This window comes from Dermochelys coriacea, chromosome 2 (assembly GCF_009764565.3).
Source record: "Dermochelys coriacea isolate rDerCor1 chromosome 2, rDerCor1.pri.v4, whole genome shotgun sequence".
Lineage (NCBI taxonomy): Eukaryota > Metazoa > Chordata > Testudines > Dermochelyidae > Dermochelys > Dermochelys coriacea.
This window is the reverse complement of record NC_050069.1, coordinates 112,123,048-112,195,136: the sequence shown is the minus strand read 5'-3', so window position 1 is coordinate 112,195,136 and position 72,089 is coordinate 112,123,048. Positions and strand designations below refer to the sequence as shown.

Genomic DNA, 72,089 nt, shown 5'->3' with positions numbered 1-72,089 from the left:
TGTGATGCACAGTTAAGCAGTTCTGATTCCATCCTGTAAGGTCAGTGGTACACATGCACACTAGCCAGTTCATTGTAGTACAGGGTCAGAGCTTGAATATGCCATGGGGTATGTTGAGTATCTGACAGTCACTGCATTCAGATCCGTTTACTTGCTGAAAATGCAGTTTAGAAAGCAAATGGTAGAAGAATGGGAAATATGTTACATAAAGGCTACCATTTTATTATATCACCAACTCTTGTTTCAGAATGGGAACCTCTAACCACCAGATTTTCAAGAATAAAATGTAACAGCACATCAGAACAGAAGCCTTGATGTTGGATTTAAAATATAGAAACATTTTTTCCCCACTGCCAAGTGTCTCTTAAATCTCAGTATTCCTTGCTTTGTTAAATGCGTTCTCCTGCAAATACTTTGTTGCTGTTTTTTTCCCCATACTGAAAGTCTATCACAAAGACTTTTTTCCAGGCATTGGCAGATGGCAATTAGCATCCTTCATATTCCTTCCCCATAACTTCTGCAGCATTTTTACCTGCACCTTGTCTACTTCACAGCTCCAGGCATGCCAAATCACATACTTTCGAAGGTCTTATTGTTAGCAACAGATCTTTCATTCTAAATGCCTAAGTACCACACGAACTATATTTGGAACAGGCATGCACCTGCCTTTTCATGCTCCTTTGTGTGTAGCCTGGACAGCTTGGTGCCAGTCAGCAGCATAATCAGCTTCTCCTCCAGTTTTGAAATTCCACAGCTTTTAGAAAAGGAAGCAGAAAAGGAGAGGTGGGAAAGCACTGACTTTAAAAAAACCCCAATAATGAATTAGCCATGCTATTTTATATACACTGTTGTTCTCATTAAGGACCTATCTTGCAATCATTGCATACTCAAGACTCCCATTGATTTCAATGGAAGTTACACTGTAATGCGCTGGCTTGGTGTGTGGGCATAAATTGCCCTCTATGTGCTGGTCTGCGGAGAAGATAGAGAACCTACTACTACTGCTAGTCAAGAGAAGTTCCACTTTCACTCAAGCAGAAAAGACATGTATTTTGGAGCTAAAGAATCAAGATTCCGGTATCAGCCCTGTGTGCTCAGATAGATTCACAGCTGGTGTAAATTGGCATTACTCCTCTGAAGTCTACTGAGTTTGCTGATCTACTCTAGAGCTGAAGTCTGGTTCATGATGCAAGTTGTTGTTTGAGCACACATTAGCTAGAACATGCTGGGAAGGCCTGCAGGATTGGACCCTGACTGATCATTTTTCTGTTTGAAAGGAATCCCATCAAAGTTGATAGGCTTAAACATTGTTCCGGCTTGACAATCATTGTCCCATATGGAAGGTTGCTTTGACCATCTGCATTCCTTCCCAGAATGTTATTTTTAAATTGCCTTTTTATAAATACTTAGTTCTACAATGCTGGAGTGAAAGACTTTTCAAGGAATGCAAAATATAAATAAAAGCAATGTATACACTTGTATATTAAAGCTGTAATTCACTATTCCTTAATCAGGAAAACTCCCACTGAGGAAAATCAATTAGTATTTTCCTAAATTAGGGCCTTAAAATAATAATCCCATCTTTTGCCTTGAATTTAATCAATCTACAACATCATAAAGAAAGAAAAACAAAATGAGCTTTTTTCCAACAGCTCATTTTCAATTATAAACCAAACCGTTATTAACTAGAAGCGAGCATTCTTTTTGTACTCTGTACTGCACCGAGCACATTGGGGCCCTGGTGCATGAGTAGGGCTCTGAGGCATTACTGCAATACAAATAATAAATCATAACAACCATGACTCCTGATCTTAATCCTCTCACCAAAACTTTAGGATGGTTCAGAATCTAGACGTAGTTCTGAATGTTACAGCTGGCCCCATTTCTTCATGTGCCAAAGTGAAACCCTCACTCTAGACAGCCCCTAACTTTGGGTGGGGAAAGAGCTTGATTAAATCCAGATACAGACCCAAACGTCACAGCTCAGGCCTGTCTCTTTAAAGCAAACAAACAAAAGTCCATTTAAATGTATGTGTCACTCATACATATGTGTCACCAGTAAATGAAATAGTGCCTGCACTTCTCTCCTGTGATGGTAAATTTCACAGGTTAACCGCACGCTGGGCTAAAGTACTATTTCCTCTTATTTGTTCTAAATTTATCTGCCATTAATTTCCATTTAGAACCAGACTGGATTGTTATTTTCCTGTGTACAATTAGTTTTTTCCTGTGCAAATGTGGATTCTTTTTTTGTATTTTATTATTGTAAATATCCTTTTATTAAAATGGCTCAATAGACTTTCACTATTCTCCGCTTAATTTTGCTTTTAGAGTTGCAGATTGAACAAGACTCCTTCCAGGGCAATGAACTATAAGGCTTGCCATATACCAGGAATGTAAAGAACTATCCCTTTTATATCAGAGTACAGAACTGGTTAATTCCTTCTGAACAGAAGCTTGAGATTTTCCAGCAGAAGCAGCAGGTGGGTAACCTGAGTTTGCACTTTATACTCTAGCCATCTTACCATTTATCCAATAGTTGTCACAATTGTTTCATTGCTGAAGCTCTGGGGGGCTAGCAGGAAATGGTTCTCAAACAGGATTTTTATCTAGACCTTATGGTTGACAGTCTCTTTGGGTGACAGCCAACTTTCTGTGGAAGGAGGTCACTTTCTTAAGTGCAAATGAAGTGAGATTCTAACATTGCCTTTTGGCCTCATGCCATTCCCTCCTGTCCTGCTTTGCCTGAAAGAAGCTGAGATACTGCCTTTTCTGAGTTTCTCTTACAGGTAGCAACCTGTAAGAACCCGCAGAGCTAGAACCTGGAACAATGGGGGCTGCTGACACCTTCACAATTTCTTCTTACAATAGAGGAGGCAGGGGGGCTTAACTAAAGTTATGTTTGGAGGAGATAAGTACAGCTATTTTGCAGTCACCAGTGCGGAAACAAACAGGCACTATAAAAACTTACTGCATAAAGGTCTTTTTCTTTTTCTTTTTCTTTTTCTTTTTCTTTTTCTTTTTCTTTTTCTTTTTAACAGACCGCAACTGGACATGAATTCTTCAATGCCTTTTGGGAACTGAAGTTTGTTCATCAATCCTCTGTCATGTAGATCATATTTTAAAAACAAACATGTCTATAATTCTTTCTCTGCCTGATGTTTCTAAGTCAAACAAATGAGCTTTAGTTGTGTTTTAGGGTGAGGTGGTTAAATAGAAAACTTTCTGCTCCCTCTCCCACCGCCCCTGGTCCAAAGAATCAGAAATCCATGGCTAACTAGGAATAAAACCTATTCAGATGGGAATTAGAGCGCTTTGTTTAAATTATATATGGCCTCCAAATTCGGGAAATGTAGATCTAAACTTTGTGGCTCAGGCCCATCAACTATCAATCAAGAATAAATGCTAAAGTCTTTGCATTGATCTCAGAACAAAATATATCATAATACCACATGAAACCATTCATCTGATGTCTCCCAGTGGGATGCCAGAATGGCAACTACATTTGGATTAGATATACTGTAGTAGTAGATACTCATACAACCTCTTATTTGGTTTCCCCAGCTGAGCTTGCCTGTGAATTGAAAACTGAAACTGTCCACATGTGCTTTACAGATTTATATTGTCTTCATAGAAATTGCAGTTGTAAGAGCCATATTGTATAAGTGCATCTTGTCCATCCCCCTGTCAGTGAGGTTTATTACCCAGGTTTCCCTCCTCCCCCCGCCCTTCTGGTTTTCAAAGACTTGAGTTGGGACCCTGCCACCTATTTTCTTCTTTAAATCTACATTTGTGATGTAACAGTAAATTACTCTATATTTTTTCCAATCCTCATTGTGCTACACGTCCCGGACATCTGAGCTAATTATGGTAGTTTTTGCCATGTAATTTGAAATGTTTGGTCAACTATGGGATTGTCTGAGTATTAGTCCAACTCAACATCCCTGTTCTGAGTTTCCATGTGCACCATATAAATAACCATACAAAAAACTATCATGTGGTAACCAGGTTGAAACATGGTATTTCCAATATATAGTTAAAACGTAGTTTGGTGTTGCACAGTAGAACAAGACCAATGTGTTCCTGGACCATGGCAGAGACCTGCCAAAGTCCATGTGGCTTGGATTTATGGTTAAAACATGTTTCAGTGCAATGTGCACAGAAAGAATGAATTGTGTGTTAATCATGTCAGTGGATTACAGTGATATGGTCCTTTAACATGGTAGCCTTTTATTGTGTCAATAGGAGCAATCGTTTTTTTTCCATGTTATCTGTATACTAAGGAGATCTGTGAGGACAGTGTGCTTGGCTGAGTTCTTAGCAGTTAATGCATCCAGGCTTGTGGCCAAAAGTTAATGTTCTATTGGGCCACTGATGGGATGCAGCGTGTTTTCCCTCTGAGAATTCTGAAACCCACTTGGATACATCAGTCTCCTTTGGTGGACCATTACAGCAGGTTCATCACCCAACCAAAGCAAGAGTGTCACTAAACCATAGTGGGAAATGGTTTGTCCATCATAAAGGCACTTATGCCCATGCCTCAGTCACCAACCCTACTCGGTACCAGATCTCCTGTGTGCCCATGCCCATTTGGAACAAACCAATTTTGGAGATCCAAAGCTGCCCCAGAAGAGCTCTTGTCTCCATGGACATTAAACACTCAGAACAATAAACACTGGCAACCTCAATGCGTGGACAGACAACGCCTCAGTCAATTTAGCTGGAAATTCAGGGATGCAACTTGTACACCCCAGCTATTCCCAGAATTAACTCAAATGCAAGATGAATGCACCCATAAATCTGAGCTTGGAGAAGGGAGCTTCCTACATTTAAAATCAGATGCAAAGAGCAAAGTTTTCTGTCTTCTCTTTGCTTATGCTGCACCAGATACCCATCTGGAGAGAGCTGAACAAAGGACCAGCTGCATCATTCAGTCACAGCATGCTTATATGCAAAGCTGGGAGGTTCATCTATTATTAAAACATGGATGGTAGAAACTTTATGCCCCACTGACCTTGCATTAAGCAACATGAACTGAAAGACAGTGTCTAGGCTAGCTCAATGCCTTCTACACCTGAGATTAGATCCCAGATGAGACTAAATGAACAGACAATTGTCTGTCTAACCCTGCATGGTATTAGCCCTAGCCACCTGAGAGATCACCTCTCCTTCTGCAGTGGTGACCTCACATGACAGCTTCACTCCATTGGAAAAATTAAGCAGTTGACAAAAGAAGACACATCTGCAGGGGACAGGACTTTCACAGGAGCCAGACCAAAACTATAGAACAAAAAGAGAGACATAATAAAATGATCCCCACCATTGCCTCAGCCAGAGCTTAATGCAATCCTCCTACCCCCACAATAACCCTTCCAAATCCCATCAGCATCTTCACACTCAGTTTAAAAAAATAATATCCCAAATAAACTTCTTCCTGTCAGCAGGGGGCTGCAAGAGAATGAAATGTTTGGGTTTATGTCTTGTGGAAGGTGTGATGGGGTCCTTGGAGTGCAACCTGGACTGTGGGACTGCTGAATCCTACCATCCTGGGCAGTCCCACACACTTCGATGCTAATGTCAAGCTACAAGCCTCAGTCAGGCACTGCACTTACACAGCCATCCAGAGGGAGGGACACGCTCAACTGAATTACATGAATGATCTCCCAGACACTCATGAACCATCAATAGAGGCTTCAGCCAATTTCCCCCCAGCTCCTCAGCCTTGCACCCCAGAAATATACTGTCTTATACTGCTCAAGGTTCCCTGGGACAGCGTAAACTCATAAGTTAGCCACTCCTTCATAGGAAAGTGGACATGCACCGGCCTTTGTAATCTGAGATGAGATTCCGCAAACACTTCAACTAAAGCCACACTGTTTTAGGTAAAATATAAAACTGATTTATTAACTACAGAAAGAGAGATTTTAAGCACCAGGCATAGAGATCAAAGTTGGCTACCTAAGAAATAAAAATAAATTCACAATCTAAATTCTAACTCAGACTAAGCTAGATTTGAATCAAATAGTCTCACCCTAACAGATGGTACAGACAGTGTACACTTCCTCAATACACAATCTGTACCCCCTTCCAGCCTGGGACCAATCTCTCTAAGTCTTTGTCTTCCAGATGATGATCTTCCAGGTGTTGAGATTGGGAGGGGGCAGGGGGGCAGTGATGATGTCACTGTCTCTCTTTTTATACCTTCTTCTAGCTGCTAGGAAGATCCTTGCTGTGATGAGGGTTAGCGTTCCTGGCGTATGTGCCTTCTCTGAGAAGCCTCTGGGACAGTAGATTCTTTTTTGATGGACCATTAATGATGCCTGTCCCTCCTTTGCAACTGAACGGCTGACTCTGGGCGTTTCCCACCTCACAACATATTTCAGAAACACATATAACAATACTTCATAACTTAACATACAATGATAGTAAATACAATTCAACAGGATATTAAGGTTCAACAGATCAAGATTTTATAAATGATATCTCACACATGCATTGTACAAAACACATCATAATCATAGAATAGTGGTGAATCTGGGAATTCCAGGGTGCTGCTTTGAGGTACAGAGTGTCAATAATAACCCTTCCAAATCATATCAACATTCTCACACTCAGTTTAAGAAAGAATATCCCAAATAAACTTCTTCCTGTCAGCAGGGGTTGCAAGAGAGTGAAATGTTTGTGTTTATGTTTTGTGGAAGATACTCAGGCCTGATCTATACTAAAAAGTTAGGTCAAAGGAAGCTGCCTTAAGTCACCCTGTTAAGTGTCTATACTACCGTGTCCTTTGTGCCAACTTAAGTTGCCTCTAATGTCGACTTCTGTAATCCACCTCTGCGAGAGGCTTAGTGCTTAATTTGATTTTCATGGGTCAACTGTGAGGTAGTGCAGACGCAGTGTTGTATAATTCAACTTAATTGGCCTCCACGTGGAGTCCCACAATGCTCATCTGTGACCGCTCTGGAGATCATTCTCAACTCTGCAGCACTGCAGCCTGGTACACAGGAAACAGCCCCTCCCCTGCTAAAGCCCCGGGAATTTTTGATTTCCCATTTCCTGTTTGATCAGCATTGGGCACATGCCTGCTTGAGCACAGCTGATCATGGAAACTACACACCCCAGCCACGCTCCAGCCTGGTCTGCACAGGAAGTGGTGGATCTCATCGCTCTGTGGGGATAAGAGTCTTTGCAGGCAGAGCTCCGATCCAGCAGAAGAAATGCTGACATGTATGCAAAGATCGCTTGTGGAATGGGGGAGAAGGGCTACACAAGGGACACCCAGCAGTGCCGTGTGAAAGTAAAAGAACTTCACCAAGCGTATCGGAAGGCAAGGGAGGCAAACAATCTTTCTGGTGCTGAACCCCAGACGTGCTGGATCTACAACGAGCTGCATGTGATTCTCTGGGGTGACCCTACCAGCACCCCCACAAGCAATGTGGACACCTCACAGGTATGTGAGTCTAGGGACAGCAAGGAGGACGATATGGTGAATGAAGATGAGGAGGAGGAGGAGAATGGGAGACAGGTGAGCGGTGGATCCATTCTCCCTGAGAGCCAGGAAATATTTTTAACCCTGAAGCCCTGTGGGTCACAGGACATCATGGTGGCCAACCGTGATGCTTTACAATCAAAGTCCAGTTAAACTTTAGCGGGCACACACATTCGGTGGTATTGCATGTTTACTGTGAAGAAAAAGCAAGGTGCTGTGGTTCTCTGCTTACAAAAGGCCACTCCAGCTATGCAGAGGGTGGCCCATGGAAAAGACTGTTTATGTGGACTGGGATAGCCTGGGGATCCTCCATGGATATCTCTAGGAAACTTTCATAGAGGTACTCTGCAATCCTTTGCAGAAGGTTTCTGGGTGGGCAGTCTTATTTCTTCCACCATGGTAGGACACTTTCCCACACAACTCCTGAATTAATTCTGTTGGCATCTTTGCGATACACAGCATAGCAGCATAAGGACCGGATCTATACCCAGACGCTTGCAGCATCTCCTTCCTTTCTGCCTCTGTTACTGTCAGGAGACTGATATCATATAGGGTCGCCTAGGGGAAACGGGAGAAGTTCTCATTAAAAGTGCTCTTACAAGAAAAATAAAGGGCATGTGGACCCACCCCACCCACACACTCCAGATCGCCAAACCATGCGGCCACTAATGTGCCTTTACTGTGCTTGGCAGGGGTTGGAAAGTAGTTTAAAGTTGCTGATAGGGGACTGGGGCCCCACATGAGAGATTCCGCAATTTGGGAGTGAAAACGTCCCCCCCCCCCACCCCATTCATAAATAGTTTCCTGTGGTGCTATGGGGAAGGGCTGTTGTTCAACTAGCTGCCTCTGCTCCCGACATGAGCCTGTCATAAACTTCATTAAAAGTATGGTCACCCATGACCCGGGGGCAGAGGGGGGGGCTACTCACCATGGCTGGAGCAGCAAAGCAGCACAGTGAACGGTTACAGATTCTGGTTATGTTATGGCTTGCACCTAGTGTAATAAGGGTTTTTATGAAAATGGCCTTGCTATGGAAACATTTTATTCATGTACAATTGCTCCTTTATTTTTTTCCATGACTGACAGCTGGAAATGTGTCCTTCATCGTGTCATCAACACCTGAAAGCAGAATTTCGCTGATTAGAAGGAGGAGAAAGAGAACACGGGAGGAGGACATGTTCAACGAGATTATGAATGCCTCTGGGACAGCTGACACAGAGCTGAGAGAGTGGAGGATTTCACTGTCCGAGAAGTTAGACATGGACATGGAGAGCAGGAAAGCTTCCAGTGAGCAAGAGCATGCAGAGAAGGGTGAGATGTTTTGGATTATGAGGGACCAAGCAGACCTGTTGAGGTTGAACTGCAGGAACAGAAGCAGGAGGGTAGAGTCCCTCTGCAGACCCTGGTTGATAGCCAGCCAGCCAGCCAGCCAGCATCGCCTGGCACAGAATCACCCTTCCCCAAGCGTTCCATGAGGCGTGGGCGAAAAGTCCATTATCCCTTTCACTTAACTCAGGAGGAAGGTACAAGGAACAGAAGGCTCCCATACACAGACCTTTGATGGTCTGGAATGCGGTGTTATGTTACACATCTGAAAATGTTTCTCCATTTCCAACTTTACAAGCCCTTTTCCCTATGGTTACCTTTTTTTTTCTGTTCTCCCTCTTTACTTATGTTTGTTAAATAAAGTAAATGGATTCGAGAAATAAATGTTCTTTACTGAGAAGAAGCAGTGGGCTTGGGCAGGGGGTTGGCTTTATAGGGACAGTATACAAGCCAGGTGAAGGTTTGGGAAAGCACAATGCAGACAAGCAGCTCACATTACTGTGACTCGTTATTGAAATGGCTTTTCAAAGCCTCGCGGATACGCAGCACCCCCTTGCTGTGCTCTTCTTATTGCCCTGGTGTCTGGCTGGTCAAAAAGGGCTGCCATGTGATCTGTCACAACTGCCCACCCCTGTGGAAAATTTCGCCACTTTTTTTCACAGATATTATGAAGCACACAGAAGGCAGCTATAACCATGTAGATGTTCTCTTCACTAAGGTCCAACCTTGTTAGTAAACTTTTCCAGCATCTTTTTGAATGACCCAAGGCACATTCAACTACCGTTCTGCACAAGCTCAGCCTATAATTGAACCGTTTCTGACTGTTGTCCAGACGGCCGGTGTACGGCTTCATGAGCCATGGGAGCAAGAGGTAGGCTGGGTCTCCCAGGATAACTATAGACATCTCAACATCGTCAATGTCCATTTTGTGGTCTGCAAAGAAAGTCCCAGATTGCAGCTTTTTGAGCAGACCCAAGTTCCTAAAGATGCGCGTGTCATGAACTGTTCCTGACCATCCTACGTTGGTGTTGGTGAAATGCTCCCTGTGATCCACCAGTGCTTGAAATACCATTGAAAAGCATCCCTTTCGGTTTATGTACTCTTTGGCAAGATGGTCTGGTGCCAAGATGGGGATATGTGTGCCATCTATCGCCCCACTACAATTAGGGAACCTCATCGCGGCAGAACCATCCACTATGTCCTGCACATTTCCCAGACTCACTACCCTTCATAGCAGAAGTCAATTAATGGCCCTGCACACTTGGAGCACAGCAGTTCCCATGGCTGATTTACCTACTCCAAATTGATTCCCCATTGACCAGTAACTGTCTGGAGTTGCAGGCTTCCAAATAACAATTGCCACTCGCTACTCTGCTGTCAGAGCAGCTCTCATTTTTGTGTTGCTGAGCGGCAGGGCAGGGGAAAGCTCTGCCCAAATTTCCTGGAAGGTGATCTTCCGCATTCAAAAGTTCTGAAGCCACTGCTCATCATCCCATACCTGCAAAATGATGCGGTCTCACCAGTCAGTGCTTGTTTTCATGGGACCAGAAATGGCGCTCAACAGAGTGCAGCTGCTCTGTGACTGTCAGCAGCAACTGTGAATTGTTTTTTTCAATGGCTTGCAGCAGGGCTGCTTGCAGAACATCACTATGTTCCACGTGGCGGAACCTATTTCGGCTCTGGAAATACTGCAGGAAAAGGTCTGAGGTGTTTGAGATGCTCACAGCAAGAGTGCTCAACTGAGCAGGCTCCAGGCTTCTGGGGTTATGGCCTACGTGTGGAAGTTTTAAGGCGCAAAAACCACTGGGTTTTTTGCCGTTGATATGAGGGAGGGAGCACAGTGCATCATGGGATGCTGACGCAATGTTCCCATTCTCCCCTGTGACAATGTTTTGGTCCCATGAGTATTGCACAAACTTCCCAAAACACACTGTGGCAAGTTGCACTTTGGGATAGCTACCCACGATCCACTGCTTTGTGCATAGATGCAGGTGCTGCTAGTGAGGACGCACTCCATCAAGACAATGAGCATGGTGTAGCCACACACAATCGACTTAATTAATTCGGAGGCTTGAGGTCGAATTAAATAAAGTCGACTTAATTTTGTAGTGTAGACAAGCCCACAGATACAATGGGTTACCTTATGTAAACCTCAAGAGACAGCGGACTGCCGGTGTACACTTGAGGGTTCTTCTGCCAAGTGTCCTACTACACATCACGTTAGGAATGAGGCCAGCCAAGCCCCCATAACCAATACCTCCCACTGATGCTCTATAACCACACCTGATAGCAATACTCTCATCATTAATTAGTGGCTCTTGAAGGGCTCTACCCCACACATAATAACAACCAAATAAGGTGAGGGAAGCTAGATCAGAGATCTTTAGCTTATCTCTGTCAGATCTAAATATTTTATCTAATTTAATCTACCACTCGTCCCTGGACTCAGCATTGAACTCCACCCCCAACCCCACAAAAATTCTCCAACCCAAACAGTATTGACTACCTTTGGGGATTTGGGGAGTAGGTCTGTTTTGGGTTTTGTTTGTTTTACTACTCTTTCTGCACTGAGAGAGCAGAATGTTTCCCCCAAATGAACAACTCGACTCATTGCATCCAATACAGTGTTTTTAGATTTGCTTTGGTAAGCTGAAAACAAACAAAAGGAAGTATTTCTTCACACAATGCACAGTCAACCTGTGGAACTCGGTGCCAGGGGATGTTGTGAAGGCCAAGATTATAACAGGGTTCAAAAAAGAATTAGATAAGTTCATGGAGGATAGGTTCATCAATGGCTATTAGCCAAGATAGTCAGGGATTCAACCCCAAGCTCTGGGTGTCCCTAGCCTCTGATGCCAGAAACTGGGAGTGGATGACAGGGGATGGATCACTTGGTGATTTCCTGTTGTGCTCATTCCCTCTGAAGCACCTGGCATTGGCCACGATCAGAAGACAGGATAATGGGCTAAAAGGACCATTGGTCTGACCTAGTATCACTGTTCTTTTCTTCTTATGTGAAATTTTGGCCAAGGACTGAGTTAGCTGGTAATACAAATCCTAAACAGTTGAGAACTTATGGTAGATTTAGATACCAAAAAGCTTAAACAGCTAACTCCAAATTTTTATCAGCAGAAGGAATAGAACCATGTGAGGTTTTAATTTTTTTAAAAAATTAATGAGAATTTCTACCTATTGCAAAATTTTAAATATACCCTACTTGTTTTGAATATTTTGAGATACTCTGTTTTGAGATACTCAGTGTTTTCAGCTTGTTCAAGAAAATGATTGATTCAGATTGAAATCATTTTCATATATTTTTAGTTTCAGCATTTCACTATGGCAAATAATATGCAACCTGGGGGGAGGGACGGAACGGCAAATTTAATTTAATTTAATTTATTATGCAGTCAAAGTTATGTTGTAAATTATATAAATTGGGCTTGGTGGGGGGTTTCATTGAAATGCTGCCATAAAAGATATTAAATATATCCAGCATATATCACATTTAGAAGGAACTCTTAGCTGAAGCACTTCAAGACTGGGAATAGATATCTCTCAAGTGATTAGACACAGAAAGCATCCTCTTCAGCTCAGGTGGCAGTACAGAATGGACGCCCAGTACAGGCGAGATATACTGGAGTATATGTGTTATTTTCCATCTAAGGAAGGTGTAATATCAGAAAGCAAGCACTTAAGGATGCAGGGTTGATTATTTCAGTGACCCTCTTTTGTTCGTCTCACTACTTGAGGAACAGAATGTTTTGAATAATTGTTCTAATTTTAAGCTTCCAACATTTTTCCAGTTTTGTCCCCCAAAGCCCTACCTGCTCTTGTTCAGTATATTCTGGACTTTTCTATTCTCTCTGAGTTCTGATACCACCCTCATTACTGTTGCATCTGAGCACCTTCCAATAATGCAGTAAGTGGTGTGACTAACAGGGCCATGTGTTGTTTCTCTCAGCCTCTCTCCAAGGGGAGAATTGCGAGTGTGTAACCCATGTGCCTAATAGGGAGATATCTCTTTAAGAGACCCATTGGCGGAAGGTAGGAGTGAGTTGTATGTGGGTCATTGTTGCTAGGCCGACTAAGCACTCCACATCCAGAAGCTTCTGAAATTGGATGTGGTAGTTTTGGGTATGCTCCATGAGGGCAAGCAGTCAGGGCACCTGCTTTGCAGAGGTCTATGTACCCTGTGTGAACTGCGAGAAGCTGATCCTATGAGCAGAAAGTAGGCTGTTGTTCCTAACTCTGAAGCATTTTGCAGCAGATTAGTGATATTGTTAATAGGGAAGCATGGGCAATGCTAATTATAGCAAGGGGAAATGGGGAGGGAAAAATAACTGCTATTTAAATTGTATGCATTGAATGTTGTTTTGATTTTTGCCAATCTGTTCTAGTTAAATTGTCTCCACTAGTCTGATTCACCAGCTTTTCTTTAAATGTGGTAATGGGGAAAGAGACATTTGTATTTTGCTATTCTCAGTTTTGTATTTTCTTGTAACAGGGTTTTCTTTAAATCTATACACTTAACTGAGTGGTTGGTTAATCAGTTGGCTGACTGGCTAGCAGTGATTTCAGCAGAAGAAGTGTCTGCATGGATTCCAGCTGAACATTCCTACAAGCACATGGAGGGAAGATGTTGTTTTAGACTCTGCAAACTGTATAGATTTGGTGATCAGAGACTAACTCAGACTTAGGTGAACTAAACCTAAGCTTTTGGGAACTCAGTTTCTTCTCATGGTGTTTCTCTGGGGATTGAACTGTTTAGATTTTAATTTGTTTATTTATGTTTATGTATAATTGTGAAAGTAATGTCTGTGGATTATAAAACAGCCATGTAATGCTGTAAAAATTAGATTATTATTTGTTTCTTTAAAATAAGATTTTATAAAGTTTTTAATTAAGTTCATTTCTTTAGTTCCTTTTGGGACTTGAATGTGGGGAGGCTGACCCTGTACAATCCTTACTGAAAATCCTTAGAGACTGAACTCTGAGTCTCCAGCTACTTTCTATGGGAATTGTTTTTGTTTTGTTTTTTGTTTAGGCACTGGAGATGGGAAATGAAGTGAACTCTAGCTTACCCAAAGGTTACACGTGCGTTGTAGGTTTGTTTTTTGTTTGTTTGATAGGGGTTTTTTTTTGTTTGTTTTTTAAATATACATGCTGCTGTGTTGAATGAGAGATGGCAACGTCAAAGAAGCACACCTTGCACTTGGAGTGGAGGGTGGTGAGGTTTGTGATGGTCTTTCCTTTCTGTGGTGGTTTGTTCCACAGGCTTGGGCCAGCCCCTGAAAAAGCTTTGTCTCCTGCAGATAACTTTATCTTTGTGAAAGACAGATCTGTTGTGCCTGAGGAGCAGAGTTGTTGACCGTGGTCTTCGTCCCAGAGTTGCAGGTGGCAGGCCTTATACTGTGCCTGAGCCATTGAATGACCTTGAACCTGACTTGGTATTTTATAGGAAGCCAGTGTAGAGAGTGGAGGACAAATCTGATGTGCTCCTAATAACCTGTGTTGATGAAGAGACGTGCCATAGCATTCTATGCTAGATGAAGTTGAAGTTTCCTAAGGGCTAATGCATTGCTTGGTATCTGTACCACCAGATGCGACGTGACAAAAGTCTGTATAAACTGAGGCCAGGTCACTGTTCGCCAGGATGTGACAGAATCTCCTAGCCACCTGGTGATGATAGAAAGCTGCATCTTCAAATAATGCTATGTGAGAGCTTAGTGTCATTGGAGAATCCAAGAGCACTTCTGAACTGTGAACTTAATTGACCAATTGTGGGTGTATATCTCCAACCAAAGGAGACTGTGCTTTGGCTCCAAACTCTTCCAACTGCTTTCTTCTCCCCACCAACATAACATCTGTCTAGCTTGGGTGCAGTATCAGCCAGCTGTTCTTCATCCAAGAACTGATCTCACTCAAGCACTCAGCCATCTTAATGGTAGTGGTATGGTCATAGGTGGTGAAGGATAAGTAGAGCTGGGTGTCCTCTGCAGATTGCTGGCACTTCAGTCTGTTTTGTCTGCCAGTTTACCTCGTGGCTGCATGTAGAAACTGAATAGAACTGGAGAGAGAACTGAATCTTGTGGGACACCACAAATGAGGGGTCTAATGGCAAAGGTGCAGTTTCCCATTAGTACTCTTTGGTACGTCCCTCTAGGAAGAACTTAAACCATTTTAACATGTTCTCCTGGGTTCCTGCCATCTCTCTCAGGCAAGACAGCAGTATCTAATGGGAAGCACTTGAAGGGACTTAGAGGGATCCAGGAAGATGAGAACAGATGTCTGCCACCTAGCCATTGACAGTCGGAGATCACCGGTATTCCACGATTCTGCTGCTGACTGCAGACTGTGCCGCAGAATCCACTCATTGCCACGTACAGGGGGCTCCAGAATCACAGCTTTTTTTAAAAAAATTAAGTTTGCAGGAAAACTTCCTAAATGTGAGCTGAGTGTAAATTTATGCAGAAATGTCTGTCTGAGTCTTTAGGCAGCCTGAAACAATAGCTCTGAGAGGCATGAGCTGTCCCCATTATTTTTTCAGTAGGTTAACTCTGAAATCTAGAATGTTGTGGAATCCACAAAGCCTTGCAGCAGAATGGAAATGCAGAGCAGATGGAGATCTAGAGTGTACTATTGCAAAACAAAATTCCACTCGTATTCAGTATTTATAGTTACATATTTATTCACTATGTAGCTTATGGTTTAATTACTATGATTATATTAGCTAATGTCATTATTCGTTCTGAGGACAGCAGGATGAATGATTCAGATATTTGTGCGCATTGTAGTGAATTTTAGCACACGGACTGCTTTACAAAGCTTAACTAACTAATGCCTACCTCACAAGAGTTCTGTTTATGCCCATTTCACCAGTAGGGAAACTGAGACAATAAAAGCTGAAATTTTAAAAGCAGCCTAAGTGAATTAGGTACCCCTGGGTGCATTGACTTTTTAACTAAGGCCAAAGAGGGAGTGTGTGTGTCAGAGCTGGAATCCGAATACCGAAGTCCCTTGCTCTCACTCTTCTTCTTAGTTTATTAGATGAGGCTGCCTATCACACTAGTGAACTACTCTGCCCTGTTGTGGTCAGAGGTCACACTGCCTGGTTAGTGGAGACTAGCATAGCTGCAGGCAACTAGCAGGGAGGGAACTTGCCGTGGATGGAGCACCAGAAGGAAAAACCCTGGTGCACTACAGCCACCTGTCTGAAATGGTCTAAATGTCTGCTCACCCGTATTACTCCCCCTGACAACATGTACACAAATCAAGGGAGCCATTCTTCAGCTCTCATGGATCAGCTCTGAATGTGGCTACAGTGAATGCATACGACTTAGGTTTGTCATCATGATTTTTACCATTCATCATAGCATATGTTCTGAAGGCTGTATCCACCAGGGAAAAAGGCTGAAAACGTAGTTGTTTAAAATGAAAGCTAAGAGGAGCCTTGACATTTTGAGGTCCTCAGAATAAGGAGTGGGACATGATTGCATGCTTCATGGACATTAAAGGCCAGCTGTGGCTGAATGTAGAATCACAGGAGTAAGGAACAACATTGACATTTTTAGTCCACCTGTTTCATTCCTCTGCCAAGGCAGGAGTCAGTATTGTGGTTCTCTGCCTGCTTCCTTACCTCTGTACTTCATGCTCAGCTGCTGGTGTGTGGCTAAAAAGCAGAGCAAAATATTTTTCGTTCTCATCTTCACATTCCAGGACAAATCCCACAACAGCTGTGGAATCCATGGGTATCACAGCCATCAATGGTCTGCTACCCAGAATTTCACTCACCAGGTCATTGTGCAGATAAATGGAAGGAGTGACGTTTGTCACTGCTTTGCAATGAGCCCACATTCAGTTCTTGTTGACAGCAGTTATTGTCATTTGGTAAGCAGCTCAGCTGAAGCTGTCCTTTTTATGAATGCAGGTAAGGGGAAAAAAATAACCTGAATCTTCAAATAATGCTTTCTGTCATCACCAGGTGGCTAGGAGATTCTGTCTCATCCTGGCAAACAGTGACCTGGCCTCAGTTTATACAGATTTTTGTCATGTTGCATCTGGTGGTACAGATACCAAAGCAATGCATTTTTCCAAGACAGTGCACAGAGTAAGTGATTCTTGAACAGTGTTACAGGTTGTATTCATCAGACATACTACTACAGAGAGAAACTGGCTAACATATTTTCCATGTACTTAATTAAGGATATTTCCATGCATTTAAATTTCCTTTTATTATGAGATAGTGAATTTCTCCATAAGCCAAATCCTGATCTCAGTAACACCAGTAAATCTGGACTAATTACACTGAAATCTGTCTATTTAATCTATCTATTCTCAAGTATGCTAATCATTATGGTATCTAGGAACCTATAGTTGTATTCTGGACTTACACCAGTGTAACTGAGTTCAAAGTCTTGCATGGTATTTCTTGTCTTTCGTAAACAATTTATCAGTCAGAATGATGTTAGGTGATTTCCGCTCTGAAGTAATCACCGCTTGGGTAGCAAGAAGATGGTTAGGTGTGCTGAAGGTAAATGATGTGGCATAGGAATCAAAAAGTGAGAGTCCATGCTGTTGTTATTTTCCCACCAAACTAGTGCCAGTGATGCACTTGGATGTGAAATATTAGAATAATAGTGAGATATTTGTCTCCAGAACTGTTCTATTGCTGGACAATTCCACCACATACAATATGGCTGAAATAGTCTTGCGGAATTGTCAAGGAATTTATTAGCTCTCCCTTACCATAGACACCAATACACACAACTCCTCTCCACAGATACATTCACACACAGGTCCACACTCCCTCCCAGCACACACCTTAGCACATGCTCTTTGCCTGCATACTCTCCCTGCCCCCACCTCTGCCATTAACTTGCTACTTAGCCCTCACCCCATTCAGTATTAATTGGGCACATCCCCAACTCATCAATTCTCTCAGCGCTGCACCAAATTTCTCCATTCTCTTTATTCTTTCCTACCCCTTTGCTTTCCCACTCCCCAAATATATAATTTCTTTTCCATGCCCAATCACATCTATCACTGTGAGAAAAAAGCACGTTTTCAAGGCTACACCAGCCATTGCTGTTCTAATCCCGGCAGCTGTGGCCACCTCAGTACCTATCTCGGCATCAGGCCTCAAGTGTTCCCTTCGTGGAAGGTGCCTCAGCCTTGCTACTGGTTTTTCCGCTTGCAGCGCCACTTTTCCAGTCCCTGTAGCTCTATTCTACCTGCTTTCTGGCTTATGGCATTCAAACCTGTTGGAATCTTGGGTCCCTCCCTGAGGAGCTGTGGTACTCCTCCATAGGCCTGGAGGGAGAACCTTTGGGATGGTCTGTGGGAGGAGGGTTCAGGGTCACAGGAGGCAATACGGTTCTAAACATAAGCTCGGCCAGCAGGGGGTTGAGCATGAAACAGACCTGGCCTAGGAGAGGGGTGACACTGATCTTCACTACTCAGACCCATGGACCTGAGTGTGGGAGAGCCAGACACTCGGAGAATTCATCAGGTGTCATTGCAGCTGCTCTGTTGCTGAATTCTGAATGGAGCGCCCCTTACAAGCCAGCCAATGTTGCAGACTCAACTCTCTTGTATTGCCCAGCAGTTGCAACATTTGTTAGACTTGGTTTGTGTTTTGAAGATGATCTTCACAGTTTTGAGGTCTACAAACCTAGGTCCAATACCTGCTCTGACTCACACTCTTTGGAACTCCATTCAAGCCAATAAGGTGTTAGCATAAGTTAGGGTGAATTAAGCCCTTAATTTGTTTTAAATCAAAGCTTTGCTTTAGAAAAAGCTTTTAATTTGTCCCTGGCAAGAAGGTGAGTGGAATTTTACAAGGTTGGATTAAAATGACCAATTTCTATTCAACTCCTCCAACATAAACTAGAGTCAAGCAAATGCATGTTATGCAGCCTTGAGAACTCGCTCACATTTGCTGTTCTGAGCTTTGTTCCCATTGGTCTGCCTTAAAATATCTAAGTCTTTTAATCTGGTGTAGTTTCGGAGAAGTCAAATACAGTGATTCCGTTTTACATCAGCTGAGAATCTCGCCTAGAGTTCATTCATTCAAAAACTAGCTTTTCTCATGTTGAACAGGTAACGTTAAGCAGCCAGCACACGTTGGGTCTAAAGCTCTGCACAGATTCTGTGACAGATATTGAAAGTATCCTAAAGTGCTGTGAAACACTACATTTAATCAGACCAGGTTATGAAGAGTAAATAGTAAGGGGATATCTGAAATACAACCTGAACATGATACTTCAGAACACTGGTATTCTGAATATTGCTTTGAGAAGCTCAAGTATCTCTGTCTTTAATGAAACATTTGTAATGAGCATTGGACATAACAACATTTGAGTACAACACTCAATGGCAGTGGGTATAATAGGCCAATGGAGGCTAAGCCTCCCCAAACAGCCAGGTCTTGTCCCCGCCCACATTCTGCCCCCGAAGCCCCACTCCTGTGTCCTTCTCTTCCTACGCTGCTTCTTTTCCTGCCTTTGTGCCACCTTTCCCCCCAAAGCCAGCAGGGACTAGAGTGGGCAGGCGGGCCAGCCAGCTGGGACAGGTGGGCCAATGTACAAAACTACATGAAACGTTTTACTGCTCTGAAGAAAGTAAGAAGAATCTTCATTAAAATCTAACAAGATTTTTTGTAAACTGATCTTATTTTTCTTTACATTCCAGAAACTTTTAAAATTTTTTGAACATTATACATAAATGCACACTCACACAGGAGGTGTGTAAATAGTGTTTTGTAGTTTTTTTTTTAATTTTATTTTAGAGCTATGTGGAGGATGGAAGTTTAATTTCACAAAGACTTTTGAGATTTAAAAATTGACTCCCTTCCAAATCAGAACAAAACCTGAAAATTTTGAAATTCTTTGTGAAAGAAAATTCTGAAAAAAAAAATTCTGTTAAGGTCAGTCGAAACATTTGATTTCAATTTTGACTTTTTAATTTTGTACTATATTACAATATAGTACAAAATTTCAAAATGAAAAGTCATTTCAGAAGAAAAATATTGAATGTTTCAAGAGGAAAATGTTGAACCAGCCAGAAAATGTTGAACTATTTTTCACGGTTTTCTTCTGAAATGAAATTCTAGTAAAATTGACACAATTTCACAAAGTATTTCAATTTCAATGAAACTGAATATTCTGATGAAATACGATTCCATTGAAGTTTCTCCAGCTAGCTCTATTGGACTTCCTTTAACGTGCCAATAATATTCTGACTAGGGTAGGCACTGGTTTGTAAGGTTAGGAGCTGGTTTCAAACTCCCCCAAAGTTTGGAGCTGAGATTTTGGTCTCATCCCATCTCCTACTGTGAGGTGGTTGACTCGGGTCACTTTAGTAATATTCTCTAAAATACAGAACAAATCTTTCTTTTAACAAAGATCCTGTTTGCTGGTCTTAGGCTGGTAGTTACATTGATTTCACTGAGATTACTCATGTCAGTAAAACAAGCAAGATTAAACCTTGTGTGAGGAAAGGATGCCGCTTTTGTGAAGTTTTATGTTTTACCCTTTGGTTAATATCTGTTAGATCCATCTGACTTGGTTACAAATAAATAAATAAATCCCATGATTTGCCCCGATTTTTTTGCTTCTGTCAGGATCACAGGAGGAGATAGGATATCTCTGTAGTCAGTTCGACATAAGCAAAAACAATTGCAACACTTCAAGAGTGGCAATAACAGATTTTCTGTCAATCCTGGGGAAATCTATCAAGAGAGAGCCATACTGTGGCAGTGTTTCCCTTTATGTTCTATTTCTTACCTTTTCCTCTTTTTGGAGGAGATTTCCCATGTGGAAAGGACATGTTTCATTTAGATTTAAACCATGTCATATTTTTGTGTAGGTTATCTACATGTGTGGAGTACAATCTATGAAAAAGGCAGTTTTTACATTTTATCATATCAACGTCTGATCTCAGTGTTATGTAAAATATATGCTACTTACATAGCATGTGCCAGTATGGTCACACATTTTTGTTCCACACGGGTTACTTTGGAGCCTTAGGGCCCTACCCCATTTGCAAAGATTTGATTTAGATAGATGCAATGCCCTCATGCAAACATAAATATTGATGGGGGTGGGGGACAATAGTTCAAAAATACAAATTACTTTTTAGGTTAGTTCTCTCAGCCTTGGTCTACACTAGGCATTGAGGTTGAATTTAGCAGCATTAAATCGATGTAACCCTGCACCCGTCCACATGACGAAGCCCTTTTTTTTGTCTTAAAGGGCTCTTAAAATTGATTTCCTTACTCCACCCCCGACAAGGGGATTAGCGCTGAAATCGGTTTTGCTGGGTCGAATTTGGGGTACTGTGGACGCAATTAGACGGTACTGGCCTCCGGGAGCTATCCCAGAGTGCTCCATTGTGACCGCTCTGGACAGCACTCTCAACTCAGATGCACTGACCAGGTAGACAGGAAAAGGCCCGCGAACTTTTGAATTTCAGTTTCCTGTTTGGCCGGTGTAGCAAGCTGCAGGTGACCATGCAGAGCTCATCAGAAGAAGTGACCATGCAGAGCTCATCAGCAGAGGTGACCATGATGGAGTCCCAGAATCTCAAAAGAGCTCCAGCATGGACCGAATGGGAGGTACGGGATCTGATCGCTGTATGGGGAAAGGAATCCGTGCTATCAGAACTACGTTCCAGTTTTCGAAATGCCAAAACATTTGTGAAAATCTCCCAGGGCATGAAGGAGAGAGGCCATAACAGGGACCTGAAGCAGTGCCGCGTGAAACTTAAGGAGCTGAGGCAAGCCTACCAGAAAACCAAAGAGGCGAACGGCCACTCCGGGTCAGAGCCCCAAACATGCCGCTTCTATGATGAGCTGCATGCCATTTTAGGGGGTTCAGCCACCACTACCCCAGCTGTGTTGTTTGACTCCTTCAATGGAGATGGAGGCAACACGGAAGCAAGTTTTGGGGATGAGGAAGACGATGATGAGGAGGCTGTAGATAGCTCACAGCAAACAAGCAGAGAAACCAGTTTTCCCGACAGCCAGGAACTGTTTCTCACCCTGAACCTGGAGCCAGTACCCCCCGAACCCACCCAAGGCTGCCTCCCGGACCCACCAGCAGAGAAGGGACCTCTGGTGAGTGTACCTTTTAAAATACTATGCAAGGTTTAAAAGCCAGCATGTTTAATGATTAATTTCCCCTGGCATTCATGGCTCTCCTGGATATACTCCCAAAGCCTTTGCAAAAGGTTCCTGGGGAGGGCAGCCTTATTCCATCCACCATGGTAGGACACTTTACCACTCCAGGCCAGTAGCACGTACTCAGGAATCATTGTAGAACAAAGCATTGCAGTGTATGTTTGCTGGTGTTCAAACAACATCCGTTCTTTATCTCTCTGTGTTATCCTCAGGAGAGTGATATCATTCATGGTCACCTGGTTGAAATAGGGTGCTTTTCTTAAGGGGACATTCAGAGGTGCCCGTTCCTGCTGTTTGCCTATGGTTGAACAGAAATGTTCCCCGCTGTTAGCCATGCGGGGGGGGGGGAGAGGCAAATTGCAACCTTGTAATGAAAGCACATGTGCTATGTATGTAATGTTAGCAGCAAGGTTTACTGCGAAAGAGAGTGTACCCATTGTTCTATAAAACTGTGTCTTTTCAAATACCACTGTCCCTTTTTTTTTTCTCCACCAGCTGCATGTGTTTCAAGGATCACAGGATCTTCTCCTTCCCAGAGGCTAGCGAAGATTAGAAGGTGAAAAATATGCACTAGTGATGAAATGTTCTCAGCTCATGCTGTCCTCCCACACTGACAGAGCACAGACAAATGCATGGAGGCAGACAATGTCAGAGTGCAGGAAAGCACAAAATGACCGGGAGGAGAGGTGGCGGGCTGAAGAGAGGGCTGAAGCTGAAAGGTGACAGCAGCGTGATGAGAGGAGGCAGGATGCAATGCTGAGGCTGCTGGAGGATCAAACTAATAGGCTCCAACTTATGGTTGAGCTGCAGGAAAGGCAGCAGGAGCACAGACTGCCGCTACAGCCCCTGTGTAATCAACCGCCCTCCTCCCCAAGTTCCATAGCCTCCTCACCCAGACGCCCAAGAATGTGGTGGGGGGGCCTACGGCCACCCAGCCACTCCACCCCAGAGGATTGCCCAAATAACAGAAGGCTGACATTCAATAAGTTTTAAAGTGCTGTGTGGCCTTGTCCTTCCCTCCTCCACCACCCCTCCTGGGCTAATTACCTTGGTAATTATCCCCCAATTTGTGTGATGAATTAATAAAGAATGCATGAATGTGAAGCAACAATGACTTTATTGCCTCTGCAAGCGGTGATCAAAGGGAGATGGGGAGGGTGGTTAGCTTACAGGGAAGTAGAGTGAACCAAGGGGCGGGGGATTTCATCAAGGAGAAACAAACAGAACTTTCACACCGTAGCCTGGCTAGTCATGAAACTGGTTTTCAAAGCTTCTCTGATGCGCACCGCACCCTCCTGTGCTCTTCTAACTGCCCTGGTATCTGGCTGTGCGTAACCAGCAGTGAGGCTATTTGCCTCAACCTTCCACCCCACCATAAACGTCTCCCCCCTTACTCTCACAGATATTGTGGAGCGCACAGCAAGCAGTAATAACAGTGGGAATATTGGTTTCACTGAGGTCTAACTGAGTCAGTAAATTGCGCCAGCGTGCTTTTAAACATCCAAATGCACATTCTACTACCATTCTGCACTTGCTCAGCCTGTAGCTGAACAACTCCTGACTACTCTCCAGGCTGCCTATGTATGGCTTCATGAGCCATGGCATTAAGGGGTAGGCTGGGTCCCCCAGGATAACTATAGGCATTTCAACATCCCCAATGGTTATTTTCTGGTCTGGGAAGAAAGTCCCTTCCTGCAGCTTTTGAAACAGACCAGAGTTCCTGAAGATGCGAGCGTCATGTACCTTTCCCGGCCATCCCATGTTGATGTTGGTGAAACGTCCCTTATGATCCACCAGTGCTTGCAGCACTATTGAAAAGTATCCCTTGCAGTTTATGTACTCGCTGGCTTGGTGCTCCGGTGCCAAGATAGGGATATGGGTTCCGTCTATGGCCCCACCACAGTTAGGGAATCCCATTGCAGCAAAGCCATCCACTATGACCTGTACATTTCCCAGGGTCACTACCCTTGATATCAGCAGATCTTTGATTGCGTTGGCTACATGCATCACAGCAGCCCCCACAGTAGATTTTCCCACTCCAAATTGATTCCCAACTGACCGTAGCTGTCTGGAGTTGCAAGCTTCCACAGGGTTATTGCCACTCACTTCTCAACTATGAGGGCTACTCTCATCTTGGTATTCTTGCGCCTCAGGGCAGGGGAAAGCAAGTCACAAAGTTCCATGAAAGTGCCCTTACGCATGCAAAAGTTTCGCAGCCACTGGGAATCGTCCCAGACCTGCAACACTATGCGGTCCCACCAGTCTCTGCTTGTTTCCCGAGCCCAGAATTGGCGTTCCACCGCATGAACCTGCCCCATTAGCACCACGATGCCCACATTGGCAGGGCCCGTGCTTTGAGAGAAGTCTGTGTCCATGTACTCATCACTCTCGTCACTGTGCTGATGTCGTCTACTCACCCGGTTTCGCTTTGCCAGGTTCTGGTGCTGCATATACTGCTAGATAATGCGTGTGGTGTTTAATGTGCTCCTAATTGCCAAAGTGATCTGAGCGGGCTCCATGCTTGCCGTGGTATGGCGTCTGCACAGAAAAAAGGCGCGGAACGATAGTCTGCTGTTGCCCTGATGGAAGGAGGGGCGACTGACGACATGGCTTACAGGTTTGGCTTACAGGAAATTAAAATCAACAAAGGGGGTGGCTTTGCGAGAAACTGAATGGCTGCCTCAAGGATAGAACTCAAAACCTCAAGGATAGAACTCAAAACTGGGTTTAGCAGGCCGTCGATTTCACAGAGGGAGGAGAAAATGAATACAAAACAAATCTGGTCTGTTTCTTGTTTTGAGCCACTTCATCTATCTTTATAAATCATACTGGCAGCAGACTGTGCAGTACGACCGCTAGCCATTGTCACCTTCTGGGTGCTTGGCAGAAGACGGTGCAGTATGACTACTGGCCATCATCTTCTGCTGGCTGCTAATTAAAAGACAGTGCACTGCTGGTAGGATTCAATCGCCATGAGACGAAACAAGGGAAATGACCTAGCTGAGTCACTCCCATGTTTGCCCAGGCGCCCGGTTAAAAGAGCACCCAGGTCTATGTCAACGACGGCTACCAGTCATACTGCACTATCTGCTGCCAAAAGGCAATAAACTGCTGCTGTGTAGCAATGCAGTACCATGTCCACTAGCACCCAGGAGACATATGGTAACGGTTAGCTGAGCAGGCTCCATGCTTGCCGTGGTATGGCGTCTGCACAGGTAACTCAAGAAAAAAGGTGCAAAACAATTGTCTGCCCTTGCTTTTATGGAGGGAGGGAGGGAGGGAGGGAGGGAAGGGGGGCCTGACGATATGTACCCAGAACCACCCGCAACAATGTTTTAGCCCCATCAGGCACTGGGATTTCTACCCAGAATTCAAATGGGCAGTGGAGACTGCGGGAACTGTGGGATAGCTACCCACAGTGCAAAGCTCCGGAAGTCGACTGTTGCCTCGGTACTGTGGACACAGTCCGCCGACTACATACACTTAGAGCATTTGTGTGGGGACACACACACTCGACTGTATAAAAATGCTTTCTACAAAACCGACTTCTATAAATTTGACCTAATTTCGTAGTGTAGACGTACTCTCACTCTTGCAGGTGTGTACATGTATGTGTATAAAAATAATATATAAAAAATGCAGGACAAATGCCCACACAGCTGTATCTTCTGATGGCAATGCTACCACTGTGCTTGCATTCAGGGAGACCATAACAGTGAATCAAAGGTTTTCTCCTAGCTGAACTAAAGTTGGGAGCTTGTTTCTCCTGCCCACACTCTTTGCTTTTATGTATGTGTATGACAATAGAAAAGGCAACGTCCCCATTACAGTATGTAAGTAGCATGTGTTGTAGATGAATACTGAGTGCAGGTAGATTACCAAGAGAAAAGAATACGGTCTGATTTTCTTTTCATATACATGAGTGTGGAGAGTTCGTAAGTTATCCATGCTTATAGCCCTCAGGGATCAATTTTATACAAGCCAAAGAAATAACCTTGGTGTGCAGGCTCTGTCTGTCTGTCTGTCTGTGTTCAGTACTTACATGGCCCCCGTTACTGTAGTATCTGAGCACCTCACAATCTTTAATGAATTTTGTCCTCGCTAGAGAAGTGGGAGGTAGGGACATGCTATACTCACCATTTTACAGATGGAGAACTGAGGCAGAGAGAGACTGAGTGGCTTGCTCCAGGTCCGAGGAACTGAACCCAGCTATCTCCAGGCCAGTGCCTCTTAACCATTGAACTATCCTTCCTCTGACTCCCAAGGAGATTGGAGCCAGATATTTGTGTAAAATGGTATAGTTCCATTGCAGCAGATCATGCACTGGATGTCTACTTAGCTTTAGGCTGTCTCCCCCCTGTAGGATCCAAGTAACTCCCCACTGTAGATAATGGAAGTTATTTGTCTCCTGTAGTAAGAGAATAGGGAAGGATGCCAGTTTACATCATTCTTTCAGTATGCCCAGTTCACCTCTTCAGCTAACATGTGGAGTGCAGGGCATTGGTATGGAGCGAGGGATCAGTCATGAGTTCCCACTTCTCCACCATTTGAGTGAAAACATGGAGTGTGAAGATCAGGATAATATAATTAGGTGATTGAACATTTTTGCTCATTCGTTCAACAAAACAATACCTTTTTAAAAATGTCCATTTTAAACTAATTTTGGAATGATAGGCTATATTATGAACATCGTTTCCTTTGCTTTGCATACTTACAGATTTCCCTGCTTGCCAAACCCAGTCTATGACTGTTCCATCTCCAAATTTTGTGGAAAAGCTTTGGATTGCTATTTGTACCAATGAGAGTCTGGCTCAGCAGCTCCTAGGTCAGACACTCAAAGCGAAAGTGGTGGACCCACCCAGTTAATTTATGGAATTAATCAGAAGGAGGAAGTGTTCTTGGAAGACCCAGCACTTCCATTTGTACAGAATAAGACATGAGCTTGTGCCAGGGATGGGGAAAGGGGACCTGATCACTGATCTAGATATAGGAGGAAGGGTGCATCTCTCTCTGTCAGCTGAGATCTTTTCCCAATACAAGTTGTACATTTTCCTAAAACTTGATTTCCTTATACTTAGCTATGATGTGGTAATGATCACATCTGTCCTCTTTTTTTTTTTAAATATTCTGCTTCTGTTGCAGATTTCCTTTCTTACTTGAAAGCCTAGCAATAGAAATGCAATTTCCTTCCTCTCTGAAGCTTGCAGCTGCTGGATTCAGATGCGGTCAAATATTTAGCAGAGTGAGGGATGCAGCCATGCCCATTTTTGTCTGTGATTTGTCCATATGTACAGTACAGAAAAACAAAACCGCTCTCCTTTTCAAATAGGCATCATCCATAGTGTAATGCCATTGACTTCAGTAGAGTTTACACCATGGCTAAATTTAGCCCCATCATGGTTAATATTTGCTGAAGATCAATAATCCATAGACACAATATACATACACACAAAATGAGTGACTATAACGGAGACAGTGGTGTGTTTTAATGACTTCACTTGTTACCAGGTGTTTGAATAGGCTATGTTCACAGGCTGTTACATAGTTATACAATGGAATGACAAGAGTTCCTCCTGCCCTCAGTATAAATCCAGTTTACTATGAAACTAATGGATTGTAGATTTAATGATGTTGTCTTCCCCCCCAGGATGCATCTCCTTCTATTTTCATGCCAAGTATGTCACTATTTCATAACGCAGTAAATCAGATCATTCCTTTGATGCCGTCCACCAGTGCAGCTGTACATCTGAGTCTTGTATACCCTAGAGTGGGATGTCTGTAGTGGCAGGCAAGCAAAGAATCTACTGGAGTTCTGTTCTTATATTTATTTAGTCTCTATAGAAAAACATTTTTTTTAAACATCCAGACATCTGCTGGAGCTAGCACTGTTTTCACTAATAGCTGCCACTAGAGCTCTGGAGACAGACAAACCGATCCATATGGAAACAAGGTTTCCATAAATCTGTCAGGCTTGAATTCTCTAGTGGAGCCTCATCCAGCCGCTTACCATGATCTTCTTTTTCTTGTTTTTAATTCCTGCTAGAGTCAAGTTCAAATAAACCCATTAGTTAGCAGCACTCTTTAAACAAAGGTATAATTTAATTGTCTCAGAAATCCTGAGAACATTAAGCCTTTTCTCCCATACTGTATAGACATACATATACATTTGCATATTCCCACATTCACTGATGTACATTCATGCAGCCCATCGTTGTCTCCAATGTATGTGCTTTTAGGATGCAGGGGTTGGCTGCTTGTAAAATGCAGGTATTAGACCCCTAACTCTGCTAAGAAATGGAGAGGCCTGCTAGCCACAGAACCATTAGCATTTGACAACTTCTGTCCATTCTACTCCTTGTTGTGCTCCATTGGAGCTGTTTCAGAAATGACAGGGGATTAAAAGGCTCAGGGGATTGAAAATGGGCAACAGTCTTTTACCTCAAGGTCAGAGGTTCATCTCTGACCTAGACTAATAGTGGCTGAGGCTGGCTAAAAGTCATTAGCATCTGAAATGAGTTGGCGATTCTCATTCCAATTCCTTCTGGGCAAGTGATCCCACATCATAAAAATGACCCCAGCTGACTTTAAATGGCACCCTAGTGGAGCACTTAACAGGCAGAGAAACTTCTCTCTCACTCCTGGACGTGGTCAGGCTGGGTGCAGCAGTGAGGCACGTTGGTGGGGCAGTGTGGATAAATGGAGGCCTTGTTTTTTCAGAAGGCTGCCCCATCTCACTTTGTCACCTTTGCCAGCACCAAACTTACTTTTAAAACATGAAAAAGAAATTCAGTATGACATTACTCAGGGATACAGCAAAGGATGGAAGATCTAGCTAGACTGGAAAGGTTGTACATAGGCAAAAGGATTTGCCATTAAGTAACACAGCTGTCCAAAATGAGGCTTTTGAGTGACTTTCTCATTTTGTTTTCTTTCTTAGGCATAGATCTTAAGAAGGATTTTTCCTTATCCTGAATCGGAAGGAAATCTAGCACTGAAATCTCTGTAAATCAGAAGACAAGTTAGATAACATAGTGATTTGGGGCCAAAAGATTCAACTGAATCAGATTATAGTTATAAGAATCTACCTTCCATAAGATTCCAGATGCTATCCGGTAAATTGGGTGACGTAATCATGAGATGGACCTAGACTTCTCCAAAGCTATCTGAGCCAGCACACCTGCCTGTGCCATCAATTCATGGCAGTATCCAGTTCTCTCTGTGGAACATATCCTGTAGTCCAGTGGTTCTCAACTTTTTTCATTTGCAGACCCCTACAAAATTTCAAATTGAGGTGCAGACCTCTTTGGAAATCTATCGTCTGGACATATAATTTTTAATTCTTTTCAGTCAGTTTTCAGTCCATCTCTTGCAGACCACTTAGACACAGCCTGCGAACTCTGGAGATCCATGGACCACAACTTGAGACCCTCTGCTATAGTCTATCCTGTGAACACTGTTCCCTCTAAGCTGTGCGCGTGTGCGCGCACACACAAATCCTAAACCTTGTGCACATGGCAAAATACCACGTGCACAAAAATTTGCACAGAATCACAACAATTTGCACAGAAGAATTTTTTTGCACACATGGCCTATCAAAATGTAGAGGGAATATTGCCTGTGACCTATCAGATCCATTCCGGATCCTAATAATACTCAGTCCTAGAAAAGTAAAAATGAACTCATTTAATTATAATTTCTTCGGAGTGTTGTTTAGTGTACTTCAAAGCAGGAATGCTGATAAGAAATGAACATAAAAAGGTTACATGATTTTCAAAACATTCACAAATAATGTTATGGCATTGAAAGATACAGCTGATTCTTTGTCCTTTGCACCTTATTTTTTCCTCTTGAAACACTGAGAGTAGCCTTTGAATTCCTCAGCTTGGGTTGCTTTATTGCATGTCCTTGCTATTTTTAAACAGTTATTTTGTGTTTCATTTCCTGGAGGCCTTTGTTGTAGTGGTATTTCTCACCCCCTCCTCCTTCCTTGGGAATCAGGATGCTGGTTCACCTTGAGGCCAATACATCCAGATGAGGCCAGTTCTCAACTCCCCCCACCTCTCCCAGAAGATGAAGAAGCATTTTACCCCATCTAAGTTGTTATGTTGTAGTGGTAGATGTTCATTAAAATTCACAGATTCCGACAGGGGCCATGATGTGAATGTTCCCGCTATGGAGCGGAGAAAGCTTGGTCACCCTGGAGATATTTAAATTGCTTCCGAACAAGAATTGGCATGTCAGAAGTCCAATATGCGAAAGTGGGGCTATTCCAACAACCCGGATATAGGTGACTGCAGTGAAAAACAAACCATGGATCATCTGTCGGTCTGCCAGCGCCTGGAGAAACCATGCACCATGGATGAGCTCACCAGGGCTACAGACTCGGCCATATTATGTACCGCATGCTAGAAAAACCTCTGATTGTCATGGAAGGACACAAGTAGAAGATGACTCCATTTAAAGCTCCACTCTTCTGATGGCCATAACTGCGGTGCAGCCTCTCTTTGTGAGGACTTACTAACAATTTGCCATCATGCAACTGTAACTGCTGCTGCTCTGTGAATTGGCTGACAGGAGATTTTAGTGCCAAGGGGACGGATGTCTCCCTAGTAACTATAGCGCAACCCAGTCTGCAATTCTTAACATCCAAGAACTAAAGGGGAGTAAGAAACCCAAGTCTGTTCTTCAGTCTATGCCGTACATCACAGTATCTGGTGCTGCTATCCAGTCACTAGAGTAACTGACTGTCTCTTGTCTCCAGGCCTTTTTCCATACCACCCTCTCCACATGGACTATTTCCCCCCACGCCCCCTTTGCCAAGCCACTATCCTTCCTTCTTTCACGGCTCTATTGAAGAGTACTACTTCTGGGATTTCCACAAGAAAGTAGCCAAATCCTCCTAGGTTGAGTTATTTGGGCTTCTCACATGGTGTCTTCTCCATCCCTGCTGCCTATTAGATTGTAAATGCTTTGTGGCAGGGCTTGTCTGAGGTTTGTATCTTGTGTATCATCAGACACTGTGTCATCGCTTAACACACAGTTCAGTTGGACTTTCAAATGATAAAACTTTGAAGATCTAAAATAAGTGAAACCCCACAAGGGTTTGACCTTGGTACCTTAAACATATAACCCATATCTTTTATTCATTCTGCTGTACGCACTACAGCTAACTGCATTTGTGACAATCTAACGCTGTTGGTTTTGCCCCTGGAGAGTCCGCATTGCTCTCCATGCCGCCAAACAAGCTTTTTGGGAATTGCAAATTAGAATATGGAGCTCAAAGTGTGTTTCCTAGTGCAGGAATGCAGATTTTCATGCAAATCAGATTTTATTTTCTGCATGTTCTTTTTTCTTTGACAAAACAAGATTTTTCCCCCCTACACTTTAGCCAGACATTTCTCTCTAATTAGAGCACCTGTTGAAAAAATCCTTTTGTATGTGATGTTAAAGGAATCAGCTGTGCACAAAAACACAAAGCCGGCACTCCATGCCACAGCACCACTGCAAGGAGATGTGTGTGCAGAATGGGAGGATGGTCTAATGCTTAGGGTATTCACTAGGGCATCTGGTTTCCAATAGACTTCTTGTGTAAACTGGGGCCAGTCACTTAATCTCTCTGTTTCTTAGTTCCCTATGTGTAAATGGGGATAACGCTTTCCTACCTCAAAGGGGTATTGTGAAGATAAAATACCTTTTAAAGATTGTGAGGTGTTCAGTTACTATGCTAAGTAGGCCAGGGAGGGCACCGTGTGAGTATGGAAGGCAGACAGATATGCAGAGGGATTTCTGTACACTGGGCAGGTTGGCTGCATGCTGGCGCCTTAGCACAGTTCTACCTAAACATACTGTTTACTCTGGCACTGGGGAGTGCTGAAGTTCACACACGCTGAATTAAGTCGCAGTGCTCAGGGCACCACTGCCCTTTGCCTGTGGAGTTCAGGTCCTGCGCAGTACGGAGAATAAGGGCAGTGTTCGTTTTCTAACAGGGATTCAAGTCATGATTAACTGTCACTTTCGTGCTGTATACAAATCAACTATTGCACTGAGGTTATGTTTTAAACTGAGCAATCCAATAATGCTGATGTTTCACAATTCTGTATTGTGGAACAAGTCTGTCAGATCGCATTTAAACAAATGAAGCCATGTTGAATTTCAATGAGAGTAAAGAAGAATCTAAAATAGTTAAGCTGATAGTCTGACAGGTTTGAGGTGAAGGATGATCCAGTGGCTGAAGCAGAGGACTTAGAATCAGTAGATCTGAGGTTCGATCTTTGGCCTGCAACAGATTTTTCACCTTGGGGAAGATACTTAAATCTATCTATGCCTCAGCTTCTCCATGTGTAAAATAGAGAACATGATACTTGCATCACGTCGGTGTTGTCAGCTTACTTTCATACTTTTTGTATGAGCACTTTATGATTCTCAGTTGAAAGGTGCCATAGAAGTGCAAAATATTATTGATTTATTTTGCAGTCTTCTAATGGCTGGGTAGACATTCCTTTGAAATCTCCAAAGGAAAGTGTGTGGGGAAGGGGAGGGAGAGGACTGCTCCTGGGTACAGTAATTCTACTTATACAGAATTGTAATAGAGGTTCCTCACAATTTCATTTTGCTTCAGATTTTACTACGAAAATGGAGTTTTATAATAGAACTGACTGACAAATCCTGCACTTTCATGTTGCAAATAGTACCATAATTATTGAACAAACACAAAGGTTTGTATATTGTACCTCCAATCTGCTAAGGTAAGTGAGAGTTAAAGGACTGGTGCCCTGAGAGCTCACCCAGCTAATGGATCAGGGTTTTTACAGACAGAAGGGGTATGCTGTAGTCAGAGTTGTAAATCTGTAGTGACAGATGTTGGTTCTATATTTGTCAATGACCTGCTTGGCATGCATGCAGTTCATTCTACCAACAATAATGGAAACATGGTGTGAGCTAGAGAGGGGGGAAATAAAGCTGTGGTTAAAATGAAGGTACACATTGAAAAATGTTGTTTTAGTTTAAAATATTTTCCCCACCTGAATTACTTAACTATTTTTTTTAAACAAGAATCCTGTGTTTGAATAGGTATGACATGCCTTCAGTTGCCTTTTGTTCCCTCTCCCTCACCTTTCTGTTGAGCACCAGACATCTGTCAAAACTATGGTAATGGCTTTCTCCTGATTTGAAAGGACGCTTGGTATTTGTCAGACTTTCCCCTGGTTACCACTTTCCTGTAGTTGTACTGTATCTGTCCCTACAGGGCAAGAGTTAGGTGCCATGTTGTAAAAGAACCTCATTATCTTAAGCTACGCCTACAGTATGAGCTAGGAGTGTGAGTTCTTTGCTCGCGTACATATGCTTGTGCTAGCTCTCATTGAACTAGCATGAGTATAAATAGCAGTGTGTAGCTGCCGTAGCACAGGGAGCAGCAGTGGAGGGACAGCTTAGCTGTGCTGTGTACATAGGCCCACTCTTTTGAGATGGGTTTGTACACAGCATGGCTAAGCTGTGCCTCTGCTGCTTATGCTACACCAGCTACACACTATTTATACGCACAGGAGCTCGATGCAAGCCCCTGCTCCTGTGACGGTGAGTGTGTGGCTGGGAACCACACCCCTAGCTTGTAGTCTTTGAGGTAGCTGTAATGTTAGTTGTTAGTGGATGGGAGGTAGGGCGGAGGAGGATTCCGTGCAAAGAGAAATAGTTTGGAGGAGAGGATGCTCAAAACTTTAAGACACACTAGTATGGCCAAGTAGTGCCATCAATGGAAGGTCTCCACTAACCTTGCTCATGATTATTGTACCTTCCTTTGCCTTTCCTCCTTCAGAACAAAATCCTAAACTACTTTGCAAATAAAAAAGGAGTACTTGTGGCACCTTAGAGACAAACAAATTTATTTGAGCATAAGCTTTTGTGAGCTACAGCTCACTTCATCGGATGCATTCAGTGGAAAATACAGTGGGGAGATTTATACACACACACAGAGAACATGAAACAATGGGTTTTATCATACACATTGTAAGGAGAGTGATCACTTAAGATGAGCTATTACCAGCAGGAAGTGGGGGGGAGGAGGAAGAAAACCTTTTGTGGTGATAATCAAGGTGGGCCATTTCCAGCAGTTAACAAGAAAGTCTGCGGAACAGTGGGGGGTGGGGGCATTGCTGGCACATGATGATATATGCCATCATGTACCAGCAATGCCCCTCTGTCATGTACATTGGTCAAACTGGACGGTCTCTACGTAAAAGAATAAATGGACACAAATCAGATGTCAAGAATTATAACATTCAAAAACCAGTTGGAGAACACTTCACTTCAATCTCTCTGGTCACCCGATTACAGACCTAAAAGTGGCAATACTTCAACAAAAAAACTTCAAAAACAGACTCCAACGAGAGACTGCTGAATTGGAATTAATTTGCAAACTGGATACAATTAACTTAGGCTTGAATAGAGACTGGGAGTGGATGGGTCATTACATAAAGTAAAACTATTTCCCCATGTTATTTATCCCCCACCCCACCCCCCACTGTTCCTCAGACATTCTGGTTAACTGCTGGAAATGGCCCACCTTGATTATCACCACAAAAGGTTTTCCTCCTTTCCCCCCCCTCCTTCCTGCTGGTAATAGCTAATCTTAAGTGAACACTCTCCTTACAGTGTGTATGATAAAACCCATTGTTTCATGTTTTCTGTGTGTGTATATAAATCTCCCCACTGTATTTTCCACCGAATGCATCCGATGAAGTGAGCTGTAGCTCACGAAAGCTTATGCTCAAATAAATTTGTTAGTCTCTAAGGTGCCATAAGTACTCCTTTTCTTTTTTGCGAATACAGACTAACACGGCTGCTACTCTGAAACCTAAACTACTTTGACTTGATACCAGCTGTTCCCTTGTCTTTCCAACCAGCAAGGCTCACTGAGGATGGGGAAATGCTATGCACGATTATTTTGAAATCCAATAACATCCAGCTGTGAATTGCATGAAAAATGCTGTGAAGCTTTTGGTTCTGTTTTGACAGTCCTTGGCTACTGAAAATTCTTCCTCTCTGCCCACAGTCCACTAAAACCAAGTCAAATCCACATACACTTTCTCCCAGTTTTTCAGCATTAGGTGACCACAGTCATTTCTTGGTCGCAGGCAGGATACAGGTTGTCAGCCTCACTGAGGGGAAAGATGTTCCAGAATCTTCCTTGGTGGTTGGTTCCATTCTTCCCTGTTTCCATTCGCTGGTGGATCTGTTTGGAGTCTGTGGGTATAACTAGCAGCAACGGGACAAAGTTAAGGGCCCAGCTACATGCAAGCTGATTATTTTGGAGGAACATTGTGATGTTGCACTCTATATGATTTTATGAAAATATGCTAATAAGTGTGAATATAATGTAATTGGAATATGCTTCCTACAAAAGATCTCTTGTAAGATATCATTACAAAGCTTATAATCTATTGTGTGTCGTCATCCCATTTGTATAAACGTATCACTCTTGTATCTGAAACTAGAAATATGAAATATAACTCTGAGGGCCTATTGTAATTATACAAAGTGAGGGTCATTAATGGTGGTTTGGAATCTTGATGGCTCCCATTAACCAGGACAATTGACTGTAGATGGCTCTGTTTACTTGTAAGTCTTCCTGTATACCTGTGGGCTGTATACCTGTGGGTAATGAAGTCTTACAGAGACATGTGAACTGGAATCCATCTTTAACCCAGTGCTTTTCCATTTAGAAGGAGGGAACCCAGAGAGGGACAAAGGATTCCTGCCTTGTTCAAAAGATATATAAGGGCGTGGAACAGAACAAAAGAGGCTGCAGTCATGAGACATCCCCTAGCTACCACCTGAGCTGGCACAAGGGCTGTACCGGGGAAAGAATTGTGCCCAGACTAGGAAGGAGTCCAGTCTGTGATAGAAGCTTATTGAAACATCTCTGAGGGTGAGATTTTATTTGTATTCAGGTTTCTTACTGTATTAGGCTTAGACTTGCGTGTTTTGTTTTTATTTTGCTTGGTAATTCACTTTGTTCTGTCTATTATTACTTGGAACCATTTAAATCCTACTTTTTGTATTTAATAAAATCACTTTTTACTTATTAATTAACCCAGAGTATGTATTAATACTTGGGGGGAAAACAGCTGTGCATATCTCTCTATCAGTGTTATAGAGGGCGAACAATTTGAGTTTATCTTGTATAAGCTTTATACAGGGTAAAATGGATTTATTTGGGGTTTGGACCCCATTGGGAGCTGGGCATCTGAGTGTTGGAGACAGGAACGCTTCTTAAGCTGTTTTCAGTTAAGCCTGCAAGTTTTGGGGGACATTGTTCAGTCCTGGGTCTGGGTTTGTAGCAGGCTAGTGTATCTCGCTCAAACCAGGCAGGGCACTGAAGTCCCAAGCTGCCAGGGAAAACGGGCTCAGAGGTAGTCTCGGCACATCGGTTAGCAGTCCCAAGGGGATTACTGATCCAACCTGTCACAGTATTATAATATGCTAACCTCTGTGTCTTGTTATAATACCGATTGGTCTGGCCTTGGTGGATGAGACCAAAGTGGGTTTGGCTAAAACAGAGTTTGGTCCCATCTGTAAAGGCAAGATGAACTTTCATTATACGACTGTTGGGGAACTGCTATGCTACAATATGATCCCCTGGATCAGTCATAACAAATGGAAAATGTAGGTTAGAAAAACTTTTGAAAAGTATGATGTTGTTTTTTGGGAAGAGACTGTGCCTCTGTATTTGTGCAGTGCCTAGCCAATGCTGCGATCCTGAATGACGCACAAACACAATATACTTAATAATCAGTTAAACTCTGGAATAGTCTCCTATGGAAGTGATATAAAGCTCAATCACTGAAATAATTTACAACTAGACTGGACAAAGCTCTGGATAATATGGTGTAGATGAACTAGTAGTTCTTTTCTAGCTATAGTCCCCATGATATTCAGCCATAATGGATGAGCATATTAGCTGGATGTTTCTGCTGAAGTGATCAGCAGTGAAATAATTAATAATTTGGGCAACTGAATTATAACTAGGCTTCAGAGTTAATCCCACAATGACATCAACTGCAGGCAGTTCAGAGGGTTAGGGCTATTGTTTCCAGCTTTAATTCAGACCCCGGAAAGCAACATGACAGGTACATTATATTTGGAAGGTGAAACTCTTCCAAGTTTACATTCTCTGAAAGGCAATGGAAACATCAGAGAAATGCTGAACTTGTTTTCTGGCCTTCAAACCTCGATTCTCACTGTCAAAACTCACAGATAAGAATGAAAATGGTCATTTCAAGAACCATCTGCTAAAAGGGTAAGGACTTGATCCTGCAACTAATTAATTTATTAATTTACATGTAGTGCAGTTATGTCTAGGAGCCTTGTTGTGGACAGGACCCCACTGTGCTAGGTGATGTACAAACCCAATACAAAAGATGGTTACTGCCCCCAAGGTCTTAAAATCTAAGTAATCAGCCTTAATCTACCTTTCAGAGTAGCAGCCGTGTTAGTCTGTATTCGCAAAAAGAAAAGCAGTACTTGTGGCACCTTAGAGACTAACAAATTTATTAGAGCATAAGCTTTTGTGAGCTACAGCTCACTGTCTGAAAACAGCTACTGCACTATGCACATTAGCTAATGTTATGAATATTTCCCCCTGTGCATTTCATTCTGTAGTAGGTATTGAACACCTGCATGTACTCTGAGTCTTGGATTACAGACAGTTACATTTTAGTGGGCAGAGCAGGTCAAATTAACCGTGAATAATATTTGTTATGAATTTTGGCATTTTTATTAAATAAATTATTTGCTAACACATTTTTCATTATTCAACAATCTCCATAGATCGATGAATAGAACATAGCAAATAATTTGTTAGATTGATTTTTCTGGCCAAGTACTGAATAATTATTTATGCATTGCTTTTTTTCCCCTTATATAACAAATTTATGAATAGTGCTTGCTAATATACTAATATTGTTCACTATAGAAATGGTAGAGATAATATGCTATTCAATTCATAGGGATTTTACATATTATTACTTAGTGCTTTGAGTATGTAGTTGTATTTTTCATTTTCAAAGTATGTTACAAATAGTAACTGATGAAGATTTATAACTCTGTGAGGAAAGCGAGTAGTGTTGCCCCTTCTCTGACACCAGTGTTGACTCTCTGCCTAGTAGTAGCAGAATTCTCGGGCATTGCTGGATGGTTTCTTATGAAGGAGAAATCAGTGATGTGGGGTCTGATGTATTGCAAATATAACTTGCTCTCTTTATGCATATGTACCATTCCTGAAACACGGCTGTCAAATAGCACACCCTTTTTTAGGCAATCCCTTGTTTAGACAATCTGTGCATCCAGTACCCTGTGTTTCCAGGGAGCCACTTTGCCTGAAGAAACAACTCTAATCAGCAGTGGTGCAAGTAGAAATAATTTCTTGCAGGTACTGCACTATTGGGAGGGACAAAAGGGGGGGGCCCATGATCCTCCATGTGACTCCTCCCCACGTGATCCTCCATGTGACTCCTCCCCACCCTGCCCTCAGCCCGGGGCCCCCATGCTCTCTCTATCCCCTCTGACACCCCCCTTACCTGTCTAAAATTTTACAACTGCATCTGTTTGGGCCTCCGGTGCCACCTGTACTTCCACGTGTCATTGAGGATCCAGCAGCACCCCAAATTGAAAACTTCTTAAATGTCCTTCTGCAAGCTCCCCACTTTCCCTTAACACACTATCAGTGCCTCCCTTTTGTCCAAACTAAGCTTCTGCCATCTTACCTTTACCTAAGGTCTTCACTACCAACGTTAAAGCGCTGCCGCAGCAGCACTTTAACATGGCTGTGTAGTGCTCTCCCGGCACTGTAAATAAACCACCCCCATGAGGGGCGCAGCTCCCAGCGCTGGTGCACTGTCTACACTGCCACTTTACAGCGCAGAAACTTGCATTGCTCCAGGGGGTGTTTTTTCACACCCCGAGTGAGACAGTTTCAGCGCTGTAAAGTGGCAGTGTAGACAAGGCCTAAGTATTGCTCTCCGCCAGGCACTAAGAAAGCAAAGATGTTGTGCCATCTGGGCTTGATGGAAAAGAGGCATAGAACTGTTTGTGCCATGTGCATTTTGATAGAACTGCAACCCAAATTGTTTTATTATTTTCCTCAGCATGACATACAGGAGGGCAATCGAAATCAGCCTGGCAGAACGTGCATGAGAACTGTCTCTGGACAGATAAGTAATTGATGAAAATCACATTCTCTGATCTCTTGGGGCCAAATCCTCTTCCCATTGAAATCAAAAGAAGTTTTGCTATTGAGTTCAATGGGAACAGGCTTTGACATTTGGAGAGGAAAGAACAAAACCACTCAAGCAAGGGCTATGTTGCTTATACCACAGATTTCAAAGGCTGCTGACTCATGTGAGAAAGTCAGCAGACATCTGATCTTTGTCCATTGCAAGGGAGAAATCAGCAATCAATGAGGCTAGAACAGTCTTTGTACCATATCCAACTCTTAAATCCATCTGCAAAGGATCAAGGAAATATGAAGGCTCTAGATTACCTTAAAATCCTCAATCCCTTGATTAGAATGCTCCCATTAGTATATGTTCATAGTCCAGAGGCTGGAGCAGGACTCAAAAATACTGTTTAAGCACCTTCCGCCCTCCCACCCCATCCCTCTTGAGGACTCCTGACCAACTTAACAGCACAATACAGATGCTAACAAACTTAAACAAAACCTTTGTTTAAGTGTCCCTCCCAAATAAACCTTTGTTTAAGTTTGTTAGCATATGTATTGTGCTGTTAAACCCATATAAAGAATGAATGCCCTCCCTAGCGGCATTCTGCTTCTTTAAGGAGCAGAGTGCAGCTCCATCCCCCCTGGGTGGGGGGAGCCTCCCTAAGTCTTTCCAGTACCCCGTATCCACTAAAAATCTCTTGCTGGTACTGCGTACTGCAGCGTACCACCCTACTTGCACTCCTGCTAATCAGAGACCCAGGCTGAGAGTAAACTCTTCTGTTCACACAGCTACCTCACCACGTAGAACCTTGTTGAACCCAAACATCTCTCTATTAATAAGACTATGACATCCTATTGATTTTTGACCTTCTTGAGGCTAAAGGATTTAATCTGTTCATTGCTATCAATGGGCACCAAAGCAGGAAACTTGACTCTCCTGTGCTACTAGATTAACGCGCCAAATGTGAGTGAAAGAGCATGCCAGCGTTGTGGTGGTGTTGTGAATATCTAACTATGGGATACAGCTTCTATTCCATCAGTGGAATGTCTGTTGGGTTTCCATGCACTTTGCATCAAGTACACAGAGCCCACAGACCCAGGACTATGTCAGTGGGAGGGTTTTTCCTTTTTAAAAATATTTAGTTTTCTATACTGCCATTAAAAAAAAAAACCACTTAGACTATTTGACGATACTATGAAATGCACAGATGAAACCCACAGACAAGCAAATATGAAAGCATACTGGAGGACAGTTCTGTTTTGTGGCAACTTTCAAGGTTTCAAAATTTCTTTCTCCCCCCTCCCCCCACACACACACTGGAAAGAAGGCAAAACCTTTCAGTTGTTTTCCCCAAAACAGAATTATATCATAATGTCCATTTTTGGATCAAAACTTGTGTGTGTCTGCAGGTGGTTAGGGTTCTGGTCTGGGATGGGGGAGATCCATGTTCAAGTGCTTGCACTGCCTGATTCAGAGCAGAGTGTGCCTATTCCCTTTGTTCCTAGCAGATTAGACCAGGCAGCATTCACATACACCTCATCACGTGCTGCTACTCAGCAACAGAATCTGATTGATTTCAACCCTGGATAATGACCTCACTGTGGTGTTGCCAAGAAATCCTGTCCATAGGATAGATATGTCCACATAAACTTTGCACGCATTCCCATGTCAGCCCTCCATCTTAATTCCTGGCACTCCTTTTTGTTTCCACAGGTGTTTATGTGCATCTGGAAGTATTGTTCTAATAAAGGACAATTAATCTGGCAAAATTCCTTTTTCATGAACTTTCCACTTATGCCTTATAATGGAAAGTTCAGCTATTTCAGCAGCAAAAATTGGCTACATTTTGAATACAAAGTGACTTGTGTCCCCAGACTTTCTCATTAAAATTTTAAATTCACAAATAAAGTCACTGACTTACAGGACAAACGGTCACCTCGGTTCAAGCAGGACAAATATATTGTGTGTGTGTGTGTGTGGAGCTGGTCAGAAAATGGTAAATACTTTACATGAACATAGAAAGTAACAAAATATTTTCATTTTGTCCTAGAATTTGCTTTTTTAATTTAAAAAAAATTTTTCCCAGTTTTTGATTTTCATTAAAAGCCATTTTTCCTTGAAAAATATTTTGGAACATGTACTTTTTACTTGCTCTACTATGTGTGTATTTGACAGATTTTAAAAGGCGTTTGGACATCTAAAATGGCATTTAGATACCTAGACAAATGACTTAAGCCACTTTGATGCATAAAAGATAGGTGGATGCGCATTCTCTAGAAATGTTTCCTTGTGCTCCCAGAACCTAGCTGTCTAAGTGGTGTTAAATTGAGCACCCATATGATTTTTCATGTCTTTTGGCCACATGAGGAAATTTTTCTTCTCATCCTTGCGTCCATGGGACTTTCAAAGTGCATCCATGTAGTCCACGTATATGGAAAATTATAAATTCATTGCAACCTTAATTGTAATATCATTGGGAAGCCTCTATTTAACATAAATAGTATTTTTAACATCTCCTTTATAATTGGATAGCCAGCTTTAATCAGAAACAGTGTCTGAGGCAGACAGATGTTGTTATACCTTTGATGTTTGCAATGTTGTAGCCATGTTGGCCCCAGACCTGAAGAAGAGCTTGGTTTAGCTCAAAAGCTTAGTCCAGAAAAGGATATTACCTCACCCGCTTTGTGTCTCTGTTATGCCTTGATGCTGTCAACCTTCGTTTCAAATCTGTGACCCGTTTTGGGCTCACTAGTGAGTGTACCTTTTGCTGACTGCAACGGTTAGAGTAACTTTAGTTGCAGAATAGCTTCAGGAAATGTTTGTGGGGGTTTTTTTATCAGTCATATTGTTCCTGCTAATTACACTGGCCATATTAATGGCACAGACTGCTCATTTTCAGGCTCTGTTGGAAAGACTACCCAGAGAGGTGTATTCCTCTCAGTGCAGTGTCAGATGTCACCCTGTGGGATATTAAAACCAATTGAGATGGTGTTGAAAAATATTTTCTTTTTCTTTACAGTAACGCATGGAGCACTGATAGCATTAAAAAGAAATCCCATTGCTGAAGAAATGTTAATGCAAAAGCTGCCAAATGAGAGAGATTTTCTATAGTTCAATGTTAATGTAAGACTTTTGCCTTCACAGTACATGCTGTCCTCTAATAATGAACAGCTCTTAATGAGAGCAGAGAAATCAGTGTTTCATAACTATACTAAAGACAAACTTTGGAAGGGTTTTTTCTTGATTTAATTTGGTTTTAAAGTACAAACACTAATTGGCTTTAAATAAAACAAGAGAGAACCCTATAGATTTATGATATTTCTGAGCAACAAATCCAGATCTCAGGCAGTCAGAGAAACAGACTCTCTTTTTACGAGGTAATTATGATTTAGCATTTACTGTCTCCCTCTTGAGTCTGTGTGTTGCCTTTAAAGTAGCCTCTGGGATGAATGTCAAAAATGAGATTTACAGTCAAAGCTTTTCAACATGTAAACTGCCGGGTATGTATTATTTTTCTAAGGAATATTTCTTCTACATTTGTGGTGTTGGTTTTTTTCCCCCTGAAACAACACCTACAAATTATTCCTCATGAAAAAGTTGCTGCACCATCAGAAAATGATTATTTTTGGAAGTGCTCTTGAGGGTTCTTGTAGATGTAAATATTTCCCCAAACCTCATGGACTGCCATCTTTCAAGGCTCATTTCTTCCCATCATTTAGCAATCAGTTTCAGTTGATTAAACTTGATCTGCATAAAAGCTGGTAAGGGGCAGCTTCCATTTACTTCAGTGGGAGCTGAATCATGCCCTAAACACTGAAAGATGGTAGCTTATTGCATATATGCACACTACTCTATCCCTATCTAGCTCTCCTCTGAACAAGAGAAAGGGTGGCGGAGACCGCTGGTGAACTGGAAAGAGTTTGTTCTTTGTTTCAGAGAAATATGTTACCCTCAGGTCAACAGGAGGAAGGACTATCCTTTCACTTTTGCCATGGATTCCTTGTCTTTGCTGACAGTCTTTGTTTCATCCTTCTCCTCTGGATTTTTTGCTCCATCAGAACTGTAACTAGAGTGCCACACAAAAGGCTAGTCTACGCTGGCAATGCTAAAGCACTGCCACCACAGCACTTTAACATGGCATGTGTGGTCGCGGCAGAGCGGTGGGAGAGAGCTCTCCCAGTGCTCTAAAAACCCACCTCCACGAGGAGCGTAGCTCCCAGTGCTGGGGCACTGTCTACACTGGTGCGTTACAGCGCTGAAACTTGCTGCGCTCGGGGGGGGGGGCATTTTTTCACACCGCTGAGCGAGAAAGTTGCAGCGCTGTGAAGTGCCAGTGTAGACAACCCCACGTGTCCATTGCAATAGAGTTTCCAGGCCTTCCTGGGAACCAGAGCACAGACTGGCTTGCAGAGCTTGACAGATCTAGATGAAAAGCAATTTACATCATGCAAACGCATTAATTCCTATAGTGTAGGGTGTTTTTCATCTAGAGCAGAAGTTCTCAAACTTAACATCTCACCCACTTCTATCCCCCACCAAATTAGCCAGCACCTTCAGCAACCCAAGCCAATAGTACCAAACCCTCCCACAGCATCAGTCTTCTCTCAGCAAGCCTTGCCTTCCACCAATATTGCAGCCTTCACTCACCCCAGCGTCCCCTACCTTAGCACCAGCCCCATCTAGCAGAACCCACCCCGAAACCAGTACTCCAAGTTACGCTCCACTCCCCAATCCAGCCATGGTTTCTTGAAGTGATCCTAGAAGAGAATGATATGTGACTTCAAAAAATGGTGAGACTGGAGTCCTAGCAAGAAAGAAAGGCTAGTTAGATGTGAAGAAAGCTTGAGAACCTGTGCACCAAACACTTCAGAGAAAAATCAAAATGATAGTGAGAAAAAGAAAGTTTTAAGGTCTGATTTAAATAAAAGCAGAGAGACAGTAGGTTGGAAGGAGGGAATCCCAGAAATTGTGGATGAACTGAAAGAGTGACTGCCCCATTTGAGAAGAGCCATGCGGAGGTGGCCAAAATCAGAGGTGTATAACTGATACAATAGGCAAGATAAAGTGAATCAGAGGAGAACTTTGAAAACCAGGTGGGTTATTGTGAATGAGATACAAAGTTGAATTGGATAGCAAAGGTGACGGAGAAAGGGGTAAAAATGATATAATGCTGCTTCCTTGTGCAGAGGAGTAATTTAAATACACTACAGCATTCCTGAAACTTATGGAATAGTGATTTAAGGAGACCATAAAAGAAATAATTGCAATAGTAGAGACAAAGTGATTAATTTGTGAAAGTAACTAATCAGAAGCCAGAGTTAAAGTAAAGACAGACTTTTAAAAAAAATCTTTATTTGTTGCAAGAGAATAAAGACCAAATTTATAAATACAAAGGTAGTGGTTATATCAGAGACCAGGCTAAAATACTGGTATTTAGGGCTGCCATTTTCAGAACAATCCAAAATAAGAGGAAAGATTTTTGGAAAGCTTCCACCTGAGAAGCTCAACAACTCAACACAGCTCTGCACCAAGGGAGTGCCCTTGATAAGATTGTAATAAATGTGAACCGTGGAGCACATCAGTAGGGACAAGTAAGGTAATTCCTAACCTAACATGGGTTTCCAACAACACCTTGAAGGGAGGAGTCTACTTGAAGCAGAAAAGGAAGCTATAATGAAAGAGCTGAAAGGGCTCAAACTCATACTTGTCTAACTCCCAAGTCTAAATCAACATGACTAGGACCAAAGGAAGGCTAGTGACCTGTAGAATTTCTAGTAACTTCCGTGTCACAAGTTAGCTGTATAGACATGGAAGAAGTGGGAGGAAAAAACATTCAGGGTCCTGGATAACTGAAGATTTCTAGGCTTGGAAACTGCTATGGAGTTGAGATCTGTGTTAAAGGTAATGAAATTTAATGAAATCCAGCGTAGCATTAGAAATAAGTGCCCTGTGCCTCAAGTATGAGTGACAAGGTGGTGAGGTAATATCATTTATTGGACCAACTTCTGTTGGTGGAGAGAGACCAACCTTCAAGCCACACAGCTCTTCTTCTGGTTTGGGACAGGAACTCCCAGCCTCACGGCAAAATACCAGGTGGAACAAATTGTTTAGCATAAAACATAATGACAGTTTCAGAGTAGCAGCCGTGTTAGTCTGTATTCGCAAAAAGAAAAGGAGTACTTGTGGCACCTTAGAGACTAACAAATTTATTAGAGCATAAGCTTTCGTGAGCTACAGCTCACTTCATCCGATGAAGTGAGCTGTAGCTCATGAAAGCTTATGCTCTAATAAATTTGTTAGTCTCTAAGGTGCCACAAGTACTCCTTTTCTTTTAGCATAAACAGTTAGCACATACTGTAAGGGAACATTCAAGGTAGAGTAGCCCGTTAACACTTCTGCAGTCATAGGACAAAAGAGGGGGTTAGTGGATTACAGATTGTTGTAATAAACCATAAATCCAGTGTGTCTGTTCAGTCCATGATTTTTAGTGTCTAGCAGAGTTATAAATGTAAGCTTCCAGGTTTGTCTTTTGAAAGAGGGCAGGTTTCCTTTGAGGATGAGGACTGATAGGTCCTGGGACTGACATGGCTACAGCTGTACTGCATACAGCTATACTGCATACAATCTAAGGCCACGTCTACACTACCCACCGGATCCGTGGGTAGTGATCGATCTATCGGGGATCGATTTATCGCGTCTAGTGTAGACATGATAAATCGATCCCTGATCGCTCTGCTGTCGACTCTGGAACTCCACCAGGGCAAGAGGCAGAAGCGGAGCTGATGGGGGAGCAGCAGCCATTGATCCCGCGCTGCGAGGACGCTAAGTAAGTGATTCTAAATTGATCTAAGATACGTCAACTTCAGCTACGTATTCTGGTATATTCCTCAAAAGATGATATTTTGTAAAGTGTTTAAAGTATTATATTTTATATTAAAAATATACAAAAACACATTGAGAGGGGAGATTTTTTCTATTGAGGTTCTTCTTCAGCCCTCGCCTCCGTGGGATCTGAGCAGCTTCCAGAACTCTCTTAAACGGTGTGACTAACATCCATCACACATAGTTCTTTCTTTTTCCCTTCTGCTGCCTACCTGGGGAATCTGTGAGGTTTTTGTAAAATAAATATATTAGATGTATACTGTGTTATGTCTATTAGCAAAGACAGGGTCAAATGCATGTGCTTTGCACTTGAAACACAAGTGGTGATGTTTGCAGTTTTCTTAGATCCTGCAGGAATTTGTTCCACGGTCGCTGACTGTCCCCCAAGAAAATTTGGACTTCACAGGGCCTGAAAAACAAAATGCAATGAAAAGTTTTAAGTTATTAGTTTGCTGGTCATACCTAGGTTACATGAATCATTCAGCACTTATTTCTAAATTTATTTGCATGGTCTTTTTGAAAAATACTTCGTAAGTCATCTTTCATATCTTTGGCTATGTCTTCACTGCAAAAAAAAGATGTGAGGGTTGACCGCAGCTTAACTAACATGCACTAACTAAACCACTATAGAATCCTAGTAGAGATATACTGTGAGGTAAACAGACATGGTCAACCATGGGCAGGAGTAGAGTGTTGACCTTCACCTCATGATAAAATGATAGGTGTTTTGTCTCCACTAGCACTTTACGGCAGGATCGCTAACACACCTTTTTTTTTTCTTTTTTTTCTTTTTTTTGGTCAGTTTATCAAGACTTTGAAGTGTTCTGCACTATGAAGAGATAACTATAGCTATCTATCTATCTATATCTAGATAGATATAGATATAGCTAAAAAAGTACAAAGGAGTCAGTGAATGAAATATATAACTTATCAAAAAACACAAATAATGGCTATATTTTTAAAACCACAGCCAGATATTTTAACTAACTGCAGATAAAATCATTGTGAAGACAAAGCAGTGTATAGTTTTCATGTGAGTTAGTAGGTTGAGTTAAAGACTATAGGCTTCCCAGCCAGGAGTATTCAGTCACATTGCTATAAGGGTGTGCATGGCAGTACGGGAGGGGAGTAAATGTCAGGCCATCTGTTTCTCTAAAGAACTTTCTTGAGGTTTTGTGAAGAGTCAAAACCTATCTTGCCAATCCTTCATGAAGGTGAATGTGGAAGGGAGTGTCCATGAAGGGAAACTGAGAGGGGTAGTCAGTTTCTCTCTCTGTGTCTCTCTCTCACACCCCACTCGGGGTGATTTCTCTGGTGAATTACAGGAAGGGACAAAAATGTTGCTATATGCAATATAGGGAAGAGGGGGTTGACTTCATGACTTTGAATATGAATATCATCCAAATGTGAATATTAGCTTATTCTCCAGTAGTCCAGGAAAGGAGATATTGTACACAGAATGAGACGGAGAGAGATGTAACACTTGGTGACATCTACATAGCAGCAGCATTCATGACTGAAGTCAAACAATGAGGCATCTTGGAAGAAGAAGATAATGGAGAAGAAAAGAGAGTCAAAACTGAGTTAGTTCAGATAGGGTGGAAAGGGAAGGGATTTGAAGCCTCCCCCCAAAAATTAAAAAGGAAAGGTTAGAAATAACATTCAAAGAAACAGAAGCGAGTATTTAAAAGACACTGGCTTCTTCCTTGGGATTCTATAGAATAATAAAATGATCAGCACTAAAAGCTGCCCCAAGGTGGTGGTATGATGAAAAGGTCTGTGAGGTCCTGTAATCAGAGGAAAGGAGCAGGTCATTCATCATCCAGAGTAGGGCAATCTCAATATAAGACTTAGAATGTGATCCTTGACCAGTTTTATGCTGACTGGACCAAAGCAGGTAATCTTTAAAGTCATATACATAAATAAGCAAAGCGTAAACTGGAGTATGGCATATTTCATTACAACCAAGGCATGTGACCTGGTGTGGAACCATCATTGCACAGAGGTCAGTTCCACCAAAACAATTAGGTCAGGACAGTTCTTTGTAGTCAGTATCTCATGTTACTGTCTAGTAAACATGCTTTTGCAATATGACCTAATATGCTCTATTCAAAGGCTGTGTAAATTGCTTGGAATCTTCCGCCAGGCAGAATGCCAACAATGACGAGTGCACTGATTTCACTGTTACACTTTGAAAGACCGTTCATAATGAAAATCTCAATAACATTTTTTTTAAATGACTGTCTTGTAGACTATATATTTTAGGTTCCTTTAGACTCTTGATTTTTTTCTCCAGTCCAGAATAATTGGCTTTGTAGCCTTCCCAAGTCTGTCTGTCTGTCTATCTGTCCTTTCTCATATGCCAACAATTCTGTTGCATAGATAATTTATAAAATAGAGTAGACACTTTTTAATAATTAAGTAATAGATAATGGGAGGGTTTTTTTTCCAGTGATGTACAATGGCTTTGAAGTAGAACAGAGCCCTGTAAGGGTTACATGCCCATGTATTGTATTTAGAAAAAAAAATGAAGAAAGCTGCTAATCTTATAGCATATAATAACTACTTTAAGCTACTGAATGTTTCTCTTTATTTTGCAGTGAACGTACTTCATTGCAGTCACATGTATGCAGCAGTCCTGTGGCAAAGAGCCAGCTGGTTGCCCCAGACTAAATCATGTAGCATCAACACTGCCTTTTCTCTCCAAATTATAGGGCAAACAATAACAGGTAAAATTAGCCAAGGCACTAATTATACAGCACAAGTGTGTAAAGGATATAGAATGATAAATGGCAAATGCAGAATATGTTGTCATATCATGTAATCTCTCCTGCTGCAGAGCTGAAAAACAAAGAGAGAATGGTGCCTTGTTTGTCCAATGTACTCTACATCACAATTTAGAAATCCTTCCTAATTAAGATATTGCTAAATTTCCTTTGTTAACAAATTTTAACAATGTTAATTAGGCAGTTAGAATGATCATTGTTCATCTAACAAACAATTATGGTGATTTGCACTGTGGTTCTCTGAAACATAAGAGCATCCCAGAGCTTCTTGTCTTTTTACCCCCAGGCTTCTTAAGCTAAGGCAGGGCATCTGGGAATGCTAATGTAGTACGTAGCCACTCATTTAACAGGAGCGTTGCTGGAAAATTATGTCTGCTGTAACAGCATGTAACAGTTCAAAACAGCTGCAACTGTACGAGGATGATCTAGTCACAGACAGTGCTTGCTAAGGTCACTTAGGCTGTGTCTACACTAGAATTATTTTTAACTTCCCTTCATTTCACTACCTCTGGTCCATCTCTGTCAGTGGTAGGAACTGTGGGAGCGCTAGTGAAGATAGCATAGCCATTTTTGCTTTTTGCTCAGAAGCTACTGGTGAGGGTAGCAACTCAGTCAGGAAGTATCACAAAATGAACCCACAGTTCTCTTTGCAATGCTTGTACCGTGGTTGTACTATTTCTTTGCAACTAAAAGAAACTGGCTAAACCAAAGCAGAAAGTTAATGTCCTGTCTTTGGAGGGGGGCTTAGTTTAGGAATCGTTCTGCTGGTTTCAGATGGCAAGAACTCAATTAAATCTCCATGGTGAGAGGCCTGCAGAGATCAAAGTCTTACCTTGAGCAAGAACAGTGTTAAAACTATTTTTAAAACGCAGGGACAATCCCACTGCCACTTAAGGTAATGGCATTTCTGGCACTGACTGAATTCAGATGTAGAATTAGGCCCCAAATTAATTTTGAAAATAAATGTATTGGATGGATAAACATCTGTGCTGAGGAGACTGAACTGCCTGAAAACTGGATTGTAATTTACAATGCTCCAATAACTTTGCCTAGACTAGGATTATTTGAGAGCTCTCCTACTGTTGCAGTACTACTAGTGGTAGCCACAATTGGGAGCACTAGTATTTCTACAAGCAACCACAATATAAAATTTAATAATAGGCAGGATTCTGGCAACTACAAATCTAATTGTTGCCATGTTCTTTATAGTTGTTCTAAGCAAGACTAGATAACGAGGTGGTGAAAACATCCGTACGCTTGCCAACACTATGCTCCTAAGATTGGTATCTCACCAGTGGAGCAGCACTAGTGGCCATGCCTTGTGGAAGGTTTCCCAGCAAAGGTTAGGGTAGATCCAGCCACTGTGATACTTGTCATCCCAAAAGCCCTGATCATTGTGGTTGGTGTGTGAAATAAATGAAACTGTTCACTCTGTTGTTCTTTCTGTGCAAACCTTACTCAGAGAATCTAACTCGATGTAAACACAGTCCTGGTCTATGCTTAAAACTTAGGTTGAACTACATCATGAAAAATTCACACCCCTGAGAGATGTAGTTAAGCTAACCTAAGCTCCGGTAGAGGCACATAGCCAGTTTTTTTTGTTCAAATCATCAAGGTCAAAGCAAATTTTATAGTTCCATTGTCCACCTATAAACTAATACCTTAATTGCCATGTATGCTGCTTTATTTAAAGATGTGCGTGGTAAATCTAGGTGAAGAATGGGTGCACAGTACACATCACCAAATTCTAACTGTGGACTTGAAAAACATTACAGCTGTGGATCTGAAAGTATGTTTTCCATGTTGTCTGGGTTAGTGGACAGCATTGATATGATTAGATCATAAGGCTGTAGCTATTTGCTGTTCCTGATTAATCCCTCCTCTTACTGATTATTATTGACAAAATTGTAGTGTAAACTAACACTAACCTGCTTAGCTCTGCTAAGTTTCATGAATATAAATAAAAGAAAAGGAGTACTTATGGCACCTTAGAGACTAACAAATTTATTTGAGCATAAGCTTTCATGAGCTACAGCTTACTTCATCGGATGTAGCTCATGAAAGCTTACGCTCAAATAAATTTGTTAGTCTCTAAGGTGCCACAAGTACTCCTTTTCTTTTTGCGAATACAGACTAACACGGCTGCTACTCTGAAACCATGAATATAAATGTATCAGTCCATCAATCAAATTTACATTTATAAAATGCCCTTCATAGAAGGACCCGAGTATGCAGGGGACAATTCATATAAAGATATAAGTGTTAGTCTTGATTCAATGAAAAAATTACTCCAATATTTCACAATTTTCTGGTGGAGATTTTACATGGGAGATGAATTGGATGGGCCTGATTTTGTCTTTCCATTAGCCACTAATTTCTATTAATTTTGTGCAAATTTGAGAGCTGATGAAAGTGAAAGACTAATAGTACTGGTTGGTGTCAGAGTTTTTGCATGCTTCCCCTGCGCAGCTCTGTCAATGCATCTCATTCCTGGCCTGCAACTCCCTTCTGATGGTTGTAGATCTCTCTCTTGTGAAAGCTTCCAGTTGTTCTAAAATGAATAGTGGTTTTGTGTGAGGTTGTTGGCCAGAAGAAAGTAGGATAGGGCTGTTCATCTCTTTCTGTGTGTGACCGAGGTCGGAATTCAACACAGATCTTTAGAATAGAAAGGTATCTTTAGAAATAAAAGTTGGGAGCCTAGAGTTGGATTCCTAAAATCATGTTTAGATGTGTAAGTAGCTATTCAGGTGCTTCAGGGCCCATTTAAAAGTCTATTTGCTAAATCAATTTCACCTAACTTTAAGTACCCACATGTGAAAATTGTATGCACACTTGGTTATGTTTTTGAGTACGTTTTCATCATGGTGCACAGAAATTATATTATCCTTATATTATGGACTATTATTGTCAGATGTAGGTGTTTAAATCAAATGTGGTTTGAGCTCTACGGGCACAATGGACACTGTAAACTGATTTCCATTGTATACCTTTAAAACATGACCAAACCAATTTTTGTAACAATGTCAGTTCTGTTGGTGTGACTTTGCTGTATTCCACATTTCAGCAAGTGAGATTTCTTTTTTTCATAACCGAAAAACTTTTCACAACTTTTTTCATTCCTGCAAACAGGGACCATTACAAAGGAAATGCTGGCACCATGTTGACTGTGGTGGCATGGATGGGCTAAAATTCAAGAAATGCTTGCACTGAGGAGGTATCTGTTAGCCTGAGACATCACTGAGGTATTGCATGTCTGCCATATGGTGATGTTCACATAAATACTCCTGGAAGTACTGCTGCTGGAGCTCATTGTGTCTGGTACCATTGCACCTCCATGAAGTATAGTCTAGTGAATTGGATGTTCTGAGGAGCTGCAGAAGCTCAGCTGGCAGGTAAAGGCTAACTTATCATCCTGCCCTTTGGGTGGTCACTTCTACAGTATGCCCACCCAAGATGTTCAAAAATCATGAGTCAGGCTCACCATAAATCATGAGATTTGCTTTAAAATCATGAGATGATCTAAAAATAATAGATTAGGCGTTCTTTTTATTTGCCTTCTGCTTTTTGAGCCTTTAGGGTGTACTGGGTTCACATTTCTCCATAGCTATGAGGGCTAGAAAACTTATTTTTTCTTGAAGAATGAAGGTTGAGATCATCACATATCCACCTGACTCCAGGAGCTGGAGTTTTAAGGAAAACAATAATTATCATGAGAGTCATGACAAAATTGTGAGAATTGACAGCACTGCTTCTGTCATAATCAGTAGTAATCGATGTGGTGTACCTATAGTATCTCTCTGGCCATTGTGTCCTATTGAAAGCTTAAGCTAGGCCTCTCTCCATACATGAGGCCTTGGACGACATCAAAGAAAGTAAACTAGGGCAGAAAGGCTGCTGATTGTTTGGAAAGATGGGAGAAGCTGAGCCGGTGTGTGGCATGTTCACCCCTCTCTGACAATCTGTTAGTCCCTTCATGCACATACTATATGATTTGGAGCTCCATGATTCTGGGAGAAGGTGGAAAGAGAGGAAGAGGCAGGCATTTTCATGGCTTGCTCCCTTTTGACTGACTGACTGACAACCTACTAAAAAGTGAGGAAGTGAATGTTGCTAATGGTAACTATGTCTATCCCCCCTCATGGCTACACAGAGACCCCACGGGGTGGGAGCAAAAGTGCTGTAGCTATCAGGGCATGGCTATACTTGCAGATGTAGAGCGCTTTGAGTTAAACCAGCCTTTGTAGAGCGCAGTAGGGAAAGCAGTGTAGTTGTGTCACACTGACAGCTTCAAGCGCACTGGCGTGGCACATTAGCAGCTCTTGCAATGGCCTCAGAGAGCAGTGCATTGTGGTAGCTATCCCAGCATGCAAGTGGCTGCAACATGCTTTTCAAATGCGGTGGGGTGGGGTGGAGTGTGACAGGGAGTGTGTTGTGTGTATGTGGGGGGAAGAGAGTGGTTTTGGGCGGGCTGAGAGCATGTCAGCATGCTGTCTTGTAAGTTCAGACAATAGCAGAAAACCCCCTTCTCCCCAGCCTCTCTCTCTCTCACACACACAGCATTCCACGCTAATGGTTGCTTTGTCCCGGAGCAGATAAGCAACTGGCTGTCAGAAACGGATCTTTTCAAAGGGCATAGCCGCATTTCCTGCAGCGATTCCAAAACAATGAGAAGGGTGGCCACTTGACTTAAGGGGATTATGGGATCTTTCTGGAGGCTGATCGGAGAGCAGTAATACAACACTTCATTCACACTGACGCTTGGGCGTTTCGGCCAACGCACAACAAGCATTAATCTTCTTGCTGAGGTGGAGTATCAGGAGCGTTCTAGCTGTGGGGTCAGAGCGCTCTACGTGCCTTGCCAGTGTGTACAGGTAAAGAGCTAGGGCACCTGGGGCTGCTTTAATGTCACAAGTGTAGCCAAGCCCTCAGGCTCTACAATTAGTGGTGGTTATAACCTCTACCTCTTCCCTTCACCTTGCCACACCTCCATCTCATGGAGAATAGACTGACTGGCTCTTCATGATTTGAAACCTACAGAGATTCCTTATTGCTTTTTTCCTATCACAAGGATGTTCCTGTGGTTTTGGAGAGTATAGAGTATAAGATTTATTTCACTATTTTGGAGGATTGAGAGAAACTCCAATTTCCCTCCTTGGGGTGACACATCCACTCCCTTTTGTCCACACTCTTGACATAACATAAATGTGCATTAAACTGAGGTGCATTTACGCATGTTATGCTAAATGAAGTCTGTTGTATCGCAGTATTTGGATACTACAGCAATTGGCACTATATTTAAATACTATCGGTGATAGAAAAATTGGCTAGGTAGCTTCCTAGATGAACAGAAACATCCTGAGACCATCAATATCACTTACGGCAGCATTGTGAATGGCTGTCATGCAGTATCACACAAACATCTCGCCAATATTAATTGGGATTAGTTGTTTCTGTTAGAACCAACTAGTCATCCAGAGAATGAGGTAAAACTATTGGTCCAAATAACTACTGCACAACACGGCATTTTGTGATAACTCTTTGATTCTTGGTTGATTCCCAGATGGGGTATAAATAAGGAAACTGTGGGGAAAAGGTAGGCTTTAGAGCTGTTTTACAGAGACATGTTGAGAAATGATAGAGAAAATTCCAGCAAACATGAGAGATTTGTTTTCTTAAGCAGCTGTAGATAAACTATAATGTAAGGAATGTAAATGAGCCATTTGCCATATGTAGAGCGATCTACCTCTCTGTCTGAAGTAAATCCTTTCATCAGTGGCAAGGGTACCTAGTGCACAGAAAAGGCATTGTTTTATGTTATATTTAAGTCTAGATACATAAATAAATCAACTTTGAAATACAAGAACCAGACCCGAAACACACAATCATGTTATTTCCTCTCCTGTTTTCTTCTCTCTCTTATCTCTGAGGGCTTCTATTTGTGAAAACACTTGGGGCAATCTTGTTGACTGAAATATTGGTATTTTATATTGCTATGAATTTATGAGGGGATAATTAGCTCCTTATTCCTCCCAAGTGATGCTCCTTCTCTTTTCTTTCTACTTTCCTCTATTCCATCTCTCTGCTATCTTCCTTTCCCTGCCCTGCTTCCCCCTTTTTGCCACTATTTTTATCTCCACAGACCCCACAGTTGCTTCTCTCCCTTCTTTATACCTGTCTACTTCTCAGCTTGCAGTATTGCTTTCACTCACTACTTCTCACCTCTGCCTTAGCTTCCCTTGATATCCCGTTCCCAGTCTGCTTCTTCTCTTCCTCTGTTTCTGTATCTGTCTTTCTTTTCTTTTCCCTTTCTGCTCTTTCATCTTCCTTCTGGTCATTCTTGTTTTTAAGATCTCAAAGGCCACCTGCCTCCTCAGAGTGGATGATCACTTTAGGAAGCCCCCTACTTAGCTTTATGGATGATGGGCTTCCTGCATCAGCCCAAAGGTACAGATAATATTAGGCATTCCAAAGACAGAAAATTAAAACACAGCATGCAAATATTCAATCTACAGTATTATTATGCAAATGGTCACCTAGTGGCTCATATTATCAAGAAAATCTTCCTGCACCATCACAGTTTTCTTCCACCTTTAAAATCTTGGTCACTGCCTAGTTTTCAATTGTAAAGCAATTTGTTAAGCAACAGAAATATTCCTAATAACTCTGTACTCTAAATGATACACACCTGTGTCATTTCTCAGTCCAGTTTTCAAACTTATTGCCTAAAGTAAGGAATCCGACTCTAAATTTGAATGCTCAAATAGTCATTTAGGCACTCAAATGCCCATTTTAAGCACCTAAATACCAATCTGAGCACTCAAATATGTAAATAGGCACCCTCACATAGGTGATCAAATTTAAAATTTTGTTCCATATCATTTAGTGCAATTACATTACAGTTCTGTCAGATCTCTTGCCAGACTTACGGGTGTCGAAATATCATTTTGCCTGTGAAGCATTGCTACTTCAGGAACCCACTTAATGCATGGAATTTATTACTTAGACAAGCACTGGGGAGTATATCCTACTACTAAATTTTCTATGCTACCCAGCTATCTGAAGAGGATCCATTTGCTCTTTAGAGTGTGTCACCAGCGGGATGCCCACAGAAAGCATCAAAAATATTGCTGGCCAGGTAAGAGTGATTGGGAAGTTTATCTAGAGAGGCAATCTAGGGTTTTTCTTCACTGCAAAACTAACTTGAATTATAACTGAGGTGTTGCCCCAACTCGAGTCCCATCTTCACATAAGTGAGTGCCTGTCACTTGAGTGTGGTGATACTTGTAACTCGAGTTGTCTGTGCCATCAGAGGCTATAGGCTACAACTCAAGTGAGCACAATTTTTCAGCTGCTAACACAGCCACTTTGTAGTGTGGACAAAGGCTAGTATCACTCAAGTACCAGTAGTACTTCAATGCCTTCCCACAATTCCTCCTGCATGCCCAGAAAGGACAGATAAGTTCTTCCAAAACATACTGGAAAGCATTCATAGGGTGTTGCAGCTGACTGCAGTGCAAAGAACCATGGGATGTGCCCCCAGGAGTCTTAGCATCACTCATGAGTGAGTACAGTGCCAGTGTAAACAAAGTAGCTTGAGAGTTATTTGACAGTTTAGCCTCTCTCACTTGAGCTAGGCTAACTTGAGGAGCAACTTGAATGTAAGGGGAGGTCTACACTTAAATGCTACACTGGTGCAGCTGCGCTGCTGTAGCACTTCAGTGAAGACACTACCTGCGGCCACAGGAGGGCATAAGTACTCTCTGGTACATACCTCTGTGAGAGTCAGTAGCTAAGTCAACAGGAGAAGCCCTCACATCAACATAGCACTATCTATATGGGCTTTGGTTAGTATAATTACATCTCTCAGAGGTGTGGATTTATCACATCCCTGAGTGACGTCGATATACTGATGTAAGTTTATAGTGTAGACCTGGCCTAAATAACTCAAGTTGACTTTGCCGTGAACACATACCCACGTTGACCTCACTAGAATGAGGCACATGCATAGGTATGTTCATCAATCAGGGTCTGAAGATGCCCTCTCTCTGGACACCTCCTAATTACACCTTTTTTTATGTGACCTTTACTTAAATGGGACTACTTGTGCTTGAATTTAGGCACATGCTAAGAACCTTGGTGAATCAAGGACTTGGAGAAGAGTGGTGTTAGGAGGTCCCTGCTCCTCCACTCCCTGGGGGGAAAAAAAATAAAGTTAGCTCTGGCCTAGACTATCACTACATTCACTTTAAGAAATATTTGTTTTGTTTGCTGGACTTGCTGGAATTACATTGTAAAATTCCATAAAACTGGCAAATACTTCTGGTACACATGCAAGGCAAAAGTGTATCCAAGAAAGGCAGAATAAGAGAACCCTGTCAGAAAAAAAGCCTTAAGTGAACATGCAGCTACCATTTGCAACTTAAGGGCAAAAGAGCCATCGGCTTGTGAGAGAACTCCAAAGGAAGCTATAAAATGCATGTGTCAGTAGCACATTTAGTAAAACATTATCGAAAGCTCTTGCTGAATTACTTACAATAATAGGGAAATATGCAGGTATTTGTGCTTGAAAGCAATCATATTCTTTGTTTCACAGCTTAATGGAACTCGCATCCCAAGTACCCAATGGACCAATTTAAATCACAATAAGGAGCTGACTTTCAGCTCACAAAACAAGGAAATAGACAGTTATGGCTTAAATCTGCTGTGACACCCTGACTTTAACTGAGACTGCTGTGCCAATAAACCGAAGTGCGATTTAAAGCCTGCCCTTGTCAACCAGGAGTGTTAGACATCACTGTGAAATTCCAGGTTTTGGGGGGGTTAATTGCACAACTCTTTGCTTTGCTTTAACAAGCTGTTTGTAGCTGAAGAGCTGTGATTTCCTTTGTTTCTTTTGTTGGGCCCAAGGTAGTTTAAGGGGGAACATTAGCCATTTAATTATGAGTGTAGAAGTGAAGACTGCTGTTGAAATTAGACACTAGAAACTTTGTGTAAAATGTGATCTTTTAAATCCACAGATGCAAGACCACAGTGTCTCCTGCAAGAGCCTGTCCAGACATGTCTATTATATGAAGTATTACATAGTATTATTTTTAGCTCACAGGTCATTTCATGGTGTTAGGATGGAAAAGAGAGCTCAGTGGGGTGGAGGAGAAGCTGAGGACGGAGGGATGGAAGCAGAAGTCTAAGTGGGTGAGAAATGGGAGAAAAAGTAGTGAGCCTGGGAACCTTAGGAATGGGAGGTCAAAGTGCTGGGAAGGCCTAGATGAAATGTACAGCCTGGGGCTCTGCTATGACCATTCGTCAGATAGGGAGACCAAAACTGAACATAGTATCCTAGATGAGGGCATATAATTAATTCATATAATAGAGCTACAGTATTTTTCTATATTCTTCACCATCCCATTCCTTACACAACTGAATGTTTTTATTTCTTTGTTTGTTCTTTTTTACCGCTACTGCACATTAAGGCGAGGTTTTCACTGAGGGTTGATCTTCACTGGGAATTTATGTCAGCATAGCTACCTCTCTCAGGGTGTGAAAAATCCACCCCCTGAGAGACATAGCTCTCTCAACCCTAATCCCCTGTATAAACAAAGCAAGGTTGGGGAACGAATTCTTCTGTTGACCTCACTAGAGCCTCACAAGGAGATGGATTATCTAGGCTGATTTCTACAGTAGGGGAGGACAAACTACGGCCCGCAGGCCGGATCTGTCCCATCAAGGCTTTTAATCTGGCCCGCGGGATTGCCAGCCCCGTGGCATAGCAGGGTTAAGGCAGGCTCCCTGCCTGCCCGTCCTGGCCTCGCACTGCTCCCAGAAGCGGCTGGCACCATGTCCCTGTGGCCCGGGGTGGGGGGGGCAGAGGGCTCCGTGCGCTGCCCTCTCCTGGAGGTACCGTCCTCCGCAGCTTCCATTGGCTGGGAATGGGGAACTGCGGCCAATGGGAGCTGTGGGGGTGGTACCCACAGGCGAGGGTTGCGTGCGGTGGAACCGCCTGCCTCACCCCACCCCCAGGAGCCACTGCTGGATGATGGTAGCTGGTTCCGGGAGTGGTGCAGGGGCCAGGGCAGGCAGGGAGCCTGCCTTAGCCCTGCTGTGCCATGGGGTTCGAAATCCCACGGGCCGGATTAAAAGCCCTGACAGGCTGGATCCGGCCTGCGGGGGGTGTAGTTTGCTCTCCCCTGGCTTAAGATCATACTTAGTCCCATTGACTTCGGAGAGACTTAAACATAGTAGTCTAGTCAAGGGCAAACATGGGTAAATGGAGTTTACCTACTTCTCATTTGGGGAATATAGAATTTAGGTTCGTTTATCCACTTTTTTTTTTTTTTTAAACCATGATACCACTGCTTAAACACATGCTTAATGTTAAGCACAGTCCCTGAATTGGGATTTTCTGAATTGGAGCCTCAGGGAGTAATCACAATCTGAGGGGGAGAAATATTTATTTAATTTTGGATTCGCTTCCTTGAGCGTGTGGGTTTTTTTTTTTTTAAACTTCACATTTTTGATTCTCTGTTTAAGGACTTGGGTGCTATTGTACTACAAATGATAAAGCTAAAGGATTTGAACTATGGGATTTATGTAGGGCAGATATAGCAACACAAAGATAACTAAATACAGGCTATCTGCTTCAAAGTATCAGCAGAATGACCTGCAGCATGTGCTCCTGTTGTATTATTTTGATGAGCCCCTCCTTTTCTTCCTCACGTCTTCTGTATTTCTTTGCTTTAGTTCTAATTATTTGAAGCTCATATGATATATGGGCTTCCAATAATTAGAACTGGTGTAAGGAACCACAGAAAGGAGATTTATGCAAGTGGAATACAAAGAGCCTTCTGACAACGTCATTTTTCTCTTTGGACTTTGAAATCCGTTTCTGCTGTCTCCACTCTAACAGAGCTATATCATTTTAGTCCACATAATTGTATTCCCCTTTTTCTTAGACAAGCAGTGGCCTAAGCCCTTATTAAGTAACAGTTCAAATGTCAAAGTTCTCTTGTAAATCAACAGGGAGCCTGTAACAAGTGAGGGTGAGAGGAAGCAGGGGGGAGCAGGCCATCAAAGACGGGAATAAGATTTGTTGCCAAGTTATTAGAAATGAATGCTTTAAAGACAAGCCTACTCAAACTTTCCTTGGGACAACTTAGTAACAATAACAACATTGCATTACTTCTGCTTTGTCCCCAGGCCAGACCAAGCCTGTCATCTGGAAATAAAGCTAAAACCTGCCTGACTTGTGCAAGTGTTAAGGAGGGAATCTCATCTGCTGCTAAATTACTTGTGAAAATGTATAAATATTTTAAGCCAAATAAGTAAATACATGTTAAGGACATCTCCCATAGGTTTTGCTAAGAAAGCACATCTGAAGAGAATGTTATCAGCCCTCTTTTCTTTTGCTTACTTCCTTGACAACTTCATGTAAACTTCATAAGTATTAGCCTGACTTGCCTTTTCATAAATTTCACAACTGATATCATGGTTTCTTCCCAATAAGTCTAATGTGGGGCTTATGTTCTGCTTGTGAAGCATTTGTACTGATTCAGCTTTAAAACTATTCTTGTGTTGACATCTGATGACAGTCAAAGATGAACTGCAAAGCAACACTGAAGTTAAACCTAGATTTCTATTATGAATATCCTCACTCTGTGTATGTGAGAGAATATTCAGCACAGAAATAAATTTGTACTGACTTTTGGAAAACCTGTTTACTGATTTATTTTCACATTCTTCTGTGGAATCCTCTTGGTACTTCCCAGTTCAGTGGCAATATCTCAGCCTGAGACATCACTAATATCAGAAGTCTCATTAAAATTTACATATATAAAAATTAAGCTGGGGTAACAGTTAATGTTGAAGGAAATTATACTAAAACTACCAATACCTTTGCTGAGCAGAAGTTGGGGACAATTTGCTTACCACAAAAAAAGGAATGATTAAGGTGTGTGCCTAGCATCATTCTGATATCTGTTCTATTCCTTTCTGCCCTCGTGTTCCTTCTTGGTTTTTTTTTAAACTGCCAGCTCTTCAGGACAGGGACCATGGCTTCTAATGTTGTTATACAAACCTAGTACAATGTGGTTTTGATTCTGTCTGGGGCCTCTACACACAACAGGAATACAAATAGTTAATAATAATATCACAGAGAAGAGAAACAGGTGAGTTAAAAGGTGAGTTAAAACACCTTATTTCTCAACTGAAAGTCCTACACATCCTGCTTTGTACCTGGTACTTGGCACAGCAACATGGCTACCTTTTTGCTTTGCACATCACTTCAAAAGTCTGTGCTCTTTGTGCTACATGGACATAACTAGTGAGAAACGAATGTCTTGTCTACACTATAGCACGTGACGCTGAGGATTAAAAATCGCTATAATTACATCACTCGTGCATGTTCACACAATGCTCCTTCTGTCAGCAGAGCACATCCACAGTTGGTACTCTAGCATCAGTAGTGAGAGCAGTGAACTGTGGGTAGCTATCCCACTGTGCTACTTGCCACCTTCTGCAGCTAGGTGTTGTGGGAAGGCGCAATGGATCAAATTGCATCATGGCTGAGGGCTCAACATCCCATGATGCAGGTTTTTCTGTCCCATCATTCCATGGACTGCATTTCACAGCATTTTCAATGGCCCCTGTTTACTGTACGCCCGCCATCTCTGTCTGAAAGGATGGATCCTCCACTGCTCTCTGCTGTTGTTATGACCAGCCACTATGTGTTCATGCAGTATATCACAAGCACCCAAGCTGAACAGGAATCAGAGGTGCCTGGCCTGCTCTGTGCCAGGAAAAGAAACAACACCAGATTACTTTTGGCATTCACGGAGTAGCTGCACACAGTGGACCGTCGTTATTGGGCTTGGGAAACAAGCACTCAGTGGAGGGATCGCATTGTTATGCAGGTCTGGCTGCAGAACTTTCAGATGTGGAAAGCCACCTTCCTGGGAGTGTGTGTGGAGCTCATCCCAGCACTGCAGTGCAAGGACACCAAAATGAGAGCTGCCTTCTTGGTGGAAAAGTGTGTGACAATCACTGTATGGAAGCTGGCAACTCCAGACTGTTACTGTTCAGTCACAAATCAGTTTGGAGTCGGGAAGTCCACTGTTGGGGCTGTGTTAATGCAAGTGTGCAAGGCCATTAATTGCCTTCTGCTACAAAGGACTGTGACCCTCGGAAATGTGCATGAAATAGTGGATTGCTTTGCGGCATTGGGATTCCCTACCTGTGGCGAGTCAATAGGTGGCATGCATATCCCAATTTTGACCCTGGACTGTCTTGTGAAGAAGTACATTAATAGAAAGGGGTTATTTCTCTATAGTTTTGCAGGTGCTTGTGGATCACAGTGGTTGTTTCACTGACATCAACGCGAGGTGGTCAGGGAAGGTGCAAGATGCACGCATCTTCAGGAACACTGGCCTGTACAGAAAGCAGGGACTTTTTTTCCAGACCAGAAGATTCCAGTGGGGGATGTTGAAATGCCTATAGTAATCCTGGTAGCTGCAGCAAAGCCCTTTATCCCATGGCTCATGAAGCCCTACACAAGAAACCTGGACAGAAGCAAGGAGCACTTCAACAATAGGCTGAATGGGTGCAGAATGACCATAGAATGTGCCTATGGCAGATGAAAAGCACGCTGGCGCTGCCTTTATGACAGATTAGACCTAAATGAGGAAAATATTCCCATGGTCATAGCAGCCTGCTGTGTGTTCCATTATGTTTGTGAAACTAAGCGTGAAAAGTTTTCCCTGAGGTGGAGCGTGGAGGCAGATAGCCTGGTGGCTGATTTTGAGCAGCCAAATACCTGGGGTATTAGACGGGCACAATGGAGTGTGTGTGTTGGGGGGGGGCTATTTGAATCAGGGAGGCTTTGAGGCATCATTTGAGAATAAGCTCCAGCAATGTGTCTTTCTATATAGCACTCTGCCATGCTCTAACTTGCCGCCTTGCATGAAAATTTTGATGATTGCTTCCCGACCGTGATTTGTAGTCAGCAAATGTTCCAGTTGCCATTGTGTATTAACTCCAGCAGCAATCACCATGTGTAGGAGACAAATGAAGATGGATTATTTTTTAGAGAGTATGTTTTTATTAAATACAAATTAACAACACACAGAAAATACTTGGCGGAAAAGGCCATCTCCTGAAGGAGACTCTCATAGCTGTGTGTAACTTAAGCTATCATTTTGTAAACTGTGAAAAGGGAAGGAGTGAATGGGGATACTGCGACAGGATGGGAAGATGCAAGGAAAGTGTGGGAGTGTTTGGGGAGGGCATGGAAAGCAGTTCTTTATAGGCTTCATGGGGGACTGAGCATGCATGTGTTCTGCCTGCAGTGGATTAGGGACTTCAACCTCTCTGTTTGCTCCTCCATCACTTTTGTCATCTGTTCCTGGCCCACTAAAATTCACTCCTTCCTCTCCTGCCTATCTATTTTATGATTTTCATTTACAGTCTATCCCCACGCCCTGTGTTCTTGTTTTTTGGCATCTGAGAATTGGAGCACCTCAGGAAACATGTCCTCTTTGCTCCTCTTCGGTCACTTCCTTATTTGGTGGAGGCACTCCATCAGTGTGTAGGGGTTCCCCTGAAGGTCACATCTGCAGAAGCACAAGAAACAATAACAGATGCATGATCGTTAGTGCACTCAACATTGAATCATTATAGTAAAATACACCTCTTTCTCACTGTCCCTTGGCAAGCACACAGCTCAGCCAATTCCCTAAATGTGAGTTTGGCCCTGGGCGGTGGTGCGCTCAAGATGGGGGGAAAGGATCTTGGTGGTTTTCTAAGGGGATCACTGCAAACAACTAGGGGCAAAATTATAAATTCTGCCACCATTTTCCACAGACAGGGGTCATTGAAGCTAATATCTCACTCCTGAGGGTAAGCAAGGATGCAAGGGTGCATCCCAGCATGCATGTGGCTTCAGACTGGGTCCCATTTTGTTTGCCTGTGTGCTGCTTTGGTGCCTGCACAAGTGATTGCCAATTGGAAGGGGAAAGTTTCCTACAATGGGGGAAGGAACAAAGCAGCTCTCCCAAGGAACTTTCAGCAGAGTATTGGTGAGTATCTCCAGGAAAGTTTCTTAGAGATTTCTCTGGAGTATTCCTGTGAAATCTTGCTGTGCATTAACTCACTATTCCACCCCACTGCATAGCTGCACAGGGGAATGTGAAGCACATGCAAACACAGCTAGTCTTGTACACTTCTAGCATATAACAAAACAAAGGACAGCTCTACTTATGGAACTAGCATCAACTCAAAAAGATTACTTATCTGGGCTCCCCTCTCCTGCATCATGCATGCCAGAGTTGGAGTGCTGGGACTGGCTTGAACCCTCCTGGGTCGAGAAGAGATCCTGACTCACCACGGTACTAGATGACCCTGTTGCCTGTCCCATCTCATCCTCCAACTCAACCTCCTTATCCACCACTTTTGTCCTCAGGGTTGATTCCACTGTCTCCTGTCTCCAGCCACCCTGAATTATCCACAGGAAGCTTCGCTGTGGAGGTGGGGTCACTGCTGATGATGGCGTTCAGCTCCTTATAGAAGCAGCAGGTCTTTGGCACAGCACCAGAGTGGCGGTTTGACTCCCCTGCCTTCTGGTACACCTGTCTCAGCTTCTTTATCTTCGCATGGCACTGACGTGTGTCCCGTTCATAGACATCATCCAACATGCCACAAGAAATCTGACTGTAAGCAACAAAGTTCCTATGGATGGAACGGAACTTGGACTACACAGCCTCCTCTTCCCACAGAGCCAGCAGATCCAACAACTCAGGAGTGCTCCAAGCGGTACAGTGTTTTCTGCATGGAGCCACCATGGTCAGCTGGGAAGATGCTATGTGGGCAGTCCACACCAAGCAAACAGAAAGTGGAATTTCAAAAAATCCCTTTAAAGGGGGAGGGCTGAGTCGTCAGAATGGACATTGTGGGACACCTCCTGGAGGCCATTTACAACCAAGCGCAGTGTCTACACTGACACTTCGTCGATCTAGGTTTGCTGCAAAAAGCTCTATGCCTCTTGTCAAGGTGGTTTTACTTTGTCAGCAAAGCAGGAGAATATTGTCAGAGGAAGGAGCATTATTGTGTGTTCCCCTCCACTGTTTTGTCGATTAAAGCTGCCTTTTGTCAACAAAACTCTGTAGTATAGACAAGGCCTGACTTTCTCCCTTCCCTAGAATATTGCAACAGATGAACATCAAGATCTGTGGAAATAATGTGTTTAAAACAGGAAACAAACCCAGAATTTCCCTCTCACTTTTCAGGTTTGACAAAAACAGAGTAATTGTAAAGGATGAGTCAAGCATGGATACAGGGTACAAGTTTTTCAATTAAAGTAAAATACTTGATAGGAAGAAATGCACTCAGCAGGGCATTTGATGGGCTTAATCTCTTTAAATTCTTTATTAAAGCTGGGCTTCTGTTTGTCTTATTAGGCACTTGAATGGAAACATAAGATGAAGAGCATAGGTCTTTAATTGCTTATTGCTTATAACATAGAAATACTTAACCTGAAAGGAATCAAATGAGATATTATTAGTTTAGGGTATATACCATTGTGACAAAAAACAACACCACCACCACAACAGCAAAAAGCAGTAAAAGCAACTAGAAATAATGTGAAGTGGTAAAGAATATATAGAAAAAAGACATGTATAAAAATGATAAAGTACAACAAAAGAGCATAACCTGCCATCCTACTTTACTGAACTGAAGGGTTTAGGTTCACATTAGCAAAGTGATAAAATGATTTGAAAAGCTATACCTGGGAACATAAAGGAGATACCTATCATGGGGTAGGGAAGAAGGAGTTAGAAGGAGGGCAGAACTGGTGAGATGTAAAAGCTTTTTGCCGCCGCATAGCAATGTGTCTCAGCCCACAAATGTAAAGGGCGTACTGGTCTTAGCTTGGTTCCTTGTGAACATTTGTCCTCCTCACAAAATCACCTCACCCTAAGCATAGGTAACAGGAAAGGGAAAGCTGGATGGGAGAGACAAGGTGGCAGGGGCGCTCCCACTTTTTACTGGTTGTAAGGACGAGCAACGGAGTGGAGGGGCAGGGACTTGGGGAGAAGAGAAGTGGGGCCACGGGGGAAGAAGCAGAATGATGGTGAGGATTTGGGGGAAGGGGAAGCATGGAGGGGTCGTGGTGCCATAGTTCAGGCACCGGTGACCGCCCTACTGTTAGGAAGCTTCCACCGCCCTGAAAGGTGGATGAAGTAATATCTTTTATTGGACCAACTTCTATTGGTGAGAGAGACACGCTTTTGAGCTTACTGAGAGCTCTTCTTCAGGTCTGGGAAATGTACTCAGAATGATACACTCCCCAGACCTGAAGAAGAGCTCTGTGTAGCTCGAAAGCTTGTCTCTCACCAACGAAGTTGGTCCAATGAAAGAGATTACCTCATCCACCTTGTCTCTCTCATATCTAACATTGCAACAACACTGCATAGAGCTGCATGGAGCAGTTAGAACAGCATAGATCTATGCCATGCGTACCGATCAAAGCATTGCGATGACATTACACTTTCCAAAACACCAAAATTCAAAGAGCACTTATTTGACTCCAAATACATTTATATATTCTGTATAAGCATCACCACTTTTAATTGTTACCTTGCTGCAATTGGCTTGCCATCTCCGGACACCTTGTCAATTTTATATATAGAATTTCACCCTCTAACACTTCTGTGTGTTGCAGGTATTGAAGCAGTATCCCCACAGGCTTTATGACGCGGGCCAATGTGCCAACACAAGACCACCCTGCCGCAGGTAAGACATGAAAAATATGAGTACACTGAGTGAATTTTGTTACTGGAGCAGCACAACATTATTTAGCTCAAGTGTTTCTGTTTTCTTGGCCAAAAGCACTGCACTTCACTTCTCTCTCTAGTTAGGTGGTCTGGAGAATTAGTTCACACTTGGTGCTGTAATATGAAATAATCAGGAATTGATGGACTCCTCATGCTTCTTTGTTGATCTCCCTTTGTTTCTTCATTTAGAGAAATAAGCAAATTCAATTAAAAACAAACAGATTTATCTGTGATGTCACTGGGCAGCTTTTCAACTACAGGGCAAACTCATTGCTGTGACTGTAGTGTGTACTTTGCAGGTTGTCTGACTCTCTAGCTCTTTCCATTTCTACTGTTGCACTACTTGTGAAAGGTGACTGATGACTCTGAACCTCAGACCTTGAATCCAAGCTTTTAGCTTGTCCCGTGTTTGCCTCATGGAGCTCAGAGTTCTGTTTCTCTCCTCTAAGCAGTCGTCAGAGACTGTCCCCTCCAACAGATTCATTTCCAATTAAGGCTGTTGCAAAAACAAGAAAGTTGTGCTGGCAATTTGACAGAAATAGAAAATTGTACACTAGATATAAAAATGAACTCATTGACAGGAATGCTAAGGAATGCCTGGGTAGGTGGGCACAAAGCTTAAGAGTATTGAATTAGATTTCTGACTTATATCCCAGTGTGATTTATCGCCACAAGGCATTGTTAGCTTTGTCCTATTCTCTCTCCAAGACTTTAATCCAAATTTTGCTACACCTTGAAACAGAGTTAAAATACAGTTCAGTTCCATCTACACTGGAAGATAGAACCCAGATATGTCTACACTGCAGTCACAGGGAGTGATTATGGATTCTGTAGACATATTTAAACTAGCTTTAATCTATCTAGTTTGAGTGCCAGTGCACGGAAGCCACAGCAATGCTTGCTTCAGCCATGCAAGTAATTTCCCAGGGATCCAAGCAGGCTTTAACCACCTGTGTTGAAGTGTGTGCTGCCACAGCATTGATGCTTTGGGACCCAAGCTAGTTAGATTAAAGTTAGCTCAGGTATGCCTACATAAGCTTCCCTAGCACCCCATGATGGCAGTGTAGCTATACCCTGTGTCTGGGGATTACTGTTCATAAACGTATCTTTTAACCAGTGTTATAACATGGTTCTCATACAAAATTCAACGTCCACAGGGTCAGGATACCATGCTTGGGCCACATTTGCAACAACTGTGTTTCAATGTGGCTGTAGCTAGTATAATTCTGATCCCACTTTGGTCAGAGTCTGAGAGTATGTGTACACTTTGAGCTGGAACTGTAAATTCCAGCTCATGGAGACATACCTATGCTAGCTCTGATCAAGTTAGTACACTAAAAATAGAGTGTAGTTGCAATGGTGTGAGATGCAAGAGGGGCTAGCTGCCCTGATTACACACATAGCATCTCAAATGGTGATGTGCTCAGGATGGCTAGGCCCTGCCATTGCTCACACCACTACGGTACACTCTGTTTTTAGTGTGCTAGTTCAATCAGAGCTAGCATGAGACTGTCTCCTCCAAGCTGGAATTTTACACATCTAGCTCCAAGTGTAGACGTGCCCTACATGAACTTAAATGGCTTCCAAGACATCATGACCTAAATTTTCATCAGTGCCTCATTTTTTGGGTGCACAAATTGAGACACCCCAAATCTGAGGGACCTTTCAAAATGTTGGCTTTCGTTTATAGCTTCCACCAACCTACACTACAACATTCCACCCACGGAGCTGTACCCTTGATAGTCAAACAGTGTAAAAACTCCTAGTTTAGCCAAAGCCTGTACCTGAGATGTATATGTAAACCAACCTGTATTGGGTACCAGATAGTTTGAGTTTCCCATTCTGTATCGAATAAGTATTTTGGCCACCTTTCGTTGCAGCCAGACAGATCAGGTATTTCAGACTTGTTTCTCTACTTTGACTGATGGGCACTTCCCTTCTCCCTCATTTGTTTCATGTAAATTTCATCACTGATTTTTCTTTGTGCCCTTCTCTCCTTATTTCCCCCTTCTTTGTTTTATGGAGGCTGATGAGGGGTGGGTGGTTGTTTTTTGTCTGTTTTAGTTGGTTTTAATTTTATTATGTAACAGAGGTGCCTAGGGCTCCTCTGTTACATAATAAAAAATTGCCATAGGCCATTTTTAAGATTTGTATACATTTTTCCTTTACCAGCTTTGTGAATTTACTCCATTATCTGCAAACTGATCTTTCAGACTTTCTTTACTCATAGCCACTTTCCTTGTCTTGCACCACTGAAATCTAGATGACTGAGCTGCTCCCGGTTATGAGACTGCTTTATATCTGTATATATGAAAACAGTTAATGGAGGAGTGCCAGTAGACAGCATTCAAGAACATGTAGCATAGTTCCTAGTTCTTGTAGGACCAATAATGTTTGCTGGTGTGCATGGCAAATGGCTTCCTTTGTATAGCTCTTTATAGCTCGTCTTAATGCTGCCTGTCCCATTTATGTGTTTTCATTCTCAAGGGATAGGTACCAGAAGAAATAATTTCTTTCGCTGTTTAACTCACCGTCATGGGGACAAAACTTCTCTCTTCTCTTTGGAGACCAAGCACTTGACAAGTAGTGGGAAAGTTGGGGACTCAAGCTGCTTTGGTTTAATATTGGGGATTTGAAAAGGATTTCAGAGGTCATTTTGATTTGTAGAAATGCCCTGGCTTTGTCGGGGGGAATAAGGGCACGACATTCTATTTTAAAAGTATTCTTAGGTAGTCCCCAATCCTATGAACAGCCCTACACCCATGCAAGGCAGCTTGCAGAATCAGGGCCTTAGTTTCCTTGCCAAATAATCATTAGCTCTTCAAAAATATCAAGGAGATTTTTTTTTTTGCTTGCAGTTGGGTACTATGCAACATTCAAATGCTTATTAACATAATTGTTCCTTCCAATTTGCACTCTCATTTGCACTATGTTAACAGCTACTTTTTCATCTTTATTCAAACCAAATGCTGGCCTTTGCAACCAAGAATAAAATTAGTAGTAAGTGATAGCCCATTTTAATGAGGCCAAATTGTTATTTAACTTCAGATGTGTGCAATATTTTTTCTCTAAATCTCCTTTAATTCCTCACTGATATAAATTATATTCTGTCAGACATACAACGCTGAAATGCTTGCTGTTCCAGCAGAGTTCAAAATAGAATATTTTGCTAGTATGACATATTAGCAAGGGGAAAAAAAAGAGACTATCTAATTTTTTTCTAAAACATCTGAGTAAAAAATAAGAGATCACTGCCATTTAGATAAGTAGATTTGGCAGCTCTTTCATATTTACTGGAACTGTGATTATAAATCATAGTTGTATCTCTCTCAAAAAATGAGTGATCAGAATATGTATGTGTTAGCGGCTCAGACATCAATAAGATACTTCTGTTAAAACTGTTTGTTAGAAAATCGCCGGGTTTCTATTCCTTACTCTGCCTTTGCTCTGCACCTGATTCATTGTGTGACTTTGGGCAAGTCTTTGTGCCTCAATTCATCCCATTTTTATTTTAGATAGATATATATGTCATCCCTCTGAAGGCAATAGCAACAGGGTTGCCAACCCTCCAGGATTGCCCTTGAGTCTCCAGGATTTAAATATAAATCTCCAGGAGAGTGCTGAGAGCAACTTGGAAGATAAATCATAGGGCATTCTGAAAATGAATATTGAATGTTGAGTCCAATGTATACAGTAGTCCAGCTGGTGTTTAAAATACCATAACAATGTGCATTTGCTTGTCCAGCAGTTGCACTGTGCATGCATTTCTTTACCTTGTGTGGCTGCAACTTTGTCACAACTAAAGTCTGTGCACCATAACTGATATATGCGTGCACACAGGCGTGTTCGTCTTGTCTCTTTAATCTATGCTACACTGCAATTGCCTTGCACTTTCAGCAGAAATGGATTTTGGTGAGGGCTCTTTAAAACACAGCAGCTCCAAAAGTACCATAAAAAAGAAAAAGTACTATTGTTGTTGCAATGATGAATAGTGTAAAGATCCTTGGCTATAAAAAATGGCTTTGCAAAGTCGATGAATTTACAGCAAAATGCATTTTGTGTTGTCAAGCATTTTCTGTTAAATAAGAAAATCCATGAATTTTTGCTGTATTTGTCCTTTTCTAATGGTATGCTATTTTATTTTCTGTATTTTTAAATAATTATTTACTAAAGCAATATGCTTAAAATGTGAGATGATAATCCATACGACTCTCATTATTTCCACCAAAGGCAAAATGATGTCTCTGTAGTGAATGAGTTTTAGAGTACAATAGGTCAGTCATTAATGCCATTATGTCATGAGATGAAACATCCTGGAAATAGATCCAAACAGAGTTGGCAACTCTAAGTAGCAGATATTGAGAACTTGCAAGTCAGTTTCTTGTTGGAGGAGAAATCAGTGACATGGAGTCTGAGTATTTATTTAATGCAGTTTGTACAGAGGTGGTCATAGAACGTGCAGTTCCTTCATTCAAAAAACCCTCTGCCAGAAAACCAGTGCCTGGTTTCTAGGGAACAATTAATCCCCAAGAATTGACTCTAGTTAGATTAAGGCAGAGACCAAACTCTACAGCTGCTTGCAACAACTCCCCCAAAAAGCAATTGTCTCACAAAACTAACAATGCCACATTTCTTCAAAGACTGAACAGTGTTTGCATGCTAAGAAAAAATTGAAAAACTATGTGTAATAGCACTGGTGAGTCCCCCCTAGAAAATATATAAATATTTCTTCAGAAATGATAGAAGTACATGTTATTATTTCTACTTAGCAATGGGTTATACTGCTTTTAACTTTTGATTACTTAAACTATTTAAATGATGGCAATACTGAGATGTTTTGTATGATGCACCATTTATCAATCAGAATATAATCTATCTCGTTCTTAAAAAGAAAAGGAGTACTTGTGGCACCTTAGAGACTAACAAATTTATTAGAGCATAAGCTTTCGTGAGCTACAGCTCACTTCATCGGATGCATTTTTAGCTCACGAAAGCTTATGCTCTAATAAATTTGTTAGTCTCTAAGGTGCCCCAAGTACTCCTTTTCTTTTTGCGAATACAGACTAACACGGCTGCTACTCTGAAACCTATCTCGTTCTTGTTCTTCACATTGGACGTGATCCATGTCCACCTTCTCTTGGCCTTTTTCTTAAACGAGGTGTTCCCAATGAACATTTCTTTTGTCCCCACCAGAGTTGTCAGTCGTTCTCCGCATGAATTCCATTTGCCAATGCCATACCTTCCAATGAAGGTACAGCACTCCGATGCATGATGACTTGAACTTGCGGAAGATGATTTTTGAAGACCGTTCCTTGATGACGACAAAATCGATTCCTCCAACCTTTCTTGCGTCTTCTCTTTTGCGCCTTCTGTCTCTCCACTTCGCTTCTATCT

General features: G+C 42.3%; 1 long non-coding RNA gene across 2 annotated transcripts; it reads left to right on the top strand.

The window, feature by feature from the left end:
• Positions 1-16,807: 16,807 nt before the first annotated feature.
• Positions 16,808-58,661, top strand: LOC122458760. Of its 2 annotated transcripts, none has more exons than XR_006278996.1 (5): positions 16,808-16,922; positions 48,691-48,819; positions 52,006-52,268; positions 55,929-56,011; positions 57,894-58,661. It is a non-coding gene; the product is annotated as an uncharacterized LOC122458760 (long non-coding RNA). The 2 variants fall into 2 exon arrangements; XR_006278995.1 differs by lacking the exon at positions 57,894-58,661 and adding an exon at positions 57,470-57,736.
• Positions 58,662-72,089: the final 13,428 nt, after the last annotated feature.